Source organism: Syngnathoides biaculeatus, chromosome 1, assembly GCF_019802595.1.
Source record: "Syngnathoides biaculeatus isolate LvHL_M chromosome 1, ASM1980259v1, whole genome shotgun sequence".
In the NCBI taxonomy this organism is placed as follows: domain Eukaryota; kingdom Metazoa; phylum Chordata; class Actinopteri; order Syngnathiformes; family Syngnathidae; genus Syngnathoides; species Syngnathoides biaculeatus.
The window spans coordinates 8575070-8646933 of record NC_084640.1 but is presented as its reverse complement, the minus strand read 5'-3'; the positions used below and the strand labels follow the sequence as shown (position 1 = coordinate 8646933).

Here is a 71864-nt window from a genome sequence, read left to right as displayed (position 1 = left end):
GGCACACCCTGAACTGGTTGCTAGTCAATCCCAGGGCACACAGAGACAAACAACCACACTCATAATCACACCTAGGAGCAATTTAGAGCGTCCAATTAATGTTGCATATTTTTGCGATGTGGGAGGAAACCGGAGTGCCCGGAGAAAAGCCACGCAGGCACGGGGGAGAACATGCAAACTCCACACAGGCGGGTCTGGGATTGAACCCGTAACCTCAGAACTGTGAGGCCAACGCTTTCCAGCTGAGCCCACTGACACTATAGCTTTAAAGTTATTTGACTTAACTTGCCTTACAAAGTTTTTTTTTTTTTTTTTTGGGGGGGGGGGCATGATTCTGCATTCCAACTCCATACATCTGATCAGGTATTCATTTTATGACCAACCTCTATAAACACATTGAGAGTGAGTGTAATGATGTGTTTATGCATACAAGTAGAAGCAAATGTGCTCTACTCAATAAGCCCGTGTGTGTCTGAGTGTGTGTGTGTGTGTGTGTGTGTGTGTGTGTGTGACTACGCTCAGATTTGTGCCCGTGTGTGCACAACTTTGATATGGCGCTTGCGCAGGTCCCCCTGTTGGATCGTATCGGAGATCATTTCGCATCCATCAGCACGCCGTTAAGAGGAGGCCGGCGAGGATACCAAATGGTTCTTACTCCGAGGCCGGCGTCGCTGATATACGCTTATAAACGTTCCACGTCATAATCAGCCGTCAAGCGGCACAATAACACGCCGCTAACGGCTTTGCGGGCACGGATGGCGGCACACGCCAATGCGCGAAAGCCGCGCGAGTCCTCGGTGTGACATTTGTGGAACGCTGAGTGTTGTTTTACGCAACGCGGCGATGGGACGGGAACGCACACATTAGGTAGTTTGTCTCGCACGCAATTAAACAAAAAAACATACTTTCGGGCGCCGAAGTGATGTGTGTGCTGGCCCGCTAGCCGAAGCTGTGTTTGTGTGTGTGTGTTGTTTGGCTACCATCTGGGGAGGGCTTTACAAAGTAAGCCAATTTATACAAGGTATCTCAGCTTGAATTAGCAGCTAATGACTCTATTAGCTTTCATTTTTGCACCGAGGAGATTCGGCCGCATAAATTAGGGCGCGATCATCGGCAAAGTGTCACGGCCGAAGGACAGTTTATAAATACAACAGCCGGCCGCTGATATAGACGTCTCTGCAGACTTTGTCGCTGAGCACAACGGAGTTGTGCCAGTCAGAGAGTGACAGGGGACTGCGGGGGGCCCGGGAGGGGACGGGAGGGGACGGTGGCGGTTGGTGGGGGGGGGGGGGGATCTCCCTCGCCGCCGTCCCTGAAAAGGTCAACTTGACGCGGGCGCGGCAAATCGACCTGCCCCCCTGTCGGCCCTGCTGATAAAAATCAGATAAACTTAAGACCGCCTATCGATCGGCGCCGCGCGGCCTAAGGCAAATGTTGTCCGAGGACCTCCTCCTCCTCCTCGGCTGTGCATACGATTAGGAAAAAAGCAAATTCTAATCATGCACGGGCGAAGACGCGGGGATTAGGCGGCGGCTGACGGAGGCGAGGGGCAAACATTGGGACGGGCGAAGGGGCCAGGAAGTTGCGATTCTTCGTGATGGAGGGAAAGCGGAGTTATTAAGAGGTGGAAGAGACCGCGGGAAGATTAATGGCAGAAATTCGAGCAGAGACAGGGAAATTTCATCAGGCGCGGGAGCACTTATTAAAGGTAAACGCTCGTACAAATGAGGGAGGTTGCGTGAAGTCGACGCTTTGTGGTTGTCATTGCACCTCCTGGGGTGCAAGTGCTTTTCACCGTGGTAAAGGTCAGACAAAGACACCTCCCTCCAAACCTGCAACCCCGAAGTCCGCTCGTTCCATCCCCATTTTCTCACCTTGTCCTAGTCCACCTTCCCGACTTCCTGTTCACTTTGCCCATCTTGTTTCCTGTGTTTCCAAACCTCTACGGTGGCGGTTCTGAGGAAGCGACCGTAGACCTTGTGCCTTCTCTCCAGCAGGCTCCAGCAGCAGCCGCCACCCGACCCGCTTTCCCGTCTCCGGCGTCAACGGAAACCCTCTGTGCTTAGCGTCCTGGCCGACCTCCTGACGGGCGCACCCTGAACCCACCTGTTGTGACTTTTGGTGAAACCTCTGGGCTCTGTCCTTTTAGGAAGAGGTACACTAATGGTCTGTGTTTTAGTTTTGACTTTTCAGTTGTGTTTCAGGTTTTCCTGTGTGCCATGTTGTCCATGTCTTGCGCGCTCGTGGATTTATTGTGCCCACCTGTCCTCGTCATTGTGTCGACCAATCAGTTCCCTCCATCCGCTCATTTCTGGTCCAGGTTTTCCTCGCTCTCTCGTCAATTTGTTTGTATGTAGTTTCCGAATTTCTTGCAGTACTTGTCGGTTCATTCGTGAGGATAAGCAGCAAAAGAAAAATGGATGGATGGATGGATGGATGGATGTTCTGAACTCTTTTTGTTAACTTAGCATTTCCTCCTTGATCCGTGTTCGCCTTTTCTGGGTGGGGGAATTTCTCCAGCTTCGACTCCATGCTTCACTGCACTTGGGTCCTCCCCATTTTGTCCTCCCTTCCAACACCACAAAAACCCGACTGTGACACAAGCATGGATGACTTCCATCTGTCCATTTTTTTCTTTCCATAGCGCTTGTCTTCATTAGAGTCGCGGGTGAGCTGGAGCCTATCCCAGGTGACTTCGGTTGAGAGGCGGCGGACAAGGCGGTGGCCAATTACTGGGCAGCTTGGACAACTTCTTCTGGGGGAAAAAAAAAAAAAAAAAAAGATGCATTCGGAGATGGTTCCAAAAACATGGATGAGGGCGGAGAGCCAGAAGAGCGAGAGCAGCTGTATGAGGAGGGAACAGCAGCAGGAAGGATGCAAAGCCAGGCTAGAAGATGGCAGGGAAGGTGGGAAAACCTACTTGTGTGAGAATGTTTTTATGTTGAAATATTTTTTCTCACCAAATATGAAATGTATTCCTGCGACCATTGTTGTACGCTCTGTTTGTGTGCATTGCTGCTCCGTGTATTTTAAAGCAGCAGTTGTTTGAAGGTCGAGAATTACCATAACGTTTCATGCATTTCTGTTACCCCGTCTATGTCATTTTGGTGTATACTGTCCCTGTCAGGCAGAGTCTTCGAATCTTGCCTTCTTTTGAGAGAATTGAAAAACCTCACATTGCAAAAATTGTTAGTTGGTGCAATGGAATCTTGCATAGTCCCTGTTAGGTTTTCTTACCCGCTTATCCTCACAAGGGTCGCGGGGAGTGCTGGAGCCTATCCCAACTGTCACCCTGTACACCCTGAACTGGTTGCCGGCCAATCGCAGGGGGCATGGAGACAAAAAGCCTGCACTCACAATCAAAGCTAGGGGCAATTTAGAGTGTCCAATTAATGTTGCATGTTTATGGGATGTGGGAGGAAACTGGAGTGCCCGGCGAAAACCCACGCAGGCACGGGGGGAGAACATGCAAACTCCACACAGGCAGGGCCGAGATTGAACCCGGGACCTCAGAACTGTGAGGCCAACGCTTTTTACAGCTGACCCACCGTGCCGCCTGGATTGAACTAGTCAGACTAAAAAAATGTTTTCTAATTCCATTTATTTTCCTCCTTGTTTTAAAAGTTTATAATTGGCTTTTCCCCTTTTGTTTTACATGTTTTTAATCATGCTGATATGGTCTCTGTAATCTACATGGCAGAATTTCACTTATCGGGGGTGGCCCCCCTCTCGAGGCTTCACTGTTGAGCAAAGCTTCAAGGCGAGAACCAGAGCGGAGGTGGCGCACGCACAGGCCGACGGATGGCAACACTCCCCCTCCCGGCCTCACATCCCTTCAAGTCTCTCTCGCCTTGCCGGGTCCCTGCCTGCCGCCCCCTGCATCCGCACCATCTTTCCACACTTTCCACCCTCCCAAGCCTCTCTCCTCCCCTTTTTTCTTGCCCTCCCACACAAACACCAGTGCACACTCTCCTTCCTGATCTGTGCGTTTCTTTCTCGGGGGGAGGAGGAGCATCACGTCTCGGGGCAAAGAGGTGCTGATAAGGGGACAGGAATGTGACACGAGCTGGGACCGATGACCGCTGATAACATGAGATGTGCGTGCGTGGGTGTGTGAGAGTACATATATGAGAGTCTGTGCAGAGGGGAAGCACGCGGTTATCAGCTGTGTCTATGTCAGGGCCTCCATCTGGCGTCAGCTCTCCGGACAACAAGTATGCGTGAGCAGGAAGTGCAGTCTGCCTTGTGAACTGGTGACATGCAGCCTTTTGTGTCTGGGTCTCTTCATATGTGCTCGGTCTTTTGGACTGTCTCTCTGTTCCGCTAAGCAGCCCACGCTTGCTTCGCAGTTTCTGAGAGTCAGGTTCGAATCTCTGCTTCCTGCGTGTGCGTTAGTAAGTCCTTGCCATGCTTGTGGGGTTTTTGTGCACTGCTGCTTCCTCCCAGGTTTCCAAAGTCAACATTTTTTTCGGAATGTGGTTGTGAATGCTCCGATTGGCTGGCAACCAATTCAGGGTGTCTGCTAGGCTCCAGCAATCCCGCGACCCTTGTGAGGATAAGCCTCTCAGGTAATGGATGGGTGTGAAAGGTTTTGGTTTAAATGGCCCTTTGCGAAAGGTCAGCGACCGGGGCGTACCCCGCCTCTTGCACAAAATCACCCGGTATAGGTCCAAACTCAACTTTTGGATCTTAAGGAGGATGAACGATCTCGAAAATGAATGAGCAGAATTTCTAAACGCATAGTGTTGCCAGTCAATAACAGGACATCATTATTATTATTCATCAAGGCGGCACGGTGGAGCAGCTGGTGTAGCATTGGTCTCACATTTCTGAGGTCCCTGGTTCAATCCCGACCGCACCTGTGTGGAGTTTGCATCTTCTCCCCGTGCCTCCGTGGGTTTTTTTTTCCAGGCACTCCGCTTTCCTCCCACATCCCAAAATCATGGAACATATTAACTGGACACTCTAAATTGCCCCCTAGCTGTAATTGTGTGTGCGGCTGCTTGTCTCGATGTGCCCTGCGATTCGTTGGCGACCAGTTCAGGGTGTACCCCGCCTCCTGCCCGTTGACAGCTGGGATAGGCTCCAGCACTCCCCGCCACCCTAGTGAGGATAAGTGGCAAAAGAAAATGGATGGATCATTCATCAAGCCATTATCTCAGCCGCTTTTCTTCACAACGGTCTCGTTATATTATTATTATTATAACTATTGCAGTACATAAATACGTTCAGTATGCAAAGTGAGGGGAGTTGAAGCCTGCCAAGCAGTTTCAGTCCTCTGCTGCCAACTACTGGAGAAATCTTAGTAAGACCTGAAATGATGTGAAGCGCTCACTCAATGGCGTCACCCTATGTTTATATGAACGCTACTGTCATTAAAAGTGCAATTTGAGACAATACTTTGAGGAAATGGCCACATGGTAATATTATAAGAGTGCATCAGAGTCTGTTTCCTATTCATGCATGCATCGCAGTACAACAACAAAATACACATCACAATAAGATCCATGCAGTGCAAGAGCTTCCCAGATCAATTTGAACCAATAATCATCGGTTTTAATTCAAAATGGTCTTGGGACCATTTATGATCGACACAATTGGCATTATAAGGTAAGTTTCAAATTTACAGGTTGCGTTATCTTGCTGTAGTAGTATCACCAGTGTCACATTTGGTTGACTTTTTTCAGAAAGTTACTTTATCGTTCATTGTACTGATTAATTAATCACCACTAATAGGAACGTAATGGTGTTAAGTAACCAACGAGCACATCCGATCATTTGCACTCTCTATATTCGAGTCACTGCTCTCTCGGGATGCTCAAACGAACGCGTTGTTATCATTCAAATTACATTTATTTCTTTAGTCACATCTGTCAATGTCTCCCGCGGCTCTTGCTTGTTACGCTCCTTCCAAATATGGAGTTACTACTGCAGTTGTTTATGCAGTATTAAAAACGGAAAAAATCAAATTCCAGTGCATTCCCCAGCACTGAAACAACCTTGTGCCCCGAAATGCGTAGGCTGAAATGTTCCAAAAGTCATTTTTATCATTCTAAATATATGGAAATGATGTAGACACGTGATTCATATGGACAAAACTGGCAATAAGTCATTGGAAATAGGTCATAATAATTAGAGAGAGTGCTCCTCGTCGGCCATTATCATTCAAGCGCATCTTTGCGCTGCAAGGACAAAGCAAAACCTTGGATGGGAGCGTGTGTGCGCGTGTGTGTGTGTGTGTGTGTGTGTGTGTGTGTGGTGTGTGTGTGTGGTGTGTGTGTGTGTGTGGTGTGTGTGTGTGTGTATGTGTGTGTGTGTGATAGAGCGACAACGAATGTAGTTTAAGTTTAAGGTCAGTCTAAATGGCTTTTACTATAGTCGACTAAGTCCCCAGGAATTGAACATGTTGTTGTTTTGTGCTTTAAAAGGAAAACATAAAAAGATTAAAACAATAAAAATCTCGACTACCAATGACATTTATTTGCGTGTACATTTTTCTACACTTGTCCAAATTGTCGTTTTAGTATTGACAACTCTTTGACGATGCAGTATATGAAATGAATGTCAGTGAGTGTATTGAGTTTTCAAGTTATGTGATTATTAGTGCTATCACGCGCTTGCCTATCCTGTTAGCGTGGATCATTTTCATATAGTTTGATCGATACCGGTAAAGATTTAGGCCAATCAGTTTACTTTGTAAGATCTTTTAATTTGACTGATATACAGATTTGAATTATGAACAAAGTAATATTTTTCAAACGTTTGATGCCAAAACGTTAGTTGTTTAAAGGTTTATGATTAATAAATGTTTGCCTCGAATGAAGTTTCATGATGCTAATAAGATTTTTGTATATTCTATTGCATAATATCCTTTTTTCTGGTTCTTTTAAATATGGTCCATCTTTGTCATTCAAAATGTCTTCACTGTTAACCACTGGAAAACCTCGTTATGTTGTTGCAATACACCAGAGGGATCTGTGAGCTGATGGACCACAATGTGACGGCCATTTTGTATCAACACAATACATTTTCTTCAATATGAATTTTCAAAAATCAGAACTCTTGTATGTCTTTCGGATTATTAGGAGTGTATATAGAGAAGTGCTAATGGGTTTAATATGATTGATATTTGTATTTAAGATCATTTATGTACTCTTATCCACAGTTTGAAGGGCAACAAGTAAGTTGTGCAACTCATGTGATGTTTTTTTAAATATATATTTGAAGCTGAGAATGTCTTTCCCGTTATGTAAGAAGTCGGTTTCAGTGGGCCGCCACAATTTGCTCTGTTAATAAAAATTGCTTTATCTATGAACCCAGAATATCTTAAATCATCACTTACTTTAAAAAAAAAATCGTATATTGTGTACTTGGAAAGTATGAGTATATGAAACCAAGGTGACATAAAAATGGTGAACTAGATTTTGATCACATTATATGGAAAGGACCATAGATAAATATCCACACGTGTGTATGAAAGTTCAACGTTGGAAACAAAATGCAAGTTTAAGGTCACAAGGATTGTATTTGTTTGTCTAATTAAGCTAAATTCACGCCACACCATTGAGCTATTATCAAAATAGACGGTAACATTTTTATTTCTGTGCGTGTGAGTGTGCCTTTTTGTCTGAAATCAACACGTTCTACTTCATCATAAGATGCAACGTATGCAAATATAACCAACAAAAACCAAAAACGGGTATTTCCCCAAATTTAGTATCCAGACGTTCTGATAAAAGAGTGGTAAATGGTTTAACCTGAGCATAAAGTTAAAGTGTTGCTTAATAGTTGTAAACGAGCGGCCAGCAGATCGCGTTCCGTTTATCCGTTGACGTTCCTCGAAGGTTCCGGTCGCGCAAAAAGCGGGCTGCAAAACGAGATGAGACCCTGACATTGGCCCCACGTCATCCGCAGACGCGACCGCGCCCTGAACTCTAACCCGGGCGAGGAAGTTGGCTCGCGAGGGGGGCGGGCACGTTGAGGCAAGCGGGCGCGCCCCCCTGGAAGAAATTAGTCGTCCAAGTCTGCCATCTAGTGGTGGAAAAAACAGAACGACGAGCATTTGAAAACAAACCTGCACTCCATGTACCTCAATATTTGGCCAGTTTTCCGAAACAGACCCCGAAATAAAAATAAAACATATATTCTTTTGTAAAAGTGTAAATAAACAGTCCACTGAAATGAGTTTTATTTTTCCCAGCATGTATTAAATCAAAGAAAAGAGCGGAAATGGTGTGAATCTTGAAAGTGTACTGGGTTAAAAATGGGTTAGAAGTTTGCAAATACAACTACTAAAATGGGTAATAGCATGTTGCTGAATTATGACATCAAAAGCCTTTGAAAGGGTGGAAATTATTAGTCACATCATGCAGGTATGCAAAGGGGGAGAAATCTGCATGGGGAAGAAAATTATATACAGGAGCATTTTATTGCTCATGCTCAGTTTTAAGTGTGTGTACTTCCTGTTTTATGTTGGCATCATGATCTTGTATCGTCTATCAAAGAAAATTATTGGAAACTCAATTCAGTCAAATTTACACCTGAAAAATGGAAGTCGTACAAAAATCATTGACTTGTTTTGTCCTTGTACATATTACCCAATTTTTTCCCATTTTTTTACATGGTCTTCACTGACAGTCCATGTCAAAATCTCAACACTTTACGCTCATTACGTTTTTGTGTGATGTACACGTTCTGGTCCAAGGTACTCATTTGCCTCGACCTGCTTCAACAAGGCCAAAGTACACTCAGATTACTGGAAAACATATTCGCCACAAAAGCCGGTTAATAATTACACACACATTTGTGATACAATACATTAACATGAATGTGAGTTTTCAGTATGATTGAGTGTCAAAATAGCCCGTAGAGATAAATATTATATCTTCTACTTAATGTTATATAGTAAGCGTCGTCTTGAGTTAATTTTTCTTTCTTCACATTTACTGTAGTTGAGAAATTAAGCCAAAAAATAATAAAAGGAAAACAGTTTAATAATATTTTTAGTGACAATAATATTTCAAAATACAATTTATTCTAAGCATGACTAGACATGGGAAACTGGAAAATCCAGCTTTTCCTGTTTGGGAGTCCGTATTGACTTATAGCAATGAGTCACGCCAAAAAGACAAATGAATGAGTTCAATTCAAAGATAATATTGAATAATTACAGGGTGTAATAGTGAAATGAATCATAATCAGCGTTATCATTTTTCTTCCTTTCATTTAGAGGGTGCAGTACTAATTTTTAACCCGTAGGTGGCAGTCAAGTATAATTAGTCGGCTGCCTCACTTGGCCGTCACCACAGAGGCCCACAGTGGATCAGGTCAAAGGTCGAAGTCAGGTCGGTCCTGTTAAAATGAAATTGTGATGCGTCATCTATCTATTATTCAGAAAAAGACGCAACGCAAACTGCGTTCGTTGTTAGCTTTACGTCGTTTGTTACCACTCACAACGGCCGCCATTTTGCCGTGCCAATGGATTCCGATACAAACTCACTTTGCATCATCCGGGCGTAAAATTTAGAACCCGCGATCATCCGGGCTGCAAGGTGGAGCCTGCTCGGGGATAATTAATAACAACTGTTTACCCCGTCGTCGGGGGCCACGTTGGGTAATGGGGTTGTTTATTGTGTTCCGGGGGCCCCGCCGTTTCCGGCGCATCAATCCCGGCGTCGTGCACGAGTGATGGTCGTGCGTGATTATAACAGAATAAAAGGACGTAATGAAGTGCTTTCCGTGCCGCCAGCCGCCTCCATGCCGTCTCATCAACATGCGCACACAAATGATGATTTTTTTTTTTTTTTTTTATCACGAGGTTCACAGAAAGTTGAATTGTTTAAAATGCTAATAGCGCGCCAACGGGTGCGCGTCCTTTAAACGCCGCATCAATATGTAAATAATAGTGTACGTTTTCATCTCCGACACGCGGTGTGTAGACGGATAGGCCGCGCGCACGCTGGGGGAGGAGGGTGAGGGCGGGGGGGGGGCGCTAATGGAACAGGTTGGTGGTGATTAATTGAAGAAATACACAGTTGATTGTAGTAATTAAACAAAACAAGGTAAAGCAAACGACTGGGCTGCCATCTGGGCCCGCGGGCGGAAAGCACATTCATTCACCCACTGCCAAGCACGCCATTTATTTAGCCATATGAAGATCGTCGGGGAGCGACTGGGGTCCGTGATGTGTGGGAGTTTCCATGCTGGAATGAAATTTTTTTCTTTTTAAAGACAATATTTGGTTTTTGAGTGAGAGTCATATCTGTCAATGTAACGTTTCCACGTGTGTGTCTAAAAGGGATCATTCTTCAGCCACATCAAACAAATAAAAGGATATCCAATAACAAAACATTAATTAATTTGTCATTGTCAATTGTCATATTAATAGTTATTAATTTTCCAATATATTGTGCTTGTACTTAAGCATACTGTTTCTCCACGATCTTCTATCTTTCAATTATACTTTATGAAATCATACCGCCTGAAGACAGTAAGATAGAATGTTAAGAATGAAACAATTTGGCCATCATGATGAATCTATTTTGGCTCCTTCTGCTTTGTGTAACCTGGTCACCAGGTGGCAGTATAATGCAATCAGAGAGACAAATAAGGAAGCGTTTTTTTTAGCCACTGACTGTGACCAGTCTGTAGCAATATTAATGCTTATTTCACATTGGGTAAACAATATATGGCTGTGAATGTTGTTGTATTGCCTGTTGACATGTGTTGCTTCACCATTAGTGTTCAACTATCACCACCATGTAGGCGCTATCTGTTTGCTCATCACATGACATTCCAGCTTTTGGGTTAGCGTGAAGCTAGCAGACTAAAGGCAATGCAGCTCTTTTGAACATACATGTAAGTCACTTTATGTTTACTTTGACATTAAGATAAGCAAGTGGGAATAAACACCTTAAGTGCCTTTTTTGATTTGTATTTTTTTTTTCACTTTTCCAGGTGGAAAATGTATGCTATTAAAAGGCCACAACTAAACCTCAAATTGTTTGATATCACTGTATATGATCCGCAAAATGAGTGCGTCGGACGCGCAAATGCATATTGATGTTTCGTTTTCAAAAAGCGCACACGGCTGTCTGTAAAATAATTAAGTGAAATGCGTCTTTTTGTCTCGGGGTACGATTTGCATACGCGCTCAACACAGCGTCGCAGCGCGATCATCTCGGCCGCGTCGGCGGATAAACACCTCTTCGGAGTGATGTGATGATGGAGATTAAATGCGCAGAGAGGCGGAACTGAAACACAGATGGAACTAAATAATTAATATCCGCGCATTTGGACGTGTACACATACATGCAAATAAATATATAGATGAGCACACACACATGCGTGGCGGCTGAGTGTTATTTTTAAAGTCACTCAAGCGTCGGGCAAATCTGCTCTCTTCATTTTTGCCGGGGCCTTCGGAGATGAGTGTGAGGGCTGCGCTGTGCGCATATGAAATTGCTTACATTATATGCGGCAATGTTTTTCCAATGGGCTGGAACATATTAAGCCGAAAATGAATCGCGGGTCTCCTCGACACCATGTTGTGCCGTGGCTTAGCCTTCACTTCCCCTTCTCCCTGTGCTCCATCATGGCGACACCTGTCACTTTTAGAGCGGGAGTCGCCTTGTGTGTGCACATGCTGTATTTTATATATATATATTTTCATATTCATTTTTTACACTATGCGAGTGTATGTGTGCCAGTACATGTGCAGTGGCCTTCTTCTTCTGCAGGTCATGTGTAGACAAAGGGCTCACATCTGCCTGACTGAGGCTGCAAGGGAAGTCATCCACATCTGTTTTGTTGTACAAATAATGTGCATAAACACTCTTAACGTATATACGGCATCTTTTATGTAGCCCAGAAGGTACGTGGTGTGTATGCATCAAACCAATGGATACATTTGTATGTATATGTGTGTGTGTGTGTGTGTGTGTGTGTGTGTGTGTGTGTGTGTGTGTGTGTGTGTGTGTGTGTGTGTGGTCACATATGCATATTTATGCATTTGTGTTGATCAGACGATGGGGTTTAAGGGAAGGGGGGGGGGGGTTCATTGGTATGCCGAGTGGATCCAGTTCCCCTGTGGCGCTGGGTGGGATAGGAAGCATCTGTCACCTCTGCAGAGATCCAGCATGCTGCCGACTTAACCCTTAAAGTGCTGTACCACCTGAGGGCGAGCGAGCGAGAAAGAGCAAGCGAGAAAGAGCGAGCGAGAGAGAGAGAGAGAGAGAGAGAGAGAGAGAGATTTCTATTGGTGGAACACTCCTCGTGGGTGGGGCTCTGAACAAGCTTTAAAGAGGACTTATAGATGAAGGGGAGGAGCCAATGTATGTGTGCATGACCTACCCTGACAGGAGGTGTGGCCTTGTTGCCATAGAAACGCACCTTGCCAGGGAAATTGCTGACATATAGCTCTCCCTCACCGATTGCTTTCTATCTCTTTTTCTCTTCTTTTGCGTCACCCTCTGGCACACACTCGCACACACACTGGTGTGTTTAACAAAGATAGATTTTGAAAGATTATCTATCTATCTATCTATCTATCTATCTATCTATCTATCTATCTATCTATCTATCTATCTATCTATCTATCTATCTATCTATCTATCTATCTATCTATCTATCTATCTATCTATCTATCTATCTATCTATCTATCTATCTATCTATCTATCTATCTATCTATATCTATCTATCTATCTATCTATCTATCTATCTATCTATCTATCTATCTATCTATCTATCTATCTATCTATCTATCTATCTATCTATCTATCTATCTATCTATCTATCTATCTATCTATCTATCTATCTATCTATCTATCTATCTATCTATCTATCTATCTATCTATCTATCTATCGCAGAGGTCACCGACCTTAAAAGTCGTGCGCCAGCAACTGCATTCCACTGACAGCTACTTTGAATATTTTATCCTTCTCTGTGTAGCTGAATAAGACCAAAATATTAAGCGGTGTAGTTCTAAAAATGAAAGGGGAGTTACATATTTCCTGGATATTTTATTATTATGCAGGGTTACCAGTTGGAAACACACGTCTGAAGTAGATTTGCTTAAGTTGCTTTCAATTTTACACTATTATTAATAATAAGGAGAGTCATCTACCTGCGTGTAAAGACGCTGACGATGTAAACGATTTCTTGGGATAATATCAACAATGATTTAGCAAGATATGAAACAATGGAGCATTATTTTGGAACAATGAATCAAGTGTTTACATTTTGTTTTGTGAAGTTTCTTCCGGCCTTAAATGCCGTCGTCAGGCATGGCGTCAATGTACGTATGGAATATTTTATGGCGCCGTCAGCGAAGGAAAGAAACGTCTTTTCGCGTCTTTTCAAACGAGCGTGTCCTCCGGGTGTCATTGAGCTCCAGTATAAATCAGCTGGTGTACGAAGGTCTGGCTGCGGTAAATTAGCCCGCTTTTAATTGTGTCTGTAATAAATGACTATAATTAGTCAAGGCTCTTCTTCAGCCTCCACCGCCCTGACATAATCATCTTCTGAAACCAAACCACATCTCTTTGCCTCTTTATATGATCGTACTTCATCTCTCTCTAACCTGGAGGGACAGGAGGGAGCTTCTCTTCCTCCGTGGATCCCCTCTTTTCTTGGAAAACCCAACCAGACAAAGAATCCTCCTTTTTTTTGTCAATTATTAGAGTTTCATTGAGTTTTGGGGTTATCTAATATGGAAATCATGTTTTTTTTAGTATTGTTTTACAGACAACACTGGTAACATGCACATTTAACCAAACTACAAAACTCATTACACAAATCATACATTACAAAGGTCTGCGAGCTTAATGCTTACACACAACCAAAAAGCTAGAGATGGGCTAACAAAACAAGCACCGATGTTGTGGTCGATATACTGTACTCGATAGACCATGACCATATGTGATCAATAATGCTGAAGCAACACATGTAGACAGACAATACACCAATAATCAAGGGCATACATCCATTATCATTTGTGAAAAGAAAATTAGTTGTGAAACTTTTCTGCGTATTATCTATATCTGAATTATCCTGGAGAGCATAGTGTGGAGCAGCTGGAAAGCGTTGGCCTCACAGTTGTGAGGTCCCGGGTTCGATCCCGTACCACCCTGTGTGGAGTTTGCATGTTCTACCCAAGCCTTAGTGTGTTTTCTCCGGGTACTCTGGTTTCCTCCCACATCCCAAAAAGATACAACATTAATTGGACACTCCAAAATTGCCCCTAGGTGTGATTGTGAGTGTGATTGGTTGTTTGTCTCCATGTTCCCTGCGATTGGCTGGCAACCAGTTCAGGGTGAGCCCTGCCTCCTGCCCGTTGAGAGTTGGGATAGGCTCCAGCACTCCCGCGACCCTCGTGAGGATAAGCGGCTAAGAAAATGGATGGAAGGGTTATACTGCACCCCAGGTGGAAAGGGCACACCCACCTCAAGGAGCACAACATCCATGGGAAGCAAAACATTGAATTATGAATCACAAACCATTTAAATCTTTCAATCAAGCTATTTTTTCTTGATAAAAAATGTTACAAAATTGTTTTTTGTGGGGCTGGAACAGGCCTTACGACCTAAAAAAAATGGTCCAAATTCTGCCTTTCCAAAGGTAATAAGGCTTACTGCTCATTGAGGTTGTCAGAGAAGTTAAACATGTTTATTATTGTCGTTGTAGTTTCCAGAACTGCGAAACATTACACTGACAGCTGTTTTGAATATTTTAACCTTCCTTGCGTCGCTGAATAAGAATCTTACATTATCATCAGCTGATGCTTGTGTTCAATATTCTCCAAGAAATGCTTAAAATGCTGCAACGTAAGTCACAAGAAGACGTTCAGTGGTTAAATAAGATTATTAAATGTAAATGTTTTTTCCTTGGTCCATGCTGCATGCTTTCGCAAGGTTTGAATAATTTAAATTTTAAATTAAAAAAAAAAGAGACTGGGCCAAGCAATCCAAAAAACGTGCATAAACACCCTTATTGTATCTACGGCATCTTTTAAATCGCCAGTCTTCACTGAATGCAATTAGTAAAAGCTTAGCGGTGCGACATAGCAGCCGCCTGACATGTGGCTTAATGTATAGCAGTCGTCTGCGGGAAACATCCAAATCATGTCAACAGTTAAATTTAACGCCGGTTTTATGGCCGAGTGGAAAGCAACACGTGCTGCGCTTGGCTCGCACTTTCGTGTCGGCTTCCAACAAAGTGTCAGTCACGATGTCAAAACAATGCCAATAAAAATAATAACAATAATTAAGTGGTAAGCGACTTCACATTCCAACATGACATTCACCACACCTGTACTGTAAAAAATGTCCCGCCATCTTATCTTGGATTCACAGATTCAAGTTTGCCAATGAAGTGTCAGGATGGGACAAGACTGCCTCTTTGATCATGCACCCGAGAACCAAATGGGCGTGAGTGACAGGGTCTTCTGACATAGGTGAGGTCCCCCCCCCCCCCCATCCTTGATAAGGTAGGACAAAACTGAAAAATGTTGCTGCAGGGGGGATCCATGCACTGATTAGGCCGACGTTCGATCCCTCCGAGCGCCGATTCATCAGTGTCCACCGGCGGCCGTTGACGGCCTTCTCGGGTGTCGGCGCGGTCACATCGCTGCCGGGACCTCGCCAATCTCTGTCAGGCGGAATGAACGTCGTGGGGGGAGTGGAGCGGGGGGCACCGGGGGTGGGGGCGTGGGGGTCAATCTGCTTTCATCCTAACGCCACCGACGTCGCCCAATCTAGATGAGCAAAGCTGATATAGTTTGCACGAGCGTGCAACTTCAACTAAAAGTGACCCCCGCCTGCGGGCCAGTCCATTCCGGATTGTGATTTGACCCCGCGGCGTCACCTATGTCGCCAATCAGGAGCGCTTTTGTCAAGGCACAGGTAACCGTGACGACTGTAATCCCTCGGCAATCGGCCGCTCATTCATCACTGCTGAGGGGAGGGAGGGAGGAGGAGGGAGGGGCGGCGAGTCACAGACAGGGCCAACAGTGCAGACAAATGGCCCCCAAAATTCAGTATTAATCAGCGACTGATTTGCTGCCCCCTTTTAAAGCCAATACCACTTAAGGAATGGAGATAGGGAGGAGGAGAGAGAGGCGGCGGGGCGATGAGAGGGAGATGAGCGTGAGACGGAAAACCAGAACAGATAGAGACGGAAAACAAATGAAGGAATGACGGCCGAGGAGGAAAATGAGCAGAGAGTAGCTTATTGCCACAAGGTGAAAGGCTGCTTAAGGTGGCCCCCTTAACACCCCCCCCCCCCCCACGCGCACTCATATCGCAGGCCGTCCGACACCCACAACCCTTGTTGATTTGTCACTGGAGTTGATCAATAGCGGTGATGGAAACAGAATCAGCTCAGATGGATTAAACGTTCCAGTGGCTCTGACGTTATTTTCCCATTAAGAGAAGGCTAATCATTACACACACACGGAAGTAAACACACGCACACACATTGCCTTCATTGTACCATTATCACGATTTCATACACATAGTGATGGCTGCTAAAGAAGTTGTGAAGTACCAAAAGTGGGACTATTGATTTCAGCCTTCCCCCACCCCCCACCCCCTTGCTCCCCACGTTTTGGGGCTGAAACTTGAACAATTTATGGAATAAAAATATTCATTAACACTCATACTGTCTTTCCTTTCATTGAAGTCACAATTTTGCTGTGGTATCTAGTATTACAATAATATACTTGAAATATGTGATGAAAACATGTCCGCTGTAGTTAAGTGACTTTTTAAATGCAGAGTAAGTATTATCACAATATTTTGGCATTTATGTACAACATCATTCAGCTATGATGTGATAATCAATACATTAGAAGAAAATAAGTTACAATACACAATATATCTAATTGAAGAAGGTAAAACTTCAAAACACAAACAAATATGATGCACATTTCTCTTTAGATTTAATGTTTTCGATTAAGTTTTCTTCTCATGGTGTTATTTTTTTGGCTCCACGGCGCTCACTACTGTGTATGCATGTTTATTGTATTTGTCCAATCAGATTTCAGCCTCGGTGTGTTACCATATGGATGAAATCTGAGGAGGGCCTTTAGAAAAGGTGATGGGTTATGAAGAAATTATTAAATCATTGTTATATGACATCCTTTCGTATGGTTTGCAAAATAATCTTGGTTCAAAATGCCCAGGATGCCCTCTGAATGTAAACATGGAAAACAGCTGAGCTTTGATTGGTCGTTGGCAACATCAGGGCGTCTTGTGACAGCCAAAACGTTCACAATTTTGTCACCGATCCTTCAACTTGGGGTCTTATGATCATTGTGAAAGGTTCCTGTCATCGTGACGGTGGTAAAAAGTAGATGTAATGGAGTACTGCATGCGAAAGTAGCAAATGTAAAGCCTGACGCTTGCATATCAGCGGCGTCCTGTGAGCGTTAATGATATAATGTGTCGAGATATTGCTATTTTGCACCACCCCTACTGCGAAATAAGTGAACGACAGCACTGGAGCGCAGGGAGGACGCGTTCAACCATCTGCCGGTGATGACCCGCTGTTTCCTCCCTGCTCACCTTCCCTCACCTCATCCTCGAGCATCCGCCCTCCTCCCGTGCAGCTCGGCCGCTTTGCGTCGGGAGCCGGCCGAGCCGCCGGGGGACCCCCTCCCCGCGTGCACCCTGCAAAGCAAGCAAGAAAGTTGCAGTTGATTTGTGACTTTGCCCGTTATTTTTACGCTCCTCGCCCGACTCCGCCGGGGCTCGGGCAGGGGCGCCTCCCCCTGGTCTCGGTGTCGCCAAACAAATGAGCGCACAAAAACACACACACAGCCGCCGTCTAAGGGCCCCTCTAATGGATTCTGAAGATTCCAATTTCCCCTCTGCCACCAAAGACAGAAAACCCTCTGAGCTCAATTACCCCTGTCTCACAGCAGACGAGACCGAAGACACACACACTTGGACGCATCCTTTTTGGTAATCACACACACACACACACACACACGTGCGCCCAACTTAAGTCGCTGTGACATGCGGAGGAACACACAATCAGAGTCACGCAAGCCAAGTGAGAGCATTATTAGTTCCAGGTAGATTTTATGTGATAGGAGGAAGGAGTAAAAAGGGGGAGGTCGGGAAGGGGGCGGGTGGGGGGAGATGATGAGATGGAAGATGGGGGGGTGGGGGGAAGTCGAGCATGGAGGAAGACAGGAACAGGCACAACTACGGGGGTAAAGAAAGATGTTGAGAGGAGATATAGGAGGCGCACGCCTCTGGCTTGTATAGAATCCACTCTTCCAGAAACCTTATTAAATTCTACAATTAGCCGAGTGTCTCGGGCTATAGATAGGTTCACTTCCCCCCCCCCCCCCCCCCTTTGCGTGATGCCAGTCAGTGTTCCGGGCTCGGACTGCTGGGGGGGGGGGGGACAAAACAATTTAAATTATAGCGAGGCTCCCTCTTTGTCTGGCTACCCTTTTAACGGGATAATTACTAGTCTATTCATTCGCGCTCAGCCGGGGCGATACATCACATCGGCGCGCGGCGGCCTTGCTTTGCCGTGATAAACGTCCTTTGGAGGGGAGGGGGGCGGGGCGGGGCGGCGAAGGGGCTCGCCATTGATATCGGCTCGGTGTCTGCCACAGGCTCGCGCCAATGGTCGCTTTTACAGATTAAATAGCCTCCTGCCACAATGCGGGGAACGCAGGGCGACGTGCACCTCGCTGTCCGAGAGTGACGGCGACACCTTCCCGTGGGGGCCTGACAATGAGGAAATGAGCAAGAGCGGGAATGGAAAGGAAGAGAGCCGGCAAAAAAAAGGGGCATCTATTATTCAGCACGGCCCCGATCCCCTTTAAAAATAGGAAATCCATAGCGGAGACAAATGGCTTCTAAATGAAGCGCTACAGGAGGAGAGCGGAGATAGGGACCCCTGTCACATGCGTTTTAATTGTCTCCCAGGGCGATAAGGGGGATTTATCAAATCCATCACGCCGCCGAGGCCCGTTGCGAAGACCGGGACGGAGCCCCCGGGCACGTGTTTGGGCGTTTAAAGGCTTGAGAAAGGGGACGAGAGCAGAGCTGTCAGAGGAGGAGCGCAGGCCTCCGCCGAGGTTCAGCCGTTAAAGACCCGTTCATGTGAAACCAAATACGTGCAAGGCGAGGAGAGTATTGTTAGCAAGCCCGTTCCACGCAAGCTAGCTGGCGAGGCGGGCGGGCGGGCGGCGGGCTCATCCACATCGTCACCTCCTCGCTTTGTGTGAAACCACTGATACAGACAAAAATGCTCAAGTGGCCTCCAAAGTGAACTCCAAAGTTTGTCAAATGCCCGCCCCGGTAAAAACAAACAAACAAACAAACAAAAAAAATAGCTACAAATGAAATGGTGAAAACGCTCGACCTCCACAAGTAAGAAATTCATAGTTCTCATAGTCTTTGCACGTTTTCGCCAATTATCTTCAGACATTTATAACGTATTTTGGAACTAATCTCAAAATGTATTTAGAAATACAGCATATACGGTATTTTAAATAGAAACAAAAGAATGTTCAAAAACTGTAAGATATTATTCAGCAGCTTGTGTTGTTGCATCCATCTGGTCATTAATTAAACATTGCAATTGAAATTAAAAAATATGTTCCTGGGAACTTGTGACTTGTACTTGGCAGAACCAAATACAGTAGAATTTCCCATAATATTTGATTTTTTGTTGTTGTTGTTTCTGTTTTACAGTTGTTTATATGCATTTGCTCTGTATGTTTCCCCCCCCACCCACCCATCATTAAATTATCCACGCAAATATCCATCCAATTTCTTTACCGCTTATCCTGACAAGGGTCGCGGAGAGTGCCGGAACCTATCCCAGCTGTCAACGGGCAGGAGGCGGGGTACACCCCGAACTGGTTGCCAGCCGATCGCAGGGCACATGGAGACAAACAGCCGCACTCACAATCACACCTCGGGGCAATTTAGAGCATCCAATTAATGTTGCATGTTTTTTTGGGATGTGAGAGGAAACCGGAGTGCTCGGAGAAAACCCACGCAGGCACGGGGGGAACATGCAAACGCCACACAGGTGGGGCCGGGATCGAACCCGGGTCCTCAGAACTGTGAGGCCAAGGCTTTCCAGCTGACCCACCGTGTCACCCAATTAAACATCGCAATTGAATTTAAAAGAAAAAATGTTCCTGGTAACTTGGTACCAAATACGGTACAATTCCCCATAATGTTTGATTTTTTTTTTGTTTGTTTTTGTTGTTGCTGTTTTTCTAGTTGTTTACATGCATTTGCTCAGTATGTTTTTCCACCCCACCCATCCCTAAATTATCCACGCAAATAATCATCATTTAAATATGAGGAAAAACAAAAACATTATATCTCTGTGCCAACAAGCCCCAATGTCATCCAGAAGCAATTAAAAAGCCTTTAATGAGCAGCACGGTAGCACTGGGTGACATGTTCTATAGACGTCATAATGAAGATGGACGCTTTGGTTCAAGTCATGCTCTTTCCTGCGTGGGTAATTATTCACCCGGCGTGCACAAAGACACCACCAATGCTTTGTGAAATGAAATAGTGGAAGATTAAAATCAACACCCACCTTTCTGATTAGAAATACGATTGCACCAAAGCCGATCAATCTATTTAGGTGTTCAAAGATGAAGTGACACATTGACTTCAGGCTGTTTTAGCTGAGCCTAGGGTATGAAAAAGAAATGAAATCATTTTAAACATCTCTTTTGGTCGTTTTTTTTTTTGGCCGATAACGGGGTCGTTTTAACATGCAATTTGGTAATCTTCAAAATAGATTAAGAGCCGCAATGTTGCACATCAAATAGCATATAGCATAGCATAAAGCATAGCGTAGCATTTAGCAAGCATATAGCATAGCATATAGCATCGCTGTCTTCCGATCACGCTGCCTTCCAAAACAAAAAAAAAATGGAATGTTATTATGGTCTATCTCCCCTCTTACACAATACGCTAGACTAAAAGCTGCTAAGGTCATCAAAATGGTTACAAGCTCCACCATATAAACTGTCAGTCATGTCCAAGACATAAACTCAGCATTTGAGCTCTTCAATTGGGGGGAAAAAAATGGCATCAATCAAAAAGGGACTTGAGTTGACAATTTTAGAGGGAGGCGTGTGTGCGGGGGCGATTGGAAAGACTTGAACGTGACCCGCTTGCAAGCCTAGATTGGATTGCCCATTTGGGAACAAGTCAAAAAGGTGAGGAAACAGTAAGCCTTTGGGCTGCTTACCTTGAATGGACACTAGTTCCATACACCGAATCTCCAAATTTAGTCCGTGTCCCCCCCCCCCCCATGAAATGCGCTGGGAAGAAGCAGCCACGGCCACTTAATTATTTCAACGATTCCTTACGAAATTATTGTGCGTGCCGTCGTCCGTGTCACAAGTAAAGATAAAGATCGCAACATAATTCAACTGCAGCTTGATTTCAGGGTGTCACATTATTCCATCCCAGCAGGGACATTGAAAGTGTTGTGTTAAATCATCTTTTAGATGACTACACTATTTAAAAAAAAAAAAAAAAAAAGCTGTTTGACAATAACTACAAAGTTGCACTACAAGCGCATGATAGGTGGGATTAGCCAAAACTTGTACTGAAGAAGAAGAAGTAGAAGAAGAAGAAGAAGAAGAAGAAGAAGAAGACAAACGTATGTTACAACCCACGTATGGAAGTAAAATTGGATTTGAATTTGAAATGTTAAGTGATCACATTGTCAATAGTTGCTACAATTCGCTGTATAAAATTCGCCGTCTGTGCCACCTGGCAGAACTCCCAGCCAATCGCAGTTACGCTTCCTTGTCACGTGACGTGGCATACTAAGGACGTGTAACTGGATTGGCTGGGTGTTCGGTTCTGACCTGAAGTAACCCTGCCTGGTGGCACAGACGGTGAATTTCAGACAGCGAATTGTCGTCAGTTGAATTGTTCACATTGAAAAGTTACACTGAAATACAACGATTGAAAATGTGATCACTTTACATTTCAAATTCAAATGATTTTTTTTCTGTGGCATTTCAAATTCAAATCCTATTTCACTTTACATTTCAAAATTCAAATCCTGGTGGCACTAATCTACTTCCATACCCACCTCACATACCTCCTGTTCATCAATGTGCGGCCACATCATTATATTACATCATAAAATGGACAATATATTAACTTCATAAGATAATTATTTGTAATACTGCCAATCTTCATAGACGAGAGCCCATCAAACTGTTTGTTTTTGTTGGGTCTTATCATCTTAGTTCACTTCCTGTTGTGGCCAGTTCGTGTATTTCCATTTTTTTTCACTCTCGGAAAATTGTGCAAATTAAGTGTTAAAGATTGTGTCGAAGCGTTATAAATGACCTCATTACAATAATGACGGAAGAAATGAGGGTGTAATTAGCGAACGAGCGCCTTTTATGATTGTTACAATTGACCCCGGCTGTTGTTCCAGGCGAACCCTGGGCGTGGAGGAGCCCGCGTGAAATGACCCCCGGAATCAAAGGCATGCACGCTTATGGGGAGACGTGCTTGTGAAATCATCACAGATTGCAGCAATAATTACCTGCGTGTGGGCGTGTGCTGGCATGTGTGTGTGTCTTCAGTGATGGATGAATGACAGTGGGCATGGCAGCTCATCTTCTCCAAGGCGACAGGGTGACAAAGAGAGATGTTACAGCGGAGAGACGGCGCAACCACCGCCCTGGCAGAAAGGTATCTCTCTCGCGCACACGCACACTTCTCCACCGCTTTCTATCCTTTTAGCCTCACCTCTGTCCGCCACCTCTGTCTAACTGTCTGCAGCCCACCCCACCCCCTCCATGTTCCCTGTAAGTGAGCTGTCTCCTTGTCTTCCACACTGCTTGCCTGAGACCTGATCCCGTCAGAGAACCCCCCCCCCCCGCCTCATAATACCACCCATTTCCAATCAATGGGAGCATCATGAATATTTCACACACCTAGGCAGGCAAACACAGGGAGGGGGGAGGGGGGGGTGTCCTGTCGCCTGAGGATGGGAGGAGAGGCGGGGGGGGGGGCATTGAGAAGGATGGTGATTTAGGCTGTCGGGGCGCCTGTATTCTGGAGAGATGGGGGCTCCTCTTCCTGAGTCACACATGGCCAATACGTCATTAGAGGCGGGGGGACGTCAACGTGGCAGAAAGAAGCAAAAGGACTTTTTACAACAACAACAAAAAATCCTCCTACTATCCCCTCGGTGCCCCCCCCCCTTATTCATTCAGTCTATTTTCTTGCTTGTGACCCTCTCCTCTTCATATCTCCTATTTTATTACCCACACACACTCTACACCACATCTTCTCCCACTACCCCCCCCCGCCCCCCGCCCCCTCCTTCCATCTGTCTTGCTTGCTGCAGTGCCCATGCTGCCAGGCAGTATAAATCACATCTCTGGGCTTGGCTGCAATGGGCCTGAAAATAAAAAGGTATAAAAGTGTCAGGATGAGCTACTGGCTGGGGGGGTGGTGGTGGTGGCGGGGGGGGAAGAATTCTTTTATGATAGGTTTAAATCCTCCTTCACACACACACACACACGGGAGGATTGCTTGTGCACAACATTTGCCTCCACACCGAGACGCACCTTTCGTCAAGCAACGACTTTGGCTCTGTTTCTGCAATTAACTGCAACTGCAATTAAACACACTTGCCGCACGTCGTTTGTCAGCCGCCAGTGAACGAAGAACTCATTTCTCTTTTTCACTTTTTTTTTTTTTTTCCCCCCCCAGCTCAACTCAAAATCATCTGTTCCCTGCCCTCGTTGACAGTCCGCTGAAGCCTCTTTTACTGCTCGGCTCGTATGCGCTCACTGTTGACATATTGGAAAACAGGACTGCAGTATGTATTTGCTATCTGGTCAGATGGATTTGAAAGTATTTGGGTGATGCGTACCTCTAATTACTGAATAAATTATTATTATTAATTATTGTCCATTTACTCATTTGATGAGGGGAATTGGCATTTTACTCCAGTCTCCACGTTAGTGCAGCAGTGTTTTTCCCCATCCATCCATCCATCCATCTTCTTTGCCGCTTATCCTCACAAGGGTCACGGGGAGTGCTGGATCCTATCCCAGCTGTCAACGGGAAGGAAGGGGGACACACCCTGAACTGTTCGCAAGCCAATCGCAGGTCACATAAAGACAAACAGTCACACTCACAATCACACCTAGGGGCAATTTAGAGTGTCCAATTAATGTTGCATGTTTTTCGGGATGTGGGAGGAAACCGGAGTGCCCGGAGAAAACCCACGGCAGGCACGGGGAGAACATGCAAACTCCACACAGGCGGGTCCAGGATCGAACCCGGGTTCTCAGAACTGTGAGGCCAACGCTTTACCAGCTGATGACAATTGCATTCTGACGAATTCTAAATGTTCTGAATCCAGCATTTCCAGGGAATTGGATCCATGCATAATATGTCACCGTAGTTCATTATCAAAACAAAAAGTGCCCCCCAGAATAAACTCAATTTAGTTAATTTTCTTGCCCCCACACTCAGTTCTGCTCCACTGTTGTTGTTTTGACTCGGCCGATGCAAATAATAGGACCTGCTTTTTGCAGTTTCTGACCGACAGCGTAGAAATAAATCACCATAACTCAGCGTCCAAGACACATGTGGGAAAATGTCTTAAGGAGCAAAGAAACCAAGGGTGAACTTTTTGGGCTATAATTCCAAAAGGCGCAAATACAATGCCTGTAGGGTTGTTGTTTTTCCTTCTTTTTTCCCCCCGTCAGATGGAACTGGGCCCTACGACAAGGTAGAAGGAATTATGAACATTTTGAAATAGGAGTCGGTGGAAAAAGGAAAAAGCCCACAAAAAGCTTTGAACTTTATATGGGCTTCATTGCGTCCTACTGTAAGTATTTTGTTTGCATGCTTAGCAACATTTCATAATCCACATTTGACAAATTTGAGAACGCTTCTCAGTTTTAGAAGGGAAAAAAAAAGTAGTACTTAGAAACACTTCAGAGTCTGAAGATGGTGTTCGATATCATTGGCTGCTACATTAATAAACGTACTCAAAAATATGAGCAACATTTGCAAAGGGATACATTATGCAGGGATACCTTTTAAGGCAGGGGTGTCAAAATCATTTTTCTCGCAAGCCACGTCGTTGTTCCGGTTTCCCTCAGAGGGCCGTTATGACTGTGGAACAAAAATATTTAATCATCTCATCATAGTTACATCATCAATTTATGAACTAGTTTTGGAATCAGAAATTAAGGGTAATGTGTTTTTCAACTATTCACATTTGGTAACACAAAAATGCTTGCAATATCTCAACTTTATCATTTATGAAATATGACAAGTCACAGTGGATCAGCTGGTAAAACGTTCCCTCGCAGTTCTGAGGACCCGGGTTAGATCCCAGACCTGCCTGTGTGGAGTTTGCATGTTCTCCCCGTGCCAGCGTGTGTTTCCGCCCACATCCCAAAAACCTGCAACATTAATTGGACACTCTAAATTGCACCGAGGTGTGATTGTAAGTGCGGAGTTTGTCTCCAGGTGCCCTGCGATTGGCTGGCCTCCTACGCGTTGACAGCTGAGATAGCCTCCAGCACTCCCTGTGACATTCGTGAGGATAAGCAGCAAAGAAAATGGATGGATGGATGGATAGATGACAATGTGAAATTTTGGTGCAGATTTGTACAAGAATGACAAAAATTGACATTCGAGATTTGGCTTGGCGGGCCACATATAGTCATGTGGCGGGCCAGATCTGGCCCTCGCGCTTTGAGTTTGATATCAGTATTTTAAGGCCTCTGAATGTTAAGAAAGAATCAAATAGTTCAGGTGTTAATGATGTTTAAATGTCCGTCACGGCCTTTCTGTACTATTTAGGATAGTTGAAGCAGATTTTCTCACTGGATTATCAAATAAAATGTGCGCAAGCATAAATTGGAGCATCTCATGTATTGTTCTAAGTATGTAAAGAAGGCTTGTGATGTATTGCGATCCGGCTGCTGGCAGACGCGTACTGTTAAGGTAAATGGCGATGGGAATTGGGAATTTAGATGAGTGCGAGTGGAGAGCCCATCACTTGCGCAATAGCAACTTACAGCTCATCACTGCTCCTTCCGACGACATCACCAGGTGCACTTTGTCATTTCTATGAGATCACGGCGTGTGCGGCGGGAACGCACGCTCAGGGTAAGTAATGCTGATAAAGATGAGCACCTCCCTGGGGGGCTTGCCCACCAACAGTGGGAATGCTTGGGCTTGTTTTGCCGTTTTTAACCGTATTGATCACAGTGTTGAAGCGTAAAAGAAAAACGTATCAAGATGGAAAATAGAAGTTGCACGACACCCCCGCCCCGCCTCCCACGCTCAGATGTGTGTATGAGCGGGTGGGTATTTATGTCCACATTAGCAGGCCTCTGGATATGCTCGCACACAAACACACACCCGCAAATTGGCTCATCCATACCTGCATTAAGGGTAATAAACCCTGCTCTGATGAGCAAGCTCCCGTCGACCTTGGAACTCTGTGGAAAGACAATGCAAGGGGAGTCGTGCTGTGAAGGAGTGGGGGGGTAGATAAGAAGTAGGGAGGCATGGAGGAAAGAGGGGGGGTGGTTAACAGATTAGAGGGAGGTATAGAAAAAGAGTAAGTGTAGCCGCTCGGTATGGGGCAGGAGGGCAGCGGCCGCTCGCGCTCTTCATCTCCGCTCATCCCGAATGCAAATGCGCTTTCCAGCCAGCCAGCGCCGTTCGCCGCGACGCTCGTAACTGCTCCGGAGAGAAGCAATTACAACGGCTCCATTCGCTCAGAGAGAGAAAGACACGCATGGCTAGAGGAGGGTAATTAATAAGGAGATGGACGGGATGGAGGAGGAGGTGGTGGGCGGCGGGTGAGGCGGGTGAGGCGGAGGATTGAAGCAGCGCCATTGATCGCGGCGGCAGCCTCGCCGTATTGACACGCACGGAAAAAAAGAATCGACCCCGCTCGTAACGTACGGCCGGCTTCTCATGCGAGAGGTCAAAGGTCGCGTGTCACGTAGAGTGTCTCTTGAAATATCTCCTCACTTTTATCCCATTCAATTAGAAGACTCCGGGCCCCCCCCCCGCGCGACCTCGCCCGCATTGTTCTCCGCCTCCTCCCGTCGAACGGATCGCTGCGGCGGCGCGGGCGAGCTACGGCGGGGGCTTTTATTGCAGTCATTTAGGCCCGTAATATGTCATCTCCATTAGCCGACTTTTAACACTCACAGATAGATGGCCCGGTGACATTTATTCGCGCACGGGGTCGTATTTTAGTAGTTAAATGGCGGGCGATGCGCAGGGTGCGTGCAAAATGAGTGTGTGTGTTTAAGCAGGGTGAGGAAGGACGACGGGGGAGACGCATCGACTTTTAATGACACTCGATGCGAGAGCACTTTAGCGGTAATAATCCCAAATACGATGCGCGTCGCCACCTTTGACCCCCTGGTCGGAAAGGGAGAGACGGGAGGAAGGGGAGCGGGACGAGAGGTCGAGATCCGAGACGGCTCCTCTCGACGGCCAGGAAGCCGAAGCGGGGCGAGCTGGGCGGCTAATTAACGAAGCAGAACCCGAGATTTGGATTGAAAGAAATGACGAGACAAGAGTGATGGAGAAGCAGGACCTGAGCCGGAGTTCTGGCGGCTAATGGCTGTTATGGATTTTGCCATTGTTGACTTTTGAAAGGGTCAGAGTTGAAGCCGCTCCCGCCGGTGGCGTCAGGTGAGAGTAGGGAAGATCTCATGACCGAGACTCATCATGACTAAAACAGATATTTAGTGTCGGGGTTGCACGATCTGTTCTAGGGGCACTAATCGCCCTTTGATCGGCTCAGACCTAGAATCAATAAAGAAATGAACTGTATAGGCTATGTTTTGAGCACCATTTTTATATTTTTTTTAGTGAACCACACAAGTGTAAATGGATTTACGTCCATCCATCCATTTTCTATCGCACTTGTTCTCATTAATCAGGTCAGTGAGATGGAGCCCATCTCAGCTGACTTGGGTGAACGCTGGACTGCAACGTGACCATATCTTGACAACCACCGACACATTCACACCTATGGACAATTTCGAGTTTTACTGAACCTCACCAGCTTGTTGCTGGAATGTGTCTCGCTATCAATTGCTTTCATAGAAAGTGACGGAAACAGAATTTATGACATTGGTCCTCAACTGCTGTACCGTGGACTCTCAATGGACCTTTCCGACTGGGGATCTTCAGCTCCACCCACCGCCTGAGCAACACTTGCCATCTCCCACAATCTTCCAAAAAGGCGACTGAACAGAACAGGTTTGATGTGGATTCTCTATCGTGTATTCCCGGTTACGTTGCGGTGTGTTTTTTTTGCCAAATGCGCCAGACTTGTCCGAGAGAGTTCTACAGAGAGGCCTCAACAATTTCACGCAAGGATGTGTACACGGAATTAAGATTTTGGACTGAGCAGGGGACAATGTCAGAGTTAGAGCGAAACGTTGGCGATCGATGCAAAAAAAGTTTGACGCCTCACAAACTTCATATTGAAATCCAGCAGAATAAAATAGTGGAATCGTACTGCGCATGTAAAGCAGGGTGAGTCGTTTTTACTTTGAAAGATCACAAGTAATATCATTGTAGTCTTTATAACTGGGTGGGTGTATTCATTTGACTTGACGCGTAATGGAACCCAGTGCTCTGTCTTAAAAGTCTGATGTGACACAAATAGGCAAATAGACATTTGTCTTGCATGACATGACGCGCATTTTCGTATCACTAATCCGACTCTGCGGCGTAGAAGATTCCACACTTCATTCGGCAGGTCAGTGACACGCTAACAAAGTCAAAGTTGTTCTCCTGCAATGTATAAAGCAATGCTAATAATTCAATCAAACTCAGAGAAGATACTTCTCCCTCACTTACCTTCGAACATACAGCCTTGTGTTTGTTGATTTGTCCACATTTAGCCATACTTGCGGTCTTCCGCGAGCCTTAATCCATCATAGACACTTCGTCAACTGTGTTTTAGGCTTTGGAAAATGAACCAACCGGGCCCCTTGTAACCTAGCCGGATATCAGAACTGCACGTCCCTCAAGTGCATCTGAGGACCATTTTCTTCGTAACATTAACTTTTCCAAGCGCACGCTACTGACAACTAGCATTGCTTGTGGGACAATATGGCGGCAGGGGCGTGTCAAGACAATACGGCTATCTGATTGGCTATTATTGTACGAGTGATTGACAGGTCAGAAAGGTCTATCGGCTTGACAGTAAAGAAACAGCTGATGAAATCTTTACTATATTACTTGTCTGGTGGGGAATGCTGGACTTTGAAACAAAGTGACACCCAGAAGATCGACAGAGGCCTCTGGGATGTGACCACGGCAGAGAAGGCTGCAGGCCAGGTGTCGGGACAAAAACCGAAATGCTTGGCCGAGCATGGGGGGGGAGGGGGGGGGGACGAGCTGGATTGATGATGACAGGATGCGGCGGGATGAATTTGGCTGGAGAGTACGCCGGCATCATTCAAATTTACATCATCGGTCAGCGAATTATTTACTAAAAAATATTTCTCTTTAGATCAATGTGACGTATAGTGACAAGCCCGACACTTAAATGCTCTTCAGCAAAAGGTCCAATTCATGTACTGTATGCGACCACCTGTTGCCATTTGTACATTATAGCTTTGTGCTCAACAAAGATTTAACACTAATTTGAAAAAAAGCTAATTATTGCAATTATGCACTTTCTGTCATTTTGTGTGACGATGTGCAGTCAATATATATTTTTCTGTCAAATATGAGGCTTGGCTCAATAACTGTAAAACATTTTAGGCTACGCCTCAGCACTTTTTCAAAAAAAATATTTTATGCAAGTATAAACAGTTTAGGTCTGACCAGATATTTTGTGGACTGTACTGCGATGGACCCATCCTTGCGTTTATTTGTCCGCATAAGAGGCAGAACCTTCTGGTCCTGACACTCACGCATTCAAATCCCGTCCACGTCAAGACGGGTGCGCACAATCGCTGTCGTTTAGTCAAGATAGTCGGAGTTCACCTGTCTGGAGCCCCCCCAAGTTGACTCATTTGACAGAAAATGAAGAATTAAAAAAAAAAAAAAAAAATGATCACACAGGCCCAGAGCGTCTGCGCGGCGGTGCTTTCACAACTCAGTGGACACCCTAATTGCTTTGAAATACAATTTGGGCTCGGCCTTTGTTGGGTGTTTTTGGAGGTATGAAGTGCTTCGGTGCACACTGGAAATTGAGTTATAAATTACCCGGCTGAAATAGACACGTACGCCGAATGCTCAATATCTAAATGTTAGATCCTCCCCTCGCCGTCTACGGATGCAGATCTACGCGGGGAACGGCGCCACTTGCCGCATCGGAACGAGCGCTCGTGTTTGTTTTCACGCTGATAAGGTTAAGCTGAAACACGTTGCGCTCGTGGCCCGAACAATAAAACAAAATATTTGTTTACTGGAGTGCGGCCCTTTGTCGTGTGTATACATCTCAGGGTATGTGTGCGAAGTCACTGACAGCTTCATCGCGACTTGTGCGCACGCCCGGGGAGAGATGCGGGCCCGGTTTACTGCCGGGCTGGTCCACATCAGTCCAGCTGTTGATAGGAGGGGTGGTGAATCCTGTCGCCTTTAATGAGCCTTCCCTTATGTCATCAGCATTCAATTTACAGGGCTGTCCGCTACCTCTGGCCTTCATTTCCTCCCACACGCTTTCGGGCTGTCGTGTTCCTTGCACATGATTTCCTGCAATCGGGTGTTATAGTAATTAATTTGCCGTCGTCGCCCACCTGGAAAGCTGTCAAAAACGGGGGACCTCATCTTCCTTCGGTCGCCGGCCCGAAGGCAAACGCGGATGCAGAACAGACAACGTTAGAAAAATGCAGAACGCGTACACATCTTGCGCTCGTATCTCTAATAGAGTCATTTAAAGCTGGATCAAGACTTGTGAAATTTGTGCTATCTGCGCACACATGGAGTACACTACAGTATTAGTTAGGAGTCTTTGGTGATAGAGGCTACAAAAATAGATCAGCGCTACGTTAATCCAAACATTTTGATCAAAAGCTTAAATTGATGACAGTCATACAATAACCAATGTTGAGAGTGGAAATGCCAGCTTTGCTCAAATGATGTTTATACTCCCTCTACTGGGCTGCATTGTGCACAGCTCATGTCAGCAGGCTGCATGAAATCATCTTTCTCAGACTTTTTTTTTTTCAAAAACAGTTTATTCATCCTTTAAACAGAGCATAAAAGTACTCGTGGGTTTTTCCCCTCTAAAACAAAACCTCTGCAATTACCAAGAAAAAAAAAAAATAACCAACTAACTTGCGCTGATAAAAATATACATAGGATACAATTAAGAATTAATAAATTTAGATTTACTGTACATTCCTTAAAAAACAAAATATTCTTTTAGTACAAACTCAAATAACTGCCATTACTGTACCTAGCCTGTTATATATATATATTTTTTTAAATAAGCATGTTATATAACAGGGGGAGGGGGGTGGATTTTTGGAGGCCGCTGAAGGAATTGACATGTCCACCGGTGTTGAAGCTCAAAGGTTCACAGAGTTGTTTTGTGGGCGACTGAATCGCAACTGCACAGTTCGGCATCTCTGTCGGACGACTCCAAGTTGAGGGAACTTCCGTGAATGGTGCTGTCCACACTTAAGCCCAAGCCCGACGAAGAGAAGCTGTTCGGAGACGTTTAAAAATCAGTGCGGTAACGTTTTGAGGCTGCGAATACAACAGGGTGGCCCCAAAAATCACTACATTCTTCCCTTTACATTTAGTTTCAGGTGTCATTCAAACAGATGAGAGGCCATGAGAGTTGCTCAAATTCCTGAATGATAGCCTCATGTCTGCCTGAATGAAATGTGAAACAAAATAAGGGGAAGAAAAAGGTGAAACGTGACCTTTGGGCCAACCTGTGCAATCTTACCTCTCACAGTCGGAGTCACATGAGTCTTTATCTTCCAACGTGGTGACGTAGCCGCCGTCGAAGCACTGGATGGCTTCAGCCACCGTGTACCTGGTCTTGCCGAGAGCACACTTCTGCATCCTTTTAGTGCTGAGCTTAGACTGAAGGAACAGGTGGAGTCGACTGTCTGACAACAACAACGGCATGTGAAGGACACTAGAAGGAAACGAAACGCAGTTAAAATGTCATCCGCCGCACGTGGAACAGACTTGAGGCTAAACTCACATTTCTAAAAACCTCTGCAGACCCTTCATCCTTTGTCTGAGCTGCTCTGCGTTTCTCATGCTGAAGAAAGGGTTCCAGGGCGGCAATTTGGGGATGTCTCTACAGGAAGACGGGAGCAGAATCCACTTATTTCCCGCGGACCCCGCCCCAACTATCACTTATATCTAATCAGAGACCCGAGAACCCACATGATTAAAGCGTTTTGTTCCAGACAACGTCGGAGCCAAACAAATTCCCTGTAACGTCGTCGCACTATTGACGCTTTCTTGCGAAAACACATGCTATTCGTCTGCGAGAGAGAACAACATTAAAAAACATGGAAGGGGGGGGGGGACGGACGACAAAAAACTGCTTAGGCTGTGACGCTACTCACGTGTAGACAGATTTCATAATCAACATGCGTGTGCCAGAGGTCACGTTTTTGGAGCCTCGGGTTTCCGACAAAGACGCTGATGAACTCCTGAAAATGTTGGAATAAATAACGGCTCCCAACGGGATCACCATAGAATAGTCGTTTGTTAATGCTGTGGATACTTACAGTTTTAGCAAGATTCTCAAACATGCGGTCCATGGTGGAATCCTGCAAGACGACAACACAGAAATATATTCACAACATAAAGGAAACTAGGAAATTATGCCTGGCAATAAAAACGGTGTGATGCAACTTAAACTGCAATAACGAGATATTTCTCCCCATAGAGCCCAGGTGTTAAACTCAAGGCCCGGGGGCCAGATCTGGCCCACAAAGACATATGTGTATCAACTTCATGATTTTTGTTCAAATATTTCAAATTGCCTGATCATATATGATAACGGTGAGTTATTGCAAGGATGTGTGTCACAAAACAATAGTTGAAAAAACCATTACCCTTGATTTCTGATTCCCAAACTAGTTCATAAATTTCATGTGTAAATATCCATCCATTCATTCATTCATTTTCTGCACCGCTTATCCTCACGAGGATCGAAGGAGTGCTGGAGCCAATCCCAGCTGACATTAGGCAGGAGGCAGGGTAAACCCCTGAACTGGTTGCCAGCCAATCGCAGGGCACATGGACACAGTCAACAGTCGGGCTCACAATCACACCTAGGGGCAATTTAGAGTGTCCAATTAATGTTGCATGTTTTTGGGATGTGGGAGGAAACCGGAGTGCCCGGGGGAAACCCACACAGGCACGGGGAGAACATGCAAACTCCACACAGGCGGGTCCGGGATTGAGTCCGGGACCTCAGAACTGTGAGCCCAACGCTTTACCAGCTTGCATTTTTTTAGTCCAACCAGATTGGTGAATAAGAGCAAAATTTGTACCAAATCCGCCACTGATCAAAATATCGGCTGGTTATTGGCATTCCACGATTATTCCGTGTCCTTTAGGAAGTGATTTAAACAGCTGAGGTAGTTACAAAGCTTAAGGACCCAGGAAGTGCACCTTTCAGCTTATATAAGCAAATTTTCAAAAAGGGCACAGGAGGAGAATTTTAGCTCACAACACCAAAACAGGATTAGACACAAAGCCTCTTTTGCACACAATCAGCACTAATGCAGGCCAAGCAGCAGAATAAATGCAGCTACTATACTGCAACGTTTTCAAGTGGGGGAGAGAGGAAAAAAAAAAATGTAATTCCGCTGAAAGAGAAAAGGTCTTGCACGCAGCAATGGACATCCAAACGTGACGCTTAAGCTCGGGTATAATTCCATGTGAGACTTTTGGGGTTTTTCCTGACATTAATGAGCAAAAACATCTGGGACCAGAGTCCAAGCACAATCAATTGAGTGCAGAAAATGCTGTGACAGAAACGACCAACAAAATATCTCTTGTGGGTGTTTCGAGGTGATAACCAACAATGAATAACTAGTTTGGCAATCAAAAGTCAATAAAAAGTTTGTTCAACTTATTATAAAATGGATTAGTAACAAGAGCAAAAAAAGTTGGCTATGTCTCACAGGTATTAGTGCAGACAACTTGCTACTTTAGGACAAAAAAAAAAAATATATATATATATATATTTTTACAAGCGCTATGGATAGGATTCCAATTACGCCATCTTGTGTGTCACCACCACCTTTAGACCAATCGGATAAATTAACGATAGAAAAAAATTCACGCTTCACCTATCACCTGTGTTCTTTGACCGCCATGACACACAAGATGGCATAATTGGAAACCTATCCAATGACAGTAGATTCACAATTTACTTAAGCAGGCCACATAAAATGAGTGGCCCAACTAGCCCCCGGGCCTTGAGTTTGACACCTTTAAATCAAAACTGCAGTCAAAATGGAAACTGGCAATCTCTCACTTTTTACTGCATTAAACCTCTGCTGAATGTTGAAGATGCGTGCAAATACGCTTCAAATCGGAGGAAAACATTACGTCATATTTCAGTACATTGACAAAATTTACCAAGACCCAGTCTGGACAATGTTTAACTACAAAAATAAATAAATATATACACAGACACAAAAGGAAAAAAAAAAAACAGGTGGGCACACACAATTGAAAAAAGAAAAATATTTGAATTATATTAATTTTTTTGAAAGACTGAATACAATTGAACGTCAACATAAAGTAAAGTAAATCTTAAAAAAAAAAAAAAAAAAAAAGTTTTTTTAAATAATGGGGGTTGGATTGCACTTTTTCCAACCAGACACATTATGTTTACAAACTTATTACTGGAATTCCATGCAGTGCCTACCTTTTTCTCGTCAACTCTATTCAAGCAGTTCCAATGCGTGCTTGAAAACAGATTCAATCTCGCGTGCACCGAATCAAACAATCATTACAACCTCTCCAAGTTCCTTGTTCAGACCTCTTCGACACACAAGGTAGTGGATTTAAAAAAAAAAAAAAAAAAAAAAAAAAAAAAGCAAAAGCAACACAGGATAAAGAACGTAAAAAAAAAAAAAAAAGTAGTAATCACTACTAAAAGTGTTAGTGTTGGTCCACACACACGAAAAAAAGGCTCACGAATGTCGTGCGCGTGCACACCTGTGCTGCTCCTGCGGGTCACTGGGAGGAGATTAGATGATCGTTAAATGAACCCACCTGGGCAGGCCAGGGGGGCGGGGACTGTGGCCGCACCAAACAATGCAAATCAAAACATTTTTGAACCTCAGCCTAAATATCCAATTGTTGGAAATTGATTGGAGCAAAAAAGGATTGAAGGTCCTTCTGCTTATCAAATGCATTAAATTCATTAAAATTAATAAAGTTTAAAAAAAAAAACATTGACTTGGACGGAACCAAATGCACTGAAATTGTAAACATCACGATGAAATAGGGCTGGGCGGTGGGCGCGGTGGACCTCTGCAGATCACAGAAACGTGATCACAATGTCACTTCCATACATTTCCCGAGCCGCTTATCCTCACAAGGGTTGCGGGACAGGATGAAATTTAAAATAAATAACCAGATGATGTGGAAGGAAATCAGTGCCACCAGGATTTGAATTTGAAATGTAAAGTGATCACATTTTCAATAGTTGCTACGATTCGCTGTCTAAAATTCACCGTCCGTGTCACTAGCCAATCCAGTTACGCTTTCTTAGTGTGTGATGTCGTGTGACTAAGAAAGCGTAACCACGATTGGTTGGCTCTTTGGTTCTGACCTGAACTTCCATAAGATTATGTTGAGAATTGAAACAGAACTCACCAACATGAAATTCCACTCCAAGATCGTTGAGGAAAAAAAGCACAAAAACAATTTTTTTCTAGAGTTTCATGATTCAATAGAAAAAAATATGATATTTGTTCATGTGAAGGTAGACCCCAAAAGAGCACTCACTTGTCCTGTGCTATACATTGTACTGTCTGGTCTGTCTGTACCCATCCACGCAAAAATATTTACCACTCCTTCAAATTATTAATGTAATGTTATGGAGTAAAGAGCCAATAAAAGAAATCAGGAATGTCATATAAAATACTAAATCAGTGATAATACATTTAGTTCTGAACTTCATTTTCAATTTAGTGCAACATAGTGCTCCATCAATGAGCAAAATAATTGTATTCTTTAACGATAACGTACCATTGATGCTTATCAGCTTCTCATAATCAACACTTTACTGACGCTGTCCAATAATATTAAAAGGATAAACGCACTCACCAATGCTGGCCTAACCATTCAAATATAAATGTCCAGCGTGTCCAACCAAGGACAGCAAAGTCAACTGAAGTAGTTTTCAAACGCCAAGCCTTGAAATTTGCATACAGTGGGGTCTTTGTGGTGGGTGGAGTCCTGGGCTTTTGAAATATTTATAAGTGTTATGGCGCAATTTACCAAAGAGCAAACAAATTGCATAATACAGACAGGTGTTTACATTATTCTGATCCTATCTTGTAGCATAATAACCACAATTATTCCAAATACCATTCAGTATGACACAATGAGCATGTATAACCCCCCCTCCCAAAAAAAAAAAAAAATGTAGAAGCATAACCAGACTACATAATAAATGTGATACATGGTTTAGTATAGCTCTCCATTCATGTCTGCATATTATCATGCATGATCTGAAGATATTTGCATACAAGTGATGACAGTGATGTATTGATCAGTCTTGACTTAATCAAGACACACTATTTATTTTATGCAAATGTTTACTTGCACTTCCCTATCCAAAATACAGATATGGTGGCCAAATTGTATGAATTTCTCACATGATGCATTTCCCATTGAAGACCAAAGTAAACACTATTACTGTACATAAGTACAGTACAGGTAGATTTAAAAAAAATGTTTTTCAACCTACATTTGAAAATATGGGTTGTACTTTCTGTAAAACAATTAATTTTCAGGTTATTAGCCAATTTGTTCATATTTCAAAGGCTCTTAAAACTACTCCCAAAAATTCAAAAAAGTGCATGAGTCTCAATAACTTTTTTTTTAAAAACTATAAGGACCTCATTTTAGTTTCAAACCTTCAGAATTATATTAAAGTGGGCAGTTAACACAGAATTCTGTATTTGAGTTGGAATTTGGTCAAAAAACTTTATTTCAATGAAGGCAATATTTACACACAAAAGAAAAAAAACAAACCCCAAAACACTAGGATGGGAAAAAAAAAACAGGAGCAAAGGGGGAAAAAAAAAAAATTCATATGAAACTCTGCCTTCCATTGAAATTGTGAGAACAATTTTGGTTAAATGGCATATTACGCGTGTAACAATACACGATTCTGGGATGGGGCTGTGCAGGCAGTGTGTGATTCAGGTTCCACAAACTATTATTAAAATGACTCTTTCATAACATATCATATGGAACATTTTTAGCTCTCCTACGCAGCTGGGCTATGCGAGTGGTACATTTTCAAGACTGAACCAAAAAAAAAACAAAAACAAAAACAAAACAAAAAAAAAACCATCACCCCCCCCCCCCCCCACAACAGCTAAAACTAGAAGGCCAGGCCAACGGAGGAGAGTCAGTCCTGAGGAAAAAAAGGGTATGGGTGGCTTGAGGAGGCGCCGGGCCCAGACGCCGACAACTACTGAGCTTCATCCTCCGGACACGAGTGCCATGTTAGCCTCTCCTCATAGAAAGCAATGACCACTTGAGGGCACTTGGTGTTGGCCTCTCGGGCCGGGACCAGGTCCGCTTCGTCAGAGTCTTTCCTGCAGCGGAAAACGGACAATTTACAACAATTAGCGTTCTGGTCGCCAAGATGCTCAAATACAACTATAATACTGCTACTACAATGCATATTGCAATGTGGACGGCTGGTACGCTTCATCCTAGTAAAAGGTACATTTTGTATTTTATTTTAAGCGCCGCAACATACGTTGCGTATTTGGGATAAACGAGAAAAAAAAGAAGGCAGGAGACTTAAAATTGTGATAAATCCTGCAAGTTAATAGAGCAGATTATATTTAGGTATGGATGAAAAAGAAAAAATACTATCACATTGTGTAGTTGTATGCAGGTACATAGAGTGGTCAACAACAAAAAAAAAGTATATACATATCAATACGATATTCAATGTCTTATGTTAAACATTTATATTTATTACAGTAATGTGCGCCCCCAACCTGAACTCTATGTTCTCCTTGCATTTTACGATCGTTAACTTAGCATGCTTGTTGCTACTGCACTAAAGATCAGAAACGACTGCCCGTGAGTTTGTTTTAACTTAAAGCAAGACCAAAAAAAAAAAAAAAAAAAAAGTCGACTACAACTGCTAGCTGTGCAGCTGCTTTTAAAAGAAATGTGTCATCACTCGCCCCGATGACGACGCCAACACGGCTTTTGAAGGCTTGGAGGATAAATTTCACTACACACACACACAAACGTTTAAAGACAAATATTTAATAAAAAAAAAATGTGTAAGTCAAAAAGTGTAAAATATTCAAGACTATAATATGTTATCATCAACAGTATTAATAAAATGTTATGCCATGATTGAGCATTTATTTTAGTTGGTTGAGGGATTCTGTCCTGACAATTAAAGGGACCAGGACAAGCGTGTCCTGTCCCGAGATTACATTACGGCTACATCAGCACGTGCACAATGATTATTATTAATAATTGTTGTACAGACACCTTTTTGAAAAACAATCCAGAAAATTTCCAATATTTTGAGCATATGGGTAGCAGAAAATTGGTGGTGCGCATTGTACATTGGTCGAACGGTTTTCCCGATATATATATTTTTTAGATCAACTTTGGGGGTGCGCATTATACTCGAGAAATTACAGTAGTTCTCCACAACGCACAACTACTTGTACAATTACAATCAGGTGATTAATGTAGACAAAAACACGGTTCCAGCAGATGTGTTTGTAAAATTATAATCGCGCAACTGTTTACAGTCCATGTACAGCACAATGAGTTACCTTGTGTATGAAATGTAGTATCAATAAAGCGGTCGGCGCCTCGCCTTGAGCCAACCCTCCATAGTAGATAACGTGAAGAGATTAGCTCGCATCACTTTATTACATAAACTACAATGTGGTCCCGAGGACAGTTTGAACCACTTGAAACATGCTTGCTATTAATACTGATAAAGTATTAAAACTTGCAGTTCGCTTCATAAGAGAAACTGCTGAGGCTCTCCACTTTGTTTTTGAACGTCAAAAATATTCAACAAAATACCAACATTACAATGAATGAAATTTTCTTAAACCTTAAACTATAGAAAACTTCAGGAAGCTTTTAATTTGTGAAAGTCTTCATTTAACTTTGTAAGACGCCACTGAGCCTGGAAGCTCCTGGCACTTTTTTGTTAGAATTTTAAAAGATGCCTATTTTCTAACATAAAAAAAAAAAAAAATGTGCTTATTAATAGTCCATCTCAAATGTGCATCAAGGAAATGTTATTGTGACATTTGGATCTTGACCATCGTACAGCCTACCAGAGAGCGCACCAACTTGTCGTCGGGAGACCCGGGGCCCATTTTGCGACGCGAACGTTGGCCACGGTTTTCGCTTGCGTCACCGCAGCATCCTGTTTCGGCAGTTTTGTTTCAGTATTTCGTCCCAAAGCTGAAAACGCACTTCTTGGCCCATTTGGTGCCACGGGTTTTCGGCGACCCGCTTCCTTAACACATCCCTAATTATAAAAGCTCAAAATGAATCGTGTTTGATTTTGGTGATGACAAATGCGGACTCAATGTTAGAGTTACAGATGGCTAGATTTTATTTTAGTTTCTTAAAATTCTACAACAATGATATTTATTTTTTTTTTTTTTTACACATCAAATACCGATCACGTTACTCACCATTTCATCAAGAACATCAACTCCCCGCTGCTGTCAGTTGCTCCGATGATCCTTTCTGGATCGAGATTTCTCGCAAACCCTCTGGGTTTCTCGGGCTGTAAATGCAGATTCTTATAGTATGTCATAGTAGAGTATATTCCACGTATAAAGAAAAAGATTAAAGATATTTGCGCTGCTTGTTCTTTGTTGATTTCATGTTATATTGCTACTATGATGTCATGTACTAGACTACACTGTCCTACGTCATAACTCAACTACACAGTGGCACCCAAAATTAGGAGAATTTAAAGAAGAGGCAGTTATAAGAGTGATCGCGAATACAGCAAATTTACCACACCTGCTCCCCAATTACATTAAAAAAAAAAAAAAAAACAAAAAAAAAAAACCCTAACACGTAGTCACATGACACCAAGGAGGGGAAAATGGCCGATTGAGCCCAGTTTGGCCATTTTCACATTAAGGCGAACTCAGTTTTGGCACCATTGATTTAAACAGTAGCTTTGTATCAAGTTTGTATTAGGATGCATAAAATTTGCAGTTATAAAAGCTGCACTTAAGCATGTTAAACTATCATAGTGTAGTTTCTCCAATGAAAATATTTAAAAAAAAAAAAAGTGCATAGTGGACTCAGTTTTGTCAGATTCAACTTCAAAATCACGAGGGACTTTGGGTGTTATCTTGCAGACTTCTGACTACTCACCGTATCTTTCTTCTTTGCATCCATTTCAGAATCGTCCGAGGGTGCCTTTCGTTTCAGAGAAGCCGGTTTCTCCTTAATGTTCTTCTGGGCTTCAAGAAAAGCGTTGATGAGCTCCGGACAGTCCAAGTTCTCCTCCGGCTCCCAGGTGTTGTCAGCTCTGGATGAGCAAAAGTGATTTTTTTTTTTTTTTTAATTTTTTTTCAAAATGAAAAGAATAACTATCATCATACCAATACAGTGAAATATACTCATTTACAACTACTAAAAACCGAATTGAGAGCAAACGTGCAGGGTCTTCATGCAACTACAAAAGTAAATGGACAACCCTGTAAGAGGGAAGCCCTTTGACCGCAGCAGGGGTGGGGGGGGAACGAGGGGGTCTGTCCCACGGCAACTCACTCTGTAAATCCTTTCCACTTGAGGAAGAACTCCACCTTCCCATTCACAATACGCTGGTCCAGAACTTTTTCCACCACAAATTCCTCAGGTTCCTCTTGTGTGCCCTGCCCCCCCTCCTGTGAATCCTTCCTACCCTTGGTATTCTGCTTCTTCCCCATGCTGTGCTCTATTAAAAAGAGATAATACACAATAAAACTTCAAGTGTTAACACGTTTACACTTAAATAAAATCAGGCTGAATAACCAGAGAAAAGGGTGTTAGTCTAGACCAGCTTATCCTACAGAACCCTGAGATAATGGAAGCCTGCATCACAAGACTACGGCCCAACACGTCCGTTTTGCACAAGGAACAACTTTCTACAAGAAAGGTGGTCTTGAGATAACTGTTACATCGTAATAGAAGACCCAAAGTTTGTTGATATTAAATCTTTATCGTTGGGGGTGGGGTGGGGTGGGGGGAATGGTCTATATTGCACTGGGGTGGCGCACTCGACGTTACGTTGACCTAGAACCGAAACAGAACCGACAACGAGTTAGGGCAGAAGTTAACCGGCTCCAAAAAAAAACGCACAAGTGGTCTTATTTCAAAAAAATGGCCGGAGTAAAACCTCAACTTCCGTTAACTAACGCACAAAAATGTACACGCAAGCGCCAACTTGGACGGTTAGAGCAGACTAAAACGCACAAGCCTTGCAATTAGCCTCAAACAACGGACCTTTTTTTTTTTGGATTAAACTCCAGCAATGGAGTAAGGGGTCGCTTCCGTCGTCTTAGCTGCGACAACTTACCTTTTCGGCTCAATTGAAACAACTCGCCTCAGCTTGGACGACGGCTGGTGATGAACACGCGGTCAGCTTCTTTATCCCAAATAGCACAGGCGCCAAAAAAAAAAGCTAGCTTGCTTCTGGCCTTCTACGGAAGCCGGGAAGGGAAAGGGCCAACGCGCGAGTTTTTTTTTTTTAAACTTCCGGGATGCAGTCAACTTTGGAGGTTCTGCAAAAAATGTCCGGAAAACATTTTCGGACCAAAATGAGCGGATACTGTACTATTTTATCACATCTTAGTATAGCAACACAGGAAACGGGACTTAGCAATCACCATAGTACGTACACTATATTCATTGTTTGAAACAAACTGACACAAAGTTTTTTTTTTTTTTTTAACTGTTTTATCTGCCTTGGCTTGGTATAATGCTTCGCATTCACCATATATAGCACAATGTTGTATTATTAATGCAAGAAAGAGACAGGCATTGTTTATATTTTTAATCAGAATCATGTCAGAAAGCATCTTGAATTCCCCAAGCAGAAAGCACACGTTCACATCCAATAACACCATGCAATCAAAAACATCTGCTCAGCAACAATCGACAAGAAAAAAAATTTTTTGGGGGGCGGGGGGGGGGGCATTTACACCAAGTAAGAGTAAACACTTGGTCAAATTATATAAAAAAAAAAAACGCAAGACACTCAGAAATAAAATACAACTACTTTGTGCATTTCTATTGGTATCTTCGTTTAGAAGAGAGAATGCCTCAGAAAACACAGCAATCCCGACTAAATAATTTTCAAATAGTCCGAAACATGATTGTATTTTTTTTAATTGGATGGTTTGGCTGAATTTATGAATATTTTAACAATAATAGACACACAGTTATGAGTGCACTTGGGATATTTTTCAATATTTAACAGTAATGGAGTGATAGTCATGAGTACACTTAGTATCTATTTATATTTTTTTCAAAACTGTTCCCAAATTTAAGCGTGAGGTAGAAAACCTTGCCATATTTCTACATTCATTAATTAGTACAAATTGTTCTTTTTGAACCAATTCATGAGGGATTCAAATTGTGGATCATGTACATAATAAAACCATCCAATGCAACTTAAGGCCTTGTCAGTTTAATCATTGGTATACTGCATGTCATCAAGACATAAGAAAAAAAAACAAGCTCTCCGTTTACTTTAATAAAGCATACACTTCCGAAAATCTGAAACAAAGCTGTAAACTTCAGATACGTAAATTTCCCATTATGCGAATCACTCAAGTGTACAGTTACCATAAAAGAAATAAGACACTGCCATTGACAGTATTTGATGCATGTAAGCATTTCTTCGACTTCAAATTGCTTTAATAAATACAGCCTTTGACCACGCGTTTGTATCGTCCATATACTGACAGGATGCGTTAAAAAAAACAAGACTTCACTATAATCTTTTGCTGGCTGGCCATGCTGATGCGTAAACATGCCTGATCTCCGACGTTTCTGTCAGATAACGGGCAGCATTTATTTGTGATCCGTTTTGAAGTTTTGCAGGCACGGAAAGCGAGGGGTTGCATTACATACAGTCCCGGAAACTTTCAACCCCCCCATGTGTTCGTCTCAAAGAAGCAAAGGATGTCCAGTGTGTAAGCGACATTTCCCACCCCACCCCCTACAAGTCATTTTTATTTTCTTTTGAATTGACTCTTTTTGAGAGTTTCTCCTTTGTCGGCAGCTTTTAGCCGTTTTCGACTCCCGACAGCAGTGGTTCAACTCACACGCACGCAGACCTGGGTAAGGAGATCCCGCAGCCAGAGAAAGGCAAGAAAGTTCAGCTTTAAGTTGGAAGAAAGAAGTACTGCATCACTGCTTTTTCCCCTTCTTCCTTTTGTCCGTCTTACTGCTGTTCGATGTGGAGACGGCGGGCCTTCTTACAGGCTGGACCACCACCCTCCCGTTGGCCCCGCACTGCAGGGTGAATCGGTCCGGGTTCAGGGGCTGTCCCGAGTCATCTCTCAGGCGAGCAAGGACATCTCTGGTGAGCTGCTGTATCTGCTGTCCGACGGCCCCCATCGTCTTAGCCGTGACCTGTTTCTCCCTCAGCAGCCGGTCTCTTTGAGCGTGGAGCCGGTCCACCTCCTCCTGGAGCCCCGAGATGGCGTCGAGTTTGCGCTTGCGGCAGTTCTGCGCAGCCAGCTTGTTCTTCCCCCGCCGCCGGATGTCCCTGAGCAGCGTCACCTGCTCGGGGGAGAACCCGTGCCCGTCGACGATCTCCAGGAACTCCTCCACGGGCATGTTGACGATGTGCAGGACGGAAAACGGGATGCACATGGCGCGGGCGCGCAGCTCGTCCCGACTCAGCTCCCGCTCCTCTAAACTGGGCCCCTCATCTTCGCTGAGGGGCTCCTCCTTGATGCCTTTGCGGGGGAGAGTGACCAGTGGTGGGCTGAAGAAGGCGGGAGATGAGTAGCTGTGGTCGTGCCACACACTCTCACTGAGATCCACATGGGGGAACATGGCGGCATGGTCTACGACACCTTTGGAGGAGAGGGACTCCACCTCACTGCTGTAACCCGTGGCGCCGCACTCATCTTCACAGTACGAACTAGACGATGAAGACATTTCGGACGAGTCTGCAGAAGCAAAGGTTTAATTTTAGTGACTAGTTCTTGCAACGAACCTTGGTTTACATCAAGCAGTATACATCAGTTTTGTACTGTAAATTTTAAAAAATCTGCTCCAACAACTGGGGGCATTTCAAAGCTTAAAAAAAAAAAAAGGAAAAAAAGTGTACCTAGTGAACAGTACACCTGCACATACATGTTCAAGTCGCTACTTCACCAATTTAACATTTTGCAGGGGTGGTCCGGAACATGACTTTCACAATAAACGAAGGATTTCTCTATTTATATGATGAGCAATGTTCCCTCTAATTTTTGACCTTGAGCGCCCCCTTGGACCGTTGTGAGCAACAACGGACGTATGCACTGTGGTCAATCAGTGTCATCCAAAGAAGTTACATGGCTCATTAAAAGGTTCACATTACGTTCCCATCAGAACATTTTAAGAACAATTTGGTGTTTTTGCAAACTTACACTGAAAAAAAAATACATTGCTAACCAAACCAAGCCAACTATGAACTATAAATTTGAAAGGTTGCTTTCAACTTTGTTACATTTTTTTTTAACCCAGGATGATATCCCCATCTGTTTTTCTTGGTGTAAAACTGAATTATTGCTTGCAGAATATCTTTCACAATGCCTGTTGAAAGCTGATTGATGCTCCCAAATAGTTTTAGGGTTCATTTTATGTTGCCTCCTATATTTATAATACAGAATTCGCTTTTTGTGCAACATATTGTCTGTGTTTTCATCCTCGATCAGGCTGTGCCAAGGTGGAATTTTAACATTAGACACCAATTGTAATTACCCCTTTAAGAGCGGAGGGGGCGGAGTCAAGTAAACCAGGAAGTAGAGTGTGTGGCCCGGCAGCAGCTTGTTGTGAGTGGCAGTGTGGTGCCGTGATTTAAAAAAAATAATAATAATAAATAAAATAGGGTCAGACTGTAGTTCACTGTGCTTGATCTCTTTTCATCTGCACTGAGAGTGTGTGACAAGTGTGCAAATGCGCAGTTGCGCAGCTTAGAGGGAACAGTGATGATGAGGACTGTGGTCCTTGACCTGCTCAATATATAAATTGCCTTGAGGTAAGGTCTGTTGTGACTTGGCGGTGGTGCTATCTAAAAGTTTTGCATATCGACATTCGAGTATCCTAGTCAGTTAAATCATTGTTAATGAGAAATAACATGATCAATGTTGTCACATAGCTTTTCAATTGTTAGTCATACAGTATGTGTCAAAAAATTAGAACACGGGAAAGTCCATTTATTTCAGTAATTTGTTTCAAAAAGTGAAACTAGTATGTTGTATGAGTTCACCACACACAAAAGTGAAATATTTCAAGCTTTTGTTTGAATTTTGTAATAATGCCACACTATCATGGGGCAAATTCAGTCAAGGAAATCTCCACTAATGGCCGGGTATCAAAGGCACGACCTGCCAATGATGGACGACGCCAGGGCAAACCAAACTGAAATGTGTCTCAAGAATGGACTGATTAGGTAAGAAAGAAAGAACAACCAACCTGGGGAGACTGGACCTCCAAAGCTGCTCTCCAAAGAGAGACCAGAGTCAGAGTCTAAATCCTCAAGAACCTGTGGGTTCATGCCGCCCAAAGATCCCATCAGATGAGAATCGATGGACTCCAATCCCTCCAAACCCAGTTGATTGATCTGGTCAAAGACTGCCTCATCCAGGCAGTCACCCAGCACACCTTGCAATGACGTGCCGCCGTTTAAGTTACACACTGAGGCAAAAGGGAGCGCAGCAAGGCCGAGGGCCATGCCCGGTGAAGCGTCTGAGACGGTGGAATCCGTGGACTCCTGTCGGAACAAAGACCTCTCCTGCATGACATCGAATGCTCCGCCGCTTGTCACCATGGCATCCAGCAAAGTGGCATCCAGGCTGATGCCGCTACCGCCGTCGATGTCCAGGTCTGACAGGCGCTCAGTAACAAGAGAGTCCAAGTCCTGCAAAAGGGAGCGTGTTGCGACTTACTAAATACCTCAAAGCCATTTGCAAAAGTAGGAGAAAGCGTGACAAGACAGTACCACTTACGTCAAGGTTAGTGACGGGCATTGACAGGAAACTGGTCCAGTGCTGGTCAAAGTCAGCCGTAGGAGGTGGCTGACATGGTGGCTCACACAGCGCAGTGAAGCCGTCAAGCACACTCTGCAAACAGATAACAAATCAAGGTTAACCATGCTTAGCAGGAATGAATTCTTGAATCCCGCAATTACATTCCAAAGCTACAAATAAAATACTACCATCATATTTGTGGTTGCCATTCTCCTTTCTTTCTGTTGACAGCATACACATATGCGAAAAGTTAAAAAAAAACCAAAAACTGTCCTTTAAAGAGAATTGTAATAGGATCCCCATTATACTAAATAAACAGTACTCTTACTTGAGTACATTTTCACATTCATCTCCCTAATAAAAAAAACACAATATGAAGTCTTTCACCAGGTACTCAGTACTTGTAGTTTGTCCATTGATTACTTCATTATTTGGAGGACTACTTTTTACATTTACTTGAGTCACATTATCCTAAACAAAAAATTCTCTTGAGTAAAAAATTTGGCTACTCTACCTCTTATACTACACCACTGAAATGAATGGTATAATATATATTTTAACTGTAAAGGTAGCTCCGCAGTGTTTTTCTTGTTATAACAGTGTAACTACAACACAACGCTAAACAAGGCAGGACAGAATAAAAAAGTAACACTGCAACTTGCAACACTAATAATCACCAGTGTTTGTTTTTTTTCAGTTAAAATACTGGCACAGTTGATAAAGGTTTATGTTCCAGATATATAAAAAGAAACTGTTTTTTTCAATTTTCATTATATTCTAAGACACGTGTCAAACACAAAGCCCGGGGGCTAGACCTGGCCCGCCGCATGATTTTACGTGGCCCACAAAGGCAAATCATGCGTGTTAATGTCCATGATTCTTGTTAAAAGCTGTAGCAAAAATGTAAATAGTCATATCATGAATGTTGCGTTATTGCAAGCATTTTTGTGTTGATAGTTGAAAAACCCATTAATCTTGATTTCTGATTCCAAAACTAGCTAATAAATTTCATGTGTAAATATGATGAGGTTTATGGTTTCACAGTCATAACAGCACTCTGAGGGAAACCAGAACGACAATGTGGCCCGCGACAAAAATGAGTTTGACACCCCTGTTCTATGGGAAAATCTGATTAGGGAGGCGACTGTGTTAAATGTTCAGTTTCAGCGGATAGCACAGTTGGAATTACCGCTTCCATGAAAAATGGAGAGTACGGAAAAGGCCCATACCTCTTGTTCCAGAGTGGAACTGAGTGCCAGTTGAGTGACTGGAGCAGATTCGTTGTCCTCTTCAACATCATCATCATCCTCCTCCTCCTGGCGGGGCACAGATGGTGAGAAGTGTAGATTAGGAAAAGGAGAGATTAAAAGGATTCAAAATACACCATCAGTGTCAGCCAAACTGAATATTTGCTCGGCATATTGGTTCTGTCAAAGTTTTTTTTTTTTTTTTTTTTTGCAAATTAAAGGAATGATGACACCGAGATGTGGGCTTTAATGAGCAGCTGTTGTAATACCAGCTGGAACTGACACCCAACTTCACTTTTAGGGTTTAAAAACTGCAGATGGGCCCTTTGGGATGAATTAGAAATCTGTAAGCAACTGTGTTTGCGCATAAAAGGGAGGATTAAGATCTTTTTTATAACTACACAAAAGTTTTTAGAACGTACTCATGAACAAAAACTAAATTCGCAGAAAACGACCATAGAATATTATCTCCAACTATTATTTCCTGGGCCGACGTGATAAGGTCTAGTTTGTTGGTAAAGACTATCTATGTTACTGTACAGTTAATGATAGAGTTTAAGGTGAAATGAATGACTCTTCATAACCGGGCTATGTCTGAACACGTTAAATAGAAGACTTCTGTGAATGGAGATTCACTTTTGTTGCTGTCAAATATCACAAATGGAAAAAAATAACAATAAGTTGGGTGGGACAAGGGCAACCTCAGTGTATAAAACTGGTGTAAGGAGACAGGGTGGAGGTCTTAACCCCTCGTCTCCGCCTCCCAAAGCCCACAGCTGTCAGTTTAGTCTGGAGAAAGGAGATAGGGTTACGCAACCGGCGGCATCAACTGCCCTCGGGGCAAAACAAAATTTATCAAGCAGCTTCTTGTACTCTACTTTGGATCAATCAGATCGATTCATATGGAAGACAGGAAGATTCGGATATGTGGAAAAAGCAGAATGATTTCATGTCACAACAGCTGCATCTGATATTGTTTGGTCAAGCAATTGCTACGTTCAAGAGGGTTTTGGTCATAGAGTTACCGTATTTTCCGCACTACAAGCTGCACCTTCAATGACTGGCCCATTTTAAAACTTTTTTCATACATAAGGCGCGCCCGATTATAACGCTCACTGTCTACTTTTGAAAAAATTAAAAGCTCTTGGGTGCGCCTTATAGTGTGGAAAATACAGTAATTGAAATGTTAGGGGTTTGCTGAGTATAGCACTCGCTAACTTGTTTAACAGAAAAGATCGCTAGCCACCTAGCTAGACCAGTTAGGTGCCGTCTGTCGATCAAAAATGAAAAGGACTCGCGTCTTTGTTGAACGGATGAGAACACTAGCTGGACCAGTTAGGCGTCACGTGTTGCTACTTTTAATTTTATGGCTCCAAGTTCCCTGTGAAGGATTTCCCATCAATGTTGGATGAAGAGTGATCCCTATTTAACATGCTGCTAACTTTAAACGCTAATCATCACATGACCAACAGCTTTAACCACGATTGCATCCGTCGTGTAACTTTTCACGGCCAATTTCAGTGGTGTGAAGAATTTCATTTTTCTGACTGCAATTCCCTCTTTTTTGTCATTTACAGAAGACATTTGGGTTAAAGATCAATAGATGAACTATGAAAAAAAAAGTTGAGAACTCTAGCAATATCGTATGTAACCCAGGCCAAATCACCTTTTGTATGAAGTCACGCACTTTTCAAGTAAGCAAAAATATTCAATGAACTTAAAAGTGTAAACTGACGGACAAAATGGTTTTGTAGACTTCAGAATTAATTCTGCTGCAAGCAATCAATAAACACTAGTGAGCCTGTTCCAGAAGCTGTCATGACATGACCGCCGCCATGTTTCACAGATGAACTTGTGTTTTGGCTCATTAGCATTTACTTTTCTCCATTCTTTGGCCTCGGACATTGCAAGTTGTTGTATTTGCTACGTCCAATGTTTGTGCAGTAGCTCTGATCGATTTTTCCTCTCAATTTCAAAATGATTTCCTTTTCTCCCATAGACGACTCTCTGATCTTCATGTTTGCTAAATAGCAAATGTAGTTTTCGCAGATGAAATCTAAAGCCAAAAACAACCATAATTTAATTCTTCAGCAATAAATCTAAAAGAAAACATCTGAAAATGTCTTCAGTATACAGTAAAACCCAAACAAATGAATTTACCTTGCGATTCCAATACTTTTGGATGGGACTGTACCTGTACTGAATGTCAACATGAGCTTATTAATTTTTACAACCTCTGTGGGTAACGTAAAAAAACCAAACACGTAAATAGCGGGAACATCAATTACCGTGGTATTTCAATTTTTTCTGTCATTATCAAAACAAACATTGCATATAACCTTACCATGCCATAAACTCTGAAAACCACTAAGTAATTGACAACTCCCTGGTTTATAATTGCCTATAGATGCCACTCGTGTGTGGCAAACTGCGCAACAGAGCATTAAGAACTCCTCAACTCACTTCAACATTGTTCCTTGGCACAAAAATATCACGAGACAGCAGAAAAGAACTACAGTAGAACCTCGGTTCTCGACCACAATCCGTTCCAGAAGGCGGTTCAAGAAGCGATTTGTTCGAAAACCGAATCGATTTTTCCCACGTCTGCGTACAGAGGCTGTGTTATACACAATAACAAAGCGCGCTGTGTTATTTCCAGGTTTTTTCGCGGTGTGTTTGAATTTACAATAATAACGCGCGTTGTGGGTCAGCTGGTCAGGCCGCGCGCGTTGTTATTTCCGTGTTTTTTTCACGGTGCGTTCGAATTCACAATAAAGCGCGTCCTGGGTCAGCTGGTCGGGCCGCGGGTCTTATGTTATTTCCGGGTTTAGTCGCAGCCGTTTGAGAACTGATTTTCATTCGAAAACAGAAGCAAAAAAAAAAAAAAAAAAAAAAAAACCCTCAAAATTTTCGTTTCAAAACCTATTTGTTCGAGAACGGAGACGTATTCACTGTACTTTTGTACAACTCAAAGTCCTCCACTCACTCCCAACAGTTCTTTGGCAGCAAAGTAAAACTTTCATTGCTTTCCATTATCAAATAACTGAAGTGGTTTTCCCCAACAAATTCCACCAATCAGGTGGGGGATCATTGTAACATTTTAACTCTTGTACATCAGTCACTTTTTTCCAAACAAGTATCAATATTTCTACTTATGTACATAATATGAATGCACTATTTTAGCCACTTATGGTTAGTTAATCACGCTTTACGCAACATCACAAAATATACTTGCCTCTTTTATAACCCTACTGAGAGAAGGCCCTGATGGAGACGATGTTCCCTGCAGCTCCAGGTCCCTATCATCGCTCGCTTGGTACCCCGAGCTTTCTGGGCCCGGTTCGGTTTCTTCGTCACTGCTAGCTGAAGGCTGCCCACCGTCAGGCTTGTCAATGGCCGACACTTGGTGCACCAGCCATGCGTTCAGCTGGGTAGGGAAGCGCGGAGATCCGAGAGTCCTAACCTCCTCGAGGAGCCGTCGACTCGCAAAGAAATAGTCCAACTCGGGGCATTTAGGGTGCACGGTGTATCCCCCGAGAGTGTCTCTTAAATTATGGAAGGGTGTCTGGGTGTAGGCTGAGCTAGGACCCAAGTTAATTTCAATCAGAGGCGAGTAGTAGCCGCCTAAGTAGCTGTCGATGTCCACGCGAACTCCAATCAAACTCAGCAAGATGGTCAACTGAATCAGGCCTTCTGTGAAGTATTTTTTCGCGACTTGCATTTTCTAAATACGTTGGCACTCCGGATAAATATGCAAGGCTCGGCGAACAGTTCCTCTTTCCCCCCCACCCCGAGTGGACAAAGGGAAAAGCCTAACAAAGAGCACGGCTTCGCCTGTCAGACAAAGAGGTCCGCCTGTACCGGCGAACTCGTCGGCTAGCAAACGCTATGCTAGGTCCTAAGCTACCAGCTTTATGACCAATTACCGTAAACCTCTTGGAACAACATAGCGAAACACGCTACCTTTCAATCCCTTGTAGTACACCGCTTGTCGTTTTAATGGTCACAGACGTCAGTAATATCACGTAAAGTGTGATCTCGGTGGAGCTCACTACAGATGGCAAAGAGTGCTCCACAGAAAGAACTTCAACAAAATTTGCATAACTAAAAAAGGTTCGGTAATAGCGTTGACTACAAGAGCTGATTGGATAAGACGGCTGTCTGTCATACTTTTAACCAATGATATTTCCTCTCATTGGGCAGGTTTCCTGCGCCCCTCCCATAACAATACAAATATTGCCGTTTACATCTAAATAGAAAAAACACTTAATGCCACTTCATGGTTGTACACTAAATTACTGTAATTACCAATTTCATATAAAATATAGTAAGGAATTTCTTTCCAACATTCCACGGGTTGGTTTAATTTCTCCGACAGGGTTTGTCGGCAGTATAGTTAGGTTTCACTTGCTGAAATCACATACCTATGGCTGGGACAGTTCGTGCGAGTGACCTGTTTTTGTTCTATGTTTAGCCTACCGGTAAACACTAGCATTACATATGAAGTTGGTAAACTTGTTTTTAGGCGTCAGCAAGGCAACGGATGTTTTTTTTTTTCTTTCTTTCACATTCATCCAACCGTCCACTTTCTAATCTCCCACATATTTTCATGGGTGCGGGTGTGCTGGATGTTTGGCATCTGAGTTGTGGGTATGAGAACCCCAAACCGCCATAGACAATTTATTCATTAATCAAATATAACACTGATCCCCCCCCCGCCCCCATTTTTTATTTTAGGTATAAGGAATCCATTGTACCCGTCGAAAAAAACAAACAAACATGAAAACTCCACATAAGAAGGCCGTGGCCGAAGTTCGAACCCCAAACGTCAGAGCTGTGAGGCAGATGTGCTCACCACTAGGCCCACCGTCTAGCCTAAATTACATATATTAGTGACGTTATCATGTTTACTCAAGCACACTACTTTGACTGACCATTTCGATTTGATCTGTTTTGTTCCGAAGTAGACTTCCGTGCTTATTATCTTTGTCAACCTTTGCAACACGGAACTTTTTAAGACTGACACAGTGAAATACAATAGCAACACACAACACAAACAATAATTATTGCCCAACACGAGTTCGGAGGTTATTTTTGGTGACATTTCCTCCGTCTGACTTTTCAGATTGAGCAATACAAAACAGAAGGGTTGTACAAAAACGATAGTAATACTTTCGTAACCATGTATGAATATAAAAATTGTCCCCGCATAATCAGAAAATGTGTAACTGAATTAAAGTTATGTCTTAGAGTTGGGTTTTTGCCCTGGACAATCAAATTTATGTGTCCTGCACTGGGGACAATGTTAAGTATAGAAAAAATAAGATAATGGATAGAAATTAGTACAAGTAATTACTGCTTTACTTGAAATACTATTTATTGTGATTTTTTTCCCCGTAATCATCAACAAGAAACCTATAATAAAATATAATTGTGTATGCAGACTGTAGACCTGTGGAATGAGAATATAATAGCAAGGAATATAATATTGCCTGTGTGGAGTTTACATGTTCTCCCCGTCCCTGCGTGGATTTTCTCTGGGCACTTCGGTCCCAAAAACATGCAACATTAATTGTGCACTCTCAATTGCCCCGAGGTGTGATTGTGCCCTGTCATTGGCTGGCAACCAGTTCAGGGTGTACTCTACCTCCTGCCGGTTGACAGTTGGGAGAGAATGCAGCACTCCCCGCGACCCTCGTGGGGATAAGCGGCAGAGAAAATGGATGGATGGAAAATGACTGACAACAAAGTGGAGTCAGTCGGTCACACCTCCTTGTAAGGATGTGCTAAACCACGAGTTCTACGCGGGCTCCCCCTAGCGGTGTATGAAGATCACTGAATGAAATTCTCAAAGCGTGCATACGTTACAGTTTTAAATCCAGTATAGTACAATTACTAAAAGTGAAGTTCAGTTGTATTTAACTTTTATGGACAATACTTTTCCACTTTATCTCTGAGAACAGTTGACAAATTGTTGCCCTAATAATATCAGCTAATAAAAACTAATCAACAAAGTAAGATTTGTGCTTTTTATTAGTTCGTGTTAGCGAAAAAAAATCTGCCTTCCGGCTACATGTTTTATTTAGTAATCTTATTAGAAAACTAATGAAGATTTGAGCAAAGTGTAGCCACTTTATTATTTTGTGTTTGCTTCCGAACATTTCGCTTGTGCTGCAGGCTGAATATTTTGTCATGGGAACTGCTTCAACTGCGACACCTGCTGTTAAAAAGTAGCAGTACCTCTTTGGGATCTGCTTACAGTACTGCATAGCCGAAACATGGATTAAAACTGTTATGATTATTTTTTTATTTAACTAATGACAAAATGAATTTGATGCCGTAGACATTTCTATTTAAAAACACATGCGAGGATCAATTCACAATAAATGAACAAAAAACACAAAAGTCAACATATAGCTCCAGATGGCTGACACAAATGTAGCAATGGTTTCAGTTTACTTGATCGTGGAATAAATACAACCATATAAATTCAAATAAATACAATGTAATAACCTGTTTAACTATTTATGCGCGTCACCAGTCCCCTGAAAAAAAAAAAGTCGAAATGTCCCACAAATCCATCATCTAGAAAAAGAAAAAAAACAGACGGGCACAATTTCCCAGTCACCTGATTAAGCTACAAGTATTTTCATAACGATGTGAAATACACTTAAATTTGTGAAGTTCTGACAGATTTATTGGGGGAGAGGAAGGCTCTTAAATCATCTCACGCGCTCCTCTCAGCTCCAAGCTGATTGGCGGAAGAACGCGTGACGTCATCGAACGCTGCTGCGCAAGCGCGTAAAGGCGCAAGGACTCTTGGGAAAAATGAGCCAAACGCGAAGGCTTCCATCGCGACGATTTCCTAAACGTGGCATAACTGAATTATTTGTTTGATGATATATTTATATATATTTTTTAGTATTATTCACATTTTTTCACATTACAAGCTATATTTTCAATCAAGCCTTCTTTGACGACGTTTGCACAACGTTTCAATTGTAATTTTTAAAATTGTATTCATATTTATCAAACGTTAGAATATGCCATTTTTCTCCGCTTAATGGACTGTGTATGCAAACTATTCAATTTGACGACGAGTATATTGATTGGTCGTACCCGTCATTTAATAGTCACACTAAACGTCTGAGCAGGCATTACTGGCATTGATTGGAGTCTGCTTAAATTAGATTAAACTATTACTATTCTCTTCTAGATGTTTCCCAACCTGTAAATTTGCACGTCTGTAATTTATTTATGTATACGTTTGGCCATTATTATTTCTGCTTAAAACCAATTGCTTGTATAACAACATTTTAAATAACATAAAAAAAAAACATTGTCAATGTTACAATACAAATATTTTGTATCATTAGTCACAAAATCGCTGCCGTGCCCTATGACATGAATACACATTTTTAAATAGATTATCTTCAACCCATCTTCTTCTCTCATTTGACAACTCAAATATAAAATTAATACACATGTTAGGACGTTTCAATTTGACCATAATTGTTTTAAAAATCTATTAAAAGTGAAATAATTATCCCCGTTATTTTGTGGATACAAGAGAAATTAAATAAATTATAAATAAATAAATAAGATAGATGTTTCATCTCGTAATATTGTGATTATTTTTTTAAACTGTTAATATGCGTGTGTGTGATGGAGAGAGGAGCTCTTTCCTCCAGAGAACAAAACAACACACTGACTCGCTCTCTCCTTCCAGACCCCATTGCTGCTTGATTGACAGGTACCTTCAGCCAATCACCCGCTTGCATCGACATCTGTCCTTCTTATTGGTTTAGCAAGTCCACGCCCACACATTGCATCCGCCAATTAGAACGAGCGTCGTAGCTCTCCCTCTCGAGGCTGACTCTCCCGCGCCCCACAGTGGAGGTAGATGGTTTTACACTCAGTTTGGTCTGCGAGCTCTTATTAGAATCAAAATGTTAATAGGATTTAAATTTATTTAAGCATTTATTTAATTAATCTCACTTTCACTACACGCTTTGCTTTAATAAGCATAACACTCTATAGCATATTTTTGGGCTTGGTGTAGTTGGCAGTGTCGGCATTATTTAACGAGTCCCCAATAGAACATCAGTTTTACTACCGCACGAGCCATGTAAGGCTGCCATAATTTTTCCACCGTTTAGTAAGAAAGAGATGCATCATCGCCGTGGTTTTGCAGTTCAGATTTAACCGCTAGGTGGCACCACTGTGTAGATATTGGCGAGATGACCAAATCTTGAAAAATTGACTTGAATGTGAATTTCTTCATGATTCTCTGTAACGTGTTGTGCTTTTTAACTTCTTATAATCAAACTAGACACAATAAAATGTAACATTTTAAACACATCTACTTTTTTTTTTTGTATTTCTCAATGTGTCCACCCAACCCTTAAAACCCAAGACGCCACTGTGGGGGCCAACAGTGAGGCGAGGTGCTGACAAGATCCTTTTTTCTGTCCCTTTCTTTCTTTCTGTGAGCACAAGAGCCAGTCCTGGATTCGATGTCAGAGCCCGAGATGGGCGCCTTGATAAAGTCGGTCTGGCTTGCCGAGACTGGCAGCCGTCCCTTTGTGGAAAAGAAAACAGAAAGGCCCTGCATAAACACAAGAAAATGGCCCGAAAGTGAAGAAAAACAGCCGTGCACAAATGTGTGCTGGTGATTTAGAGCGTTGCCCACTGCGGACTCGCATATGCGCGCATAAATACGTGACCTTAAAGAGGGCCTTCTTGAAAATTGTGCATCGACGAGGAAGGGAGAGCCCGAAATATGTGTGCACTAGCTTGCATGTGGCCCCCGTGTACTGTACGTGTGCATGAATCAGGCAGAGTCATGTCATGGCTGTGTTTGAGGAGACCTTTTTTTGTGTCCAAGCTGTAGCTATTGTGTCTACAAACTAATGGAGTCTTCGCCCTGTCCCTCCTTATTTCCCCATATCATATCCATGCATTCCCCCCCCCCCCACCCCTGGGAGCTGATTAAAAGGCTTTCTACCTCGGGTGAGGGGAGAAGATGAGTACCGAGTGAAGAAGAGTGGTCCTTATTACTCTGGATGTCTGGACAAGAGAGGGTGGAGCGGAGGTCCTCTTTAGTTAATCGATAGAGATAGCGTTCGCCTACACTGCCGGTGTCTCTCGTTCCCCCCCCCCCCACTCCCACCCCCCACTCTGTCTCCTCGTGCCATTAGAGATAATGCGTCTGCTATTGACACAGCTACGTCCAGGGACTATGACAGAAATACAGTGGAGCTCTGTGAGGTCGAGCGCCACGTCATTTAAAAAAAAAAAAAACAACACACACACACACACACACACACACACAGGTTGTTTAACCGGGTTGAGTGCATGTTCCATTTGCTCATTGTGAGCTGTAATTACAATTGGAAAAAAAAAACGTTAAACTTTATTGCTCCTTTTAATATTGTATTGAGAAACTGAATCAAAAACTGTGGTACTGTTAAGGAATACCAGTATGTATAAAAGATAGATTTTTTTATATGGGAAAAATGTGGGACACCAATCACTACAGACCTTTTTTTTTTTTAAATTCACATTTGAATGACTGCTCTGTATTCAATATAAAATGCATAAAGAAAAATGGCACCTTGAACAGTCACCACAAGTAAATTTGGTAAATAATTTATTATATGTATATATATATACAGTATATATATTATAATTATGAATAATTTAGTAAATACGACAACATTTTGTGGACATTGCATTATTATAAAAATATTTTATCTTACTCCACTCAAGTATGTGTGATTTTGACTTATGATTCCACAAAATCCAACCATCAAAATCCAAAGAACTCCATGCCAAGTTTCTTTCTCCTTGGGGTCAATAAATAGATTTTTTTTTTTTTACAAACAATAAGCGCCTTAAATCCTACAAATACAGCAGAAACAAAAACATCAAAACCGTTTTGACACTTGGCAGAATTGTAATGGAGATTTATCGGCGGTTGTTGAGTCGAGAAATACAAGATGCTTCGGGGGGATTCCTGGCAAAAGATGGACTGATGTTAAGATTTACATGCGATAATAATAAAGCGGTGATGGAAGATATAAACTTACTGAAGTCGTGAATTTGAGTTACTTGTGCTTTACTTGGCTTGTTGCATTTGATAGCGCATCGTGAATCACAGCGCCATCCTGGACCAAACAGTACTATGTTTTTTTTGTTTTTTTTGCAAGGCGGTAATTTACTTCCTTTGCAGGCAAACCCGAATGGAAATAACAGCGTGTGTGACTAAGACGATCGCAAATATGGAAATGTGTCATTTTGAGGCCATTTGCTGTACGGGGGTGTCCCTGGGAAAGAGGACGCAGCTCCCTGCCACCTAGCCTGGCACCGCGAGGGCCGCAGACTTCTGAGAGGTGCCTGCCTGGCTAAGCTGCGGGGAGAACAACCTCTAACCTCGCTGACTCACTCGCCCCCCCCCCAACCAGGGTCAACTAGGGAGGGGCGAGCGCTACAGGGGATAGGCTGTGTAATTGATGCGGCGAGAGAGGCCTGCGGAGGCTTGCTGCGAGCGAGGGGGGAGGGCGGGGAGGGGGAAACCCGAGGCTCCGGAGAGGGGGGCGGGGAGGGCAGGAGGAGTAGGAGGGTCTCATGGGGGTCTCTGCTCTATGTCCTCCAGAATATGGAACTATTGTCTAGATCCTGGGATCCAAATTATTGCGTGTAAAACCCAACTGAATGAAAGATAAAAATCAAAATTACGCACGACCGTCTGAATTCATGTGATTTTTGCATGTATCTAAAAACTGTCATAATGTGTTTGCAATTATTATCAATATCAATGTATTTGTTTAGGATGGCATTTCAGTAAAAGTTCATGACAAGTCACATATTCTTTTATGGGAACTTTAAAGAAGCGTCACTTACTTGCATATTTTCGCTGGCTCACGTAACATAAAATATTATTATTAATGGGATTTTCTTTCACCAATCAGATTTGAAATTCACACCAGAAAAATGGCCGTCCGCTGATCCGCCAGAGCTAAACTGTTATTTTCAACTCGCTAAATACACCTGTTGTGGTCGCACAGATGAAACGATTTGAAATTCCAAGATGTAATAAGAATTGAAATAATAATAACATCGTAATTATGAGAAAGTGTCTCTAGGTCCCAAATTCCCCGTCCGGAACTCCTTCCTACTGTTTGTAATTCTCAATAATAACCACGTATAGCACTTTATGAGTCCTCTCTGCGAGAAGAGCTCCATAAATACTTTTTGGGTTCCTTACTAAATAGTGGATGGCAGCCTCAACTGCGAACCATAGAGCCGTAGTTGTCGCGGGAGTGAACTTTGCTAGTTTTTGGTCAAAATTCACAGTTGCTCTTTCAGCTGGAGTCAAAGGGCATGCTGAATTGCTGAGGTCTCGGGGGGTGGAGTGGAGGGGGGGGGGGGAACGCAATGGCTGACAGATGTTTACAGAGGCATTCTGCCACCATAAGGAGTGTGTGGGGAGTTTGTGCGTGGGTAGCAGAACCGGTCACATCTCAGTCCACTCCGCCGCCACTGTAAGGGGCACAAAAAGAAGTCTGCACACTGGGCCTCCTCTGTAAGACTGTTTGCTCCACCCCCCAAACCTGTGCAGATGGCTCGGGCCGCTCTCGCCATCCCCGCGTCGATCGCTATACCCAGCCGCCTCCGTGTGGGCTGACTGCGTCGCTTTCAAGAGCAGCAGGATTCCGGAGGCCCACCACGATTGAGTGGGTCGCTCTCAAGTTACCCGCAATCTGGAGCGCAGATATTTTAAAGAATTATAAACTTTAAAGTATGGCAAGATGGGAGGGATTTTGACGACGATTTTTCTTTGTCTAACTGCTCGGCTTCAGTGTGGTAGTACACATTGGTGTATCCTCTGTATGTTTAAGTAACAGTTGTTTGAAGTTTTACAATTACTGTAACATCTACGGTCATTTCTGTTTACACTTCCATGCAGTTTCGCATGCTATATTAGCATCAAGCTAGCAGACTTGATTCAAAGAGTGAGAGCAGGAGCTGTGGAATATTTTAAAAAGGGGATTTTAATATTTTCGCACGTGTTAATACATCTAAATGTGTTTAGGGAGCGTAGAACTAAGGGATGAGAATGACTAATTTGGAAAAACACTGAAAATGTCTGCCTTCGGGGGTGTGGTGGGGGGCACATTTTTTTTTTTTTTTTTTTATAAAACACTGTTAAATGGTGACCTCTGGTTACTTCTAGCAGTGTAAATACAGGGCAATCATAATATTTTTAAAACTTAAAATACGAGTCCAAACACAGTACAAGTAAGTACACACATTGTTTGTATATATATATATATATATATATATATATATATATATATATATATATATATAAGAGAGAGAGCGAGATCGCGAAATACAAAAGTGAGAGATAGATAGATCTACAGGGCCAGTTCTACAGATAGGCCTAATTGTATTAACAGTTGTCAATTATATAATATTTGAGAAAATTATGTCCAATTTGCCCCTGTGTTTCCTGGTTTGGATATGCTCCTGGATATTTTTTGCTCCTCGGCTTCCATAATTAATCATATCGGAACACAGAGTGCAGAGCACTTTGCTGGGAACGTCCACTTTTTGTAGGTCTTCGGTTAGACATATTGATACCGTTTTCGTTCTTTTCTGCACGGTTACACTTTTTTCAAGCCATGCCCATCTGAAACGTTTTTTTCACCCCGTGTTTTCTATCAATTTCCCTGGCACGATCTTTATCTTTTTGCTCCGAGACTTTTGCCATACTGGCAAACGTGTGGACCGCTCAATAACATATGCGTACGTATGTCTATAAGTCATAACTATGCTGTAGGAAACTAATTTCACGATGAACGTAGCCGATAGATGCTGGCGGCCGGTCTTGATCGCAGCCTCACCCCACGTCAAGCCGTACCGTACTGCCCCCCCCAAAAAAAAAAATTCCCAACGAATCTACACATTTCACAACAATAACATTTCCAGGTTAAAAAAATCGGAATTTTGCGAATCCGTGTAAAATTCTCATCCCTGAGAACTACACAAATGGTTCTTTCATAGATTTAAGAATACCCCTTTAGCATTACACTTACTATTTTGCATTCTATTGTTTTATATTTTTGGTCTAAAATTGTTGTTGTTTTTAATGCCAACAGTTACTGTATTCATAACTCTGTTGCAAACTGATATGTTTTACAAGTATTACTTAATGGACATGGGATGCATTTTTGGTCACACTTGAGCAACGTTCTGTATGTCTGTTTCAAGATTCTTAAATTTTATACATTAATTTGAATAATATTGCCGTGACAAATTACAAAAACCGGGTTGCAGGAACAAATAAATCTCTTGGAGGAGAGTTAAAACATTAGAAAGTTTCACTGTTGATAGGTTGAGATTAAATAAGAAAAAACTTGGCTTTACATGCATGATGTGCGACAGGATTTAGCAAGCACGCGTATTAATGGCGATGACCCCCGATTTGCCATGCTTGACTATAGGAGAAAGCAGATGGTGTTATGCGGAAGGGGGGAGGTGGTGTTGGATGGGGGGGCCGGTGGGGTGTGAGGGGGGGGGCAATTTGGCCTTGCAAAGCGTGCTCCTCGCTGAGAGACAGTTGGTTTGCTGGACCACTGAGACACCGACTGTTGCCTGGATGTTTTCAGTCCAAGCGTCTCGAGTTGGGAAACATTCCAACGCAATGAAGCGAGCACGCAAACAAAACCTGTTCTGAAATTGTTGCAAGAGTGTGTCTGTTTTTCTGTGCTTCATACCGATCTGTGACCGTTTCGTGCTCTGACTTGTCGGGGTGCGTTGTCAAATAAAACGGGGCCCTAAGATGCTCTACTTTATGACAACTGTTGAAGTGCGCGAAATTAATGAGCGCACGACGCAGCACGTTGGGTTCCCGCTGTCGCCTACAAACCAATTTACAAAAGGAACCTCCTCCGAGAATCTCCGGCACAACAAAGGCATCCATCTGTGACACGATCAGCTGCAAGAGGACACTCAGCCCGCGTTATTTTGAAGGCGAGTGATCCCCGTGGCTAATACCCGTGATGGAGCACTTGTAGTGTCTTTTGGGCACGTGAGTGACACCATTGATGCCGGGTAAGACGGTGCCGCTTTCACCGGACTGTGACTGGTCGAGTGCAACGCTGATGAAGACTTCATCCCCGCTCCTCTGTGCTCATGATGGGAGGGTGACCTTTATCCTCCCAGGACCCCCCGCCCCCTAACAGCTGTATATCATACCCTTCTCTAATCCACTGCAAACTACAATAGTGAATACTAATTTACGATTGACAGTGTCAAAATTGTGGTTTTAATCTGGGTAAAGCTACAAGACCTGTTACATTCGAGTAGGTGCACCTAATGTTGCTGCCGGACGATGTTCAGCGTGAATTTTAAGAGCCGTTTGACGATGAAACTGCCGTGCGGAATAAAATTCTTATGAAAACACGCCGGCACGCACATATAAAGCCCCATGAATCCATCCGCCGCATCAGTGCATTAACAACACGCATGCTAACACGAGTGTATTTCTTCCCTTGTAAATGGTAATCGAGGAAGTCCTAAAGGGAGATGGAGGGCGAATAAATGGAGGATTTTCAGCTTGTTAAATGGGGCATTAGAGGGCTTGTGACTGGGAGTTGTAGGCTATAAAAGCCAACAGTTCGGCTCCACTCATGTTTTAGTGCGTTGGCTCATGGCTTGACAGCTTTGCTGTTTGGTTGTTGTTGAGGACCGTGCTTTGGGGCATGCTTTACGCTGCTCGTTTGGCACACGGGGAACTTTCAAGGCCCACCAGAGGCAGATTTAAGGCCCGAGCAAGCCGAGCCACTCCCGTGTGCCAGTCTGCCTCGGAAACCGTCTCCCGGTTTATCTTGCGCTTTCATCCGTGTCTTTCTTTTGTTACCATTTTTATTTCTTGGCTAGACGAAAAGCGAACTAGCGAGACACGTCATTGGGATTCCTCGTTATCCTTCACGCTTGCGCATATTTTAACCATCAGGCTTGAGGCCTAAAAACTAAGTCCCCTCCCTGTGTGGCCACACATAACGTACATCCCTGAAACAACCACTAAATAACTTTACAGCTACTTAATGATGTCCCATAATTTCTCGAAAATAATGCGCACATTTTTTCAAAAATATTTTCAAAATGTTAATAGAGTGCATTATATTTAGGTATGGATGAAAAATACAATCACATTGTATAGTTGTATACAGGTACATAAAAAAAAGATATAAATATACATTTCGATGTGATATTTGATCTCTTATGTTACAGATTTACATTTATTACGGTAATATGCGCCCCCAACCTGAACCCTATGACCTCCTAGGGGAGCTTGCATTTTACGATTGTTAGCGTAGCATGTTTGTTGCGACTGCACCAAAGATCAGAAACGACTGCCCGTGACTTTGTGTCAACTTAAACCAAGACAAAAAAACGTCGACTACAACGGCGAGTTGTACAGCTGGTTTTAAAAGAAATATGTCATTAGTCGTGCCGATGACGCTGCCAACCTGGAAGTAGCGCCGTCGTTTGAAACAACGATAGCTCTCCTCAATGGCTTCAGGTGGGGATAAAAATAACGTGAGCTCAAACTACGTAATACGAGCGTCACGGGCACATAAAAAACACAATTGAAATGTTAAATGTGCCCATTACCCTTGTTTCTACGTAGTTTGAACTCATGCTATTTTGATAGCCACCTGATGCCATAGGAAAGCTAGTGTTAAATATTAATTTAAGACTTTAATATGTGTTATCAACAGTATTAATAAAATGTTTTGCCATCATTGAGCATTAATTTTAGCTGGTTGAGGGATTCTGTTCTGACAATTACAGGGACGAGGACAAGCGTGTCCTGTGGCCTGTCCCGAGATCATATTACAGCTCCATCAGCACGTGCACAATGATTATTATTAATGAGTGTTGTACAGATAGTACTTTGAAAAACAATACAAGTACAAACCTAATAAAATATAAATAGAGATAATTCCTGATATTTTGAGCATATGGGTAGCAGCAAATTGGTGGTGCGCATTGTACATTGGTAGAAGGATTTTCCTCATTTTTTAGGTCAACTTTGGGGGTGTGCATTATACTTCAGGACACATTATACTTGAGAAATTACAGTATGTTTTCTTGCATATTTTCAAATAGTATATTTTCAAGTATTCCCTGTGTCTGTTCCCATCACAGAACACCAGGAATGGAACCTTGAAAAGAAAAAGAGGACAGAATATATCCAAAAGGTGCATAAATCTCTGCACGTGTCAGGTGTAATATTTTACATTTCTCGGAAAATCAGGCATTTTCTGGAAGCAGTACACCATTTTTATCAACACAATCAGCAACAAACGAGCCTTGAACTAATTGAGCTAATAAATCAGGACATAGCACGAAGAAATAATATCAATCCATCTTATCAACTCATGTGGTCTTACATATAAGAGATGCATCTGTGCGACGGGTCTCTGAGCAACCGTACAAGAATCCTCCGAGCGTCCGTGGAAGGCATTTGAAGAATCCAAAGCCTGTCACGGTGGAGGAACAGCACCCAGGCCGCCTTTGCAAATGGACAAAAATGTCAGCAGGAAACACAGCGCGGGCGGCGGCGCATGTGTACATTCAGCAACCCCGCTGTTTTCCCTACAAAGAACATCTACACGCCTGAGTTTGATTTGTGAGATCTGCGGCGTTACCCAGGGACAATAAAGCAGCTTTTTTTTCTTCTTCTTCTAACATCACCTGTGCAAATAAAGATCCGGACAAGATTTGTTGATTCAATAAATGTTGAAATCCGGATGATATTTTCAGGTTAGGATTCAGTGAAAAAGACAAACGGCTAATTTGGAGAGCACTGCAAGGGATAGAGCTGCGTTTTTCCATTTTCGGTTTTGATGTGTTCCTCGCACACTTAATTGTTTCATTTTCTTCCTCGTGACTTGTGAAGCGGCCTTTCGACCCCGAGCTTGGAGAATCCGAGTCGAGGCAGTCAGGCAGACATTGGGAGTCATCAGAGCTTAGAAGACACAAAGCGGGAGAGAAGCAGATTTCCTCTCTGAGACGATGCAGTCATCTGTCATAATAGCTGTCACTACGATACGGTTCAAGGGTTCCCATTTCCCATCTGCTTGGTTGAGTCAGTGACTGCGCGCACGCCGACGACACACGCAACGCAAACAGTCTGAGAGCAAAGCGCAAGAATCCTGCTCTCGATACGGAAAAATTCGAGTCACCTCGAAGAATAATGTGACGGTGTTAATCAGAAATTATCATTTTTGTTGAAGCAGAATTTAACTTGGAGTGTAGGGCCTGTAAAAATATGAAAAACCTTCTAAAAAGAAAAATATAAAAAAAAACTATAGTGATTTTAATGTGTGGATGCCAACCGTTTTACACGGGCAGCCGGCATGTTGTCTATGTAAGTCTCTCTAGAGCTGCCACATACAAATCAGGTAATTGTTAAACAAAAGACACAACAAATGCTTGAAGTAATCCATTTAACTGCTAATACTGATGACAAGAGCGACGTGACAAAACATTGAGACTATTATTTACATATTTCCTACAAATCACCAATGCTTGAACAGCTACAAGGTTTATCAAGCAGATTATTTATCGCAAGTCTGGGACAAACACTAGTTAAGAAACTAAGTGACAGCCAAATGTCGGACAAGTTACTACCTTTGGCTTTCGGACCGCTTTGAGTAGAATTTTTAGCGTCGCACACTCCTCAGAAGAAGGTGACGGACAGTCCGCTGCCTTGAGTACAAGGACACCACAAAAAGCCCGCAGCCACCGCTGCCTGTGCTTTGACTGATTTTTGGAACGTATTCAGGAGCGGCGCCGAGCTATTAAGTTGATCGACGACATGCGCGGCGTGTATTTGGCGCGAGACGGGAGCCCAAGGCTGTTTCGCCGCATCCTGGACAACATCAACAAAGCCACTGAGGCGAGCGTCAAGAACTCGGGAGAAGTTGATTTTCTGACAGCAAAAGGTTTAAACGAGCTACAAGTCCATATCGATGATGCAAAAAAGCGCGTGGCTGCCGGTTTGATTTTTGTCAGGCCGAGGCCAACCTCATTGGATTGCGTGTCATGCAGATGGTCAAGGACAAATTACCCCTTCATTCTACTGGCTTGCGTCTTGAACATGATGTTGGACAGACTGTTTCAGCGCCATCAAAACTGCTGAGTTGAGTGGGGCGCATTCCAAGCAATATAACACAACCAGAAAGGGCTTTTTCTTCCTTAAAAGACTCAAAAATAAAATCCTTGGCTCTCACATCAATAGCGAACGAGAGGCTCATAAAAGCGCGGGCCAAGATAAAGAAGTTGCACAATGCTGTCATCAACAGCCTTCAAGTCTTCATCTTCCAATAAAATCTGTGACCCAAGACACAAAGCGCAATCTTTCGATCCCACTCACGTCTATACAAACTTTTCATACAATCACATCGCATCGATTATTGCACTTGCAATTTCGATCTTGACAGAAGAGTTTCCATTGTCCTCGCTCGACGTAAGTCTGACGACAGCTGCAGACGTTGTGAGACTTCGCACGTGGACAAAGATTGTGATCTTCTGTTGCAACCAGGAGTACAAAGAGTGTATCGTGCCATCTTATGTGAAGACTATAGAATATGTCTTTTTTTTTAACTGTTAAACTACAATCAAACAGAGTCACTGATGGTGTAGTACACACGCCTGGGGTGGGATCGATTCCTGCTCAGTGATGGTGTCAATATCTACTCTGCGACTGACTGGCGACCAGTTCATGGTGTAGTCTGCCTTTTGCCTGAAGCTAGCTGGGTTAGCCTCCAGCTTTCCTGCAACTACTGTGAGGATAAGTGGCTTGGATAATGACATGACATGACTACAATCAAACGGGGTTATGTATCTGTTGGGACAGAACTCTACTGAAACATACAAAATGCTAAATCAGTGGTGTCAAACACAAAGGCCTGGGGCCAAATCCGGCCCGCCATATGATTTTATGTGGCCCGGGAAGGCAAATCACGTGTCCCAACTTCCGTGATTCTTGTGAAAATCTGTACGAAAATTTCAAATAACATTAAGATATTTAAACCATTTTTTAAATGACCAAACACATACAATCATTGAAAAACTCATTTCCCTTTATTTCTGATTTCCAAAAGAACTCATAAATTTCATGTGTAAATATGATGAGGTGAATAAAGTTTTGTTTTATGGTATCAGAGTCATAACGGCCCTCAGACGGAAACTGTAACTACAATCTGGCCCGTGACAAAAATGAGTTTGACATCCCTGTGCTAAATGTTCCACAATGAATGTAACCTATGACATGTACAGCTCAGCTGAAAAAAAAAACATTCTATTCAAGTGGGCAAGTCAAAATAAACAGAGATACTGTGCAAAAGTTTGCACACCCTGTTCGGATGGTAGATTAGCGGTTAGCACAGTTAGCGGGGCACTGGCCCTCTCAGCACTATAGAAAATGAATGGGTGGGAACTAAAGAGAGTAGTCCAGGGAGAGTATTTTTATAATTGAATTATATCTGGTAAATTATCTGTCATTCCTCCATAAAGCAACATGTGATTGTAGTTGCAATCAAATTCCAGCAGTGTTCAAGCACGGTACGGGTTTCTTGCTTGACAGTCACTTCATCAACGTTCACAAGACGGGCCTTTGTCTCCTTTGTCTTAGTGACCATGTTAAATTAGGCCCAAACAGATGGGTGCTGTCTTGTTGCCAAGCTGCCCATGAGAACAACTCGCGTGCATTGGATTTATTTGTGTGTTTATCGCCTCCTCTGTTGCCGCGTGCTCAATTAATTCAATCGATAACGCAAGGGAACCTCTGCTTCTCGTCTTTGCGCGTCTGTCCAGCTGTCAGGTGTGCTGACATTTTCGTGTTTGTGCGCGCTGGCGTGCAGATGTCCAAATGTTGTTGTACTGCCGGCCAGCATGTTCTTTTGGAGAGCAAAGTGGAGGGGAGGAGGCCCCGTGGATCGGCGGGGCCGGTGCGATCCGAAGGGCGTCAAGTACGACAGAACGTTTATTTGCGATGTTTGGCAGCGAAAGTTGTCCACAGTACCTTGTTTCCATGATCCGAATGTCCAAATTTAAAACAAACCTTTTGGTCACACGTACGGTTTATCTTTGCGTGCCGCAAACCTGATCCGAGATGATGTCATGCGCAGCTGCTGCCTGGCTGACAGACAGTTTCCGCACCACAACACGGGGCCCTATGGTCTGCCTGTCAGGCGGACTGACGGCTGAATGACACCAATGAGAGCCAGCCGTCCCTCCGCCTTGGAGCCAGGCACTGAGTGACAGCCAGTAAGCAGCCAGAAAGGGCGTCCCTGAACCCGAAAGTAATCTCTTTTAACTTTTTCTCTCAGCTTTTTCTTCCTGTCACCCCTTTCTTCTTTCTGTCTGTCTTTGGCTCCCACTTGCCTTCTCACCCTCTTTACAAGCTTTCTATCTTATTTCTGCCTCTTCTGAAGGCTTTTCCCCCCTTCAGTAGGGATTTCTCCGCCGACATGGAGGTTATATTTCTCTCACCGCATGTTAGTTTGTTAGCATAATTACCAAGTTTTATTGGGAGTATTAGCAGGAATCACACCAATTCGATCTTGGTGGAAGATGAAGTAAATGTATGAGTTGTACATTTTCACTTGTTATTTTAGTAACGATGCAAAATGTGCTATTTTGACAAATGTCTCAAAAACAGGTGGTGGGTGTGCATTTGATATCTTGACCTTAGGGAGGGGGTTACCCAATTTAACTCCTAATACTGCCACGATCGAGTGGACATTGTAAACACACAAAGAAAATACAAAAAACGTGTTCTTACAGTACACACAACTGTGCCGTGTACATTAATACTTATCTCGTAGCATGGCAAAATAATATTTAAAAAAAAACAACATACATACACCATACAGTTGTTGGTTTACAAGTATTATTCGTATCTCAAATCATATTTCCCATTGAAATCAATTAATTGGTTTCAGTACACTGAAAAACAAAATTGAATCGACTTTAAAGAATTAACCAGTTTGTGCATCATGATAATTCAATGGACATTGTGGTACTGATTCTGGTGTGTATTGGCCACTAGGGGCACTGTAATACATCGACATACAATGATTTGATAATGAAACAGAAGAAGCTGCTATTAGTTGTTTTTCACAGAGGATAAATAATATAGTACATGGCAGTGATGTTGTTGTACGCTGTGGCTGCATGTGTGGCAAGCGTTTGTGTTAGAATCTGAGTTGATTGAAAGATTTATAACAACATCGAGGCTAGTTTCAATAGCCCGTCGATCGTGTCGTGCGTTGTGTGTTTGCATTAGGATGAGGTTGAGGTACCACTCCATTCACCAGCGATGCTGATTATTAAAGTGTTCTAATTTGTCAATTGTGACAGAAGGTAGGGCAGTTGGTCAATCGAGAGAGACGGTATAGATTTAGAATTTCATTCTCAGACACATCTGAAGGGTCTTTGCTCCAGCAGCCCAAACGACAGACGGATTTGGACAGTTGGGTCAAGCAACTGTTTTCCAGCCATTGCTCGTGTGCCCTGCTTCCCATCGCGAGGCCCACCCAAGTCTTCCAGGCTGGCACAGAGCCCACACATCCGAGTGACCCTCTAGCCGCAGACCCCCAGAACTCTTTGCGCCCACTGACCCCTAACCTGTTGACCCAATGCCCCACGATCTTTTCAGCTTTCTTTTTTTCCACCCCAACCGCCCGCAACCATCACTACGAGAATTGACGTTGCAAAACTGCAGTAAATGTTCTTTTCCTTCATTGTCCCTCATATTTATGTTTGACGCGTGTACGCTCGAGTGAGTCAGGCTTCAATGAGACAGGATGGGATATGTGACAATAAAAGAAAACCTGGCTACCCTTGTCCCTTTGCCAACACTTCTCGCGAACCTTTTTATTTCACCATGTTTCTGTCTCATTTGTCCATCACGTCCTTTCTATCCATCTTCATCTAAGTGCATCACTCCCTCAGTCAGTCAATCTCCATCTCGTCTATCGCTGATGTGTGAGCCCCTCGCTGTCTGTTGTCTGTCTCCTTTGTTGTGTCGGGCCTTTTTGCCTTGTGAGAAACTCTTAAGAGTCTTTGTTTTGAGCTCAAGTCCCTTCCATGGTGACCACTGGTGACTGACAGCCCTTAAAGGGGTCCCTTCATTGCAGGGTCCAGGAAAGGCATGAAGGAATGTGTGTGTGTGTGTGTGTGTGTGTGTGTGTGTGTGGTGTGTGTGTGTGTGTGTGTGTGTGTGTGTGTGTGTGTGTGTGTGTGTGTGTGTGTGTGTGTGTTGGGTGGGGTACAACTTGGTTGAGCTCAGATACTTACTTGGAATACACTAACGGCCCGCAAAATTTGGTTCAGTTGCACAATCCAACATGATTCAATGAGGTCAATTACAATATGTACTTTTATTGCTTAATATTGCAGTTTGCAATGGTGCAGAACTGCATTGCATCATTCGGAGGGCTGCTTGTAATATTTTTGTGGCCTTATTTATCATTCCAAGATTACCAAAGTAATTGTAATCAAAACACTCTGCTGCCTTGAGATACACTCGACTAACTCGACTTAAATTTTTTTAGAAATACGAGCCGCCAATGGGCCGAATTTTTGCTTTGACAAAATTACTTTTGAACAATTCTTCAAAAAAGAAGCTTCAAGCTTTTTAATAGCACTCCAACATGAAGTTTGCAATCAAATAAAACATTAAACAAACACAAATACAAGTTAAATATAAAAAAAACTTAAACTATTTGACTTAGAGGTGCACCCGCTAGCTTAAAGCTAACACATGGAGGAAAATGCCCTTGTCGAGCTAACGATTAGCATCAATCGTTGTGTTGAAGACAAACAGTGACTCAACACATGTAGACAGACAATGTAGTGGACCACCCGTACATTCACGGTCTAGCACCTGCAGATTCACCTATCCACAGATTTTTTTCCCCTCCTCAATATTTTCATTTTTTCCCCCTCATTTTTGTATTACTTAGTTGTATTTTAATGCAAATATAATGGGCTTCTTTAATGAGATCTCATTGACTTTTCAAAGTTTTGGCAAAAAAAAAAAAAAAAATACAAATATTCATCACACGTTGCGAAAATGTTTGTCCAACCATGTGTACAAGCAGAGAGGGCGTCTGTGTTCCTGCCCGCTTGTACACACCAATGTGAGCGAGTCGTTTTCTCTTCACACGTGTTCGTCCTCTCATGTATAGCGTTCATTTTTCTTCTTGAAGGGTTACCGTGATGTTTATCTCCGTGACAAGGACAAATAAACCCAGGCAGAGTCAATCTTAGCCGGGCAATCAGAGCGGAGCCCTCCACAATTCTGCCGGACTATTTATTTATTTTCCATGTTTCCTTTGAACACTCCCAGCCCAGACACACGCAGATACATAAGCACCCATGAGGTTGTTAGTTCATCGTACAGTTTAGAGTTTGCTCGCTGACTCGTTTGAGCAGAAGGAAGCTTTTATTCCAACATTTTCAAGTAATTACTTCAATCTTCACAATGGACAAAAACAGCCGACTTTGCTCTGCAGTTTATCATTTTTTTTTTCCGCTGAACGTGAAACGGAGCCAATCATTTCTCTGTCAGCCATCGGAGCCAAAAATCTGAGCTCAAATTTGAATCGGGATGATAAGATCAAGTGGTCTTTGCAATGGAAAACAGAATTGGGAACAAGAGGCGGGACGCGGCGTGATCAGGGCTTGACCTTTTGACGGACGGAAACCCCCACAGTTTGATGGACAAACGCGACGGAGCGGGCAAGCTTCGGAACGTCGACTCGAGTTTAAACCGAAAACCTGCCTCGTTTACCGCGTTTCCCCAAGTCTGCGCAACGTCAGAAAAGACGGAAATTTCTGCGCGAAAACCTCCAAGTCAAACATCAGCTCTCTGGCAGTCAGAAACTCAAAGCCATACAATAACACAAGCCAGAGACATTCCATTGCACCCAGTGAGAGTGGCTGAACTATTGCAAAAACATACAGTATTCAAGGAAAAAAAAAAAAAAAAGAATATACATGAGCTAAGCATTTTAGATTTGAAAAACATTACTG

General features: G+C 43.1%; 3 protein-coding genes across 4 annotated transcripts; all 3 read right to left on the bottom strand.

Annotated features, from left to right (window-relative positions):
- Window positions 1-31255: 31255 nt before the first annotated feature.
- snx10a (sorting nexin 10a) lies at window positions 31256-35234 on the bottom strand. Its single transcript, XM_061825698.1, has 7 exons — window positions 34917-35234; window positions 32758-32799; window positions 32593-32679; window positions 32408-32508; window positions 32220-32318; window positions 31956-32150; window positions 31256-31707 (listed from the first exon to the last, which is right to left on the bottom strand). The coding sequence occupies exons 2-7, from the start codon at window positions 32788-32790 to the stop codon at window positions 31578-31580; spliced, it is 645 nt and encodes a 214-aa protein (XP_061681682.1). The 5' UTR covers window positions 32791-32799; window positions 34917-35234; the 3' UTR covers window positions 31256-31577.
- A 1950-nt stretch (window positions 35235-37184) lies between these two features.
- On the bottom strand, window positions 37185-41976 carry cbx3a (chromobox homolog 3a (HP1 gamma homolog, Drosophila)). The gene is made up of 5 exons (XM_061813936.1): window positions 41820-41976; window positions 41033-41198; window positions 40634-40790; window positions 39934-40028; window positions 37185-37830 (listed from the first exon to the last, which is right to left on the bottom strand). Exons 2-5 carry the CDS (start codon window positions 41188-41190, stop codon window positions 37704-37706), a joined length of 537 nt encoding a protein of 178 aa, XP_061669920.1. The 5' UTR covers window positions 41191-41198; window positions 41820-41976; the 3' UTR covers window positions 37185-37703.
- Window positions 41977-42978: 1002 nt separating this feature from the next.
- On the bottom strand, window positions 42979-51874 carry nfe2l3 (nfe2 like bZIP transcription factor 3). Of its 2 annotated transcripts, XM_061813924.1 has the most exons (6): window positions 50974-51874; window positions 47721-47807; window positions 46471-46584; window positions 45938-46382; window positions 44332-44427; window positions 42979-44211 (listed from the first exon to the last, which is right to left on the bottom strand). In XM_061813924.1, the coding sequence occupies exons 1-6, from the start codon at window positions 51457-51459 to the stop codon at window positions 43658-43660; spliced, it is 1782 nt and encodes a 593-aa protein (XP_061669908.1). In that variant the 5' UTR covers window positions 51460-51874; the 3' UTR covers window positions 42979-43657. The 2 variants fall into 2 exon arrangements, with proteins under 2 accessions (XP_061669908.1, XP_061669897.1); XM_061813913.1 differs by having other exon boundaries at window positions 42979-44427; window positions 50974-51867.
- Between the last annotated feature and the right edge of the window lie 19990 nt (window positions 51875-71864).

What these genes read in the sequence shown, in the direction of transcription:
- snx10a (XM_061825698.1), bottom strand. Translation starts at nt 32,790, where the DNA reads ATGGACCGCATGTTTGAGAATCTTGCTAAAACT. An exon ending in TTGAGAATCTTGCTAAAACT is followed by an intron (nt 32,680 to 32,757) that starts GTAAGTATCCAC and finishes CAACATTTTCAG; the next exon opens with GAGTTCATCAGCGTCTTTGT. An exon ending in CTGCAGAGGTTTTTAGAAAT is followed by an intron (nt 32,151 to 32,219) that starts GTGAGTTTAGCC and finishes GTTTCCTTCTAG; the next exon opens with TGTCCTTCACATGCCGTTGT.
- cbx3a (XM_061813936.1), bottom strand. Translation starts at nt 41,190, where the DNA reads ATGGGGAAGAAGCAGAATACCAAGGGTAGGAAGGATTCACAGGAGGGG. An exon ending in AAGTGGAAAGGATTTACAGA is followed by an intron (nt 40,791 to 41,032) that starts GTGAGTTGCCGT and finishes TTGCTCATCCAG; the next exon opens with AGCTGACAACACCTGGGAGC. An exon ending in ATGCAAAGAAGAAAGATACG is followed by an intron (nt 40,029 to 40,633) that starts GTGAGTAGTCAG and finishes CTGCATTTACAG; the next exon opens with CCCGAGAAACCCAGAGGGTT.
- nfe2l3 (XM_061813913.1), bottom strand. Translation starts at nt 51,459, where the DNA reads ATGCAAGTCGCGAAAAAATACTTCACAGAAGGCCTGATTCAGTTGACC. An exon ending in GTTCCACTCTGGAACAAGAG is followed by an intron (nt 46,585 to 47,720) that starts GTATGGGCCTTT and finishes ATCTGTTTGCAG; the next exon opens with AGTGTGCTTGACGGCTTCAC. An exon ending in TGGAGGTCCAGTCTCCCCAG is followed by an intron (nt 44,428 to 45,937) that starts GTTGGTTGTTCT and finishes TTGCTTCTGCAG; the next exon opens with ACTCGTCCGAAATGTCTTCA.